Raw genomic sequence first — 72,089 nt, 5'->3', positions numbered from 1 at the left:
ATCTGTACTGAGGCTCAGTATTTGACACAGAGTTCATGTTCACTGCTGTAATAGCTAATAATGATTAATATAATAACTATAATATTGGCCATATTATATTTACATTACCAAAGTGATATTACTTTAGTCTCATGAACAACATTAGCTAATTGTTATTTACTAACTAATCTTAAATGACTGTTCATTACAGAAATGAAGCCCAAAAATCATGTTTTACAGTCCTGTGGTCTCAGCCTCAGATACTTATCAAATCACACAAAGCTCTTGTAGAAACAAACAAACAAATGAACAAAATATGTTCTCCTTCATTTCTGTCAAACAAAGTTGTATGACACGTTTCCAGCGGTTAGTATCATGGTTGCTAGGCAACCTGGGAAGCGCGACGGAGACTAGACCGTCCCATACAGACAAACTTGCCGTTTATTTTGCAAATTGAGCTCAACACTGCCCCTAGCGTCCTGGAGCACTTCCGTTGTGATTTGGAGTTTGCATGTGTTTTGGATTTTGCAAGTGTTTTGGATTTTGCAAGTGTTTTGGAGTTTGCAAGTGTTTTGGAGTTTGCAAGTGTTTTGGATTTTGCAAGTGTTTTGGAGTTTGCAAGTGTTTTGGATTTTGCAAGTGTTTTGGAGTTTGCAAGTGTTTTGGAGTTTGCAAGTGTTTTGGATTTTGCAAGTGTTTTGGAGTTTGCAAGTGTTTTGGAGTTTGCAAGTGTTTTGGATTTTGCAAGTGTTTTGGATTTTGCAAGTGTTTTGGAGTTTGCAAGTGTTTTGGAGTTTGCATGTGTTTTGGAGTTTGTACGTGCTTTGTCTCTAGGGGCCACCGTAGGCGAGCAGGTGGAACAGACAGAAGGGAAGCTGAGGAAGAGCGGAGTGTACGAAGGGGTGCAAGGTTATAAAGTGCTTTGAAAGTGAGAAGCAGGATCTTGAAATTGACACGGAGGTGAATTGGGAGCCAATGGAGCTGTTTAAGAACAGGTGTTATATGTTCAGTGGATCTAGTTCTGGAAATAATGCGAGCAGCTGTATTTTGAACTAACAGCAATTTATGGAGGGATTTATGAGGTAGACCATAGAGAAGAGAATTACAGTAATCCAGACGAGGGCACATACATATAATTTGTGGAAAACTGCCATGTAGGGCCTTTAGCGGCCTGTCTGAATAAGCCAAGAGGAAGTGACATATTGAGGAGAGCTGGTGCGCGCACAAAAACGGTGAGGTACGCTGTTGGGAGCGGGCGGGGTGTGCGGTACCTATCTCGCGCATGCCATTACAGCCGAGGACAGCAGGAAAGCCCCGCGGTCAGAACGAACCTGAAAAAGAGTAACTGGGAGGTTAGTGAGGCAACTGACGGGATCACGGTGAGTCTAGGTGGAGTTTCCCTCCGTGTGCGGAATCCGGTTACTGCGGACCTCCGGGCACAGCGCTGTGGTGTAGTGTCGACAGAGATAGCGTGGGGCAGAGGAGCTAAGTGAGAGCTAAGGCTAGCTGCCCTACCCTTTTAACTCACCTCCATTTCCCATCGCTCGAGGCAGAGTTTGACTGTAGAGCACGCATAGAAAGTGAGGCAGCATGGCCGGCTGCCTGGCAAAGGGCTAGCATGTTTCCGGGAGGGGAGTTGGACAGCTTCGCTTCGCATTGCCTGTGGACTGCCGGAGCTTTGATACATGCCGCAGACCCGACGTTTAGGACCTCTGGAGTCGGCGGTGTTTGGATTACCCTGCCACTCAGATGACGTTCTGGCCGTTCACCCTGCTCCAGCTGGCCGTATGTGAGAGCATCGCTCTTTTCTAACCCGTTGGTTCTTCATGCCCCGTTTTTCGGGAGGCAAAGGTACAGTTTCTGTGTTCTTTGGTTTTTTTTGTGAACCTGAGACTGGATAATCTGCTCTGGCTGTGGAATTTCTGGGCAGCCTAACAGACTGGAACTCTGGTTCACGACAGCTACACCAAAAACTGTTTATTGGTTTCACATACCAGGGACTATTCACTGGATCGGACTTTACTGTAAAGACTGGAACTATTTTTTTTTTTTTGTTTAGACATTGCAAATAATGTGATGAAGCTGTGTTAACCTTTCTAGATAAGAGAATTTCTGTGTTAACCTTAATTGCTCTGCTTTATTGTGATCTTTGCGCCCTTTTCCTGTGGCTAGTGTGTGGTGTGGACGGAGAGATTTCGCAGGTCTTTCCTCCCCACTGCTGTCAAACTCCACAACAAAGACTTCAACTGATCAAACACACACATCCACAAATGTGCAATAATCTTTTCTGGCATCGTTGTATTTTTACTCAGTTGTATATAGCATTTGTATTCTATTTTTATCTTACTGTATATTTTATTCTATTTTATTCTACTGTATATAGTATTTTATTTTATTCTATTCTGTACAGTTGTGTACTGTCTTTATTCTTATTTTATTTTATTCTAATTTTTGCTTCATAACTTTTGCACTGTCCACTTCCTGCTGTGACAAAACAAATTTCCCACGTGTGGGACTAATAAAGGTTATCTTATCTTAGTGTGGTTTGTGAGGGGGCGAGAACTCACAACACTGGGTTATAACAGCCTGTTTGATTTATTTTATTTTATTTCTTTGGTGTTGGGGGGTTTCCTTACTGTCACCCTTTGTTCTCCAGGGCCCTGTTAACATTGATAAACAGTCTTGGTTCATGAGGGCCATCTGAACAAATAAAAGGGGCCACGTTGTTTAAAAAGTCACTGTTGTATGCTTCTGCCCAACCCAGGTTGCCTTGGATTAGGGGCACCCGAGTTGTCTGGTTAGGTACAGAAAACGGAGGTAGGCGAGGCTATATTAATATTCGACAGTACAGTGCACTCCAGGCAGTCACTGTTTCACAGGTTTGGGCCCTGGAGCCCTTCTTCTGTGCCTGTAGCAGCCAGACAGCTAAAACCATTCTTACAGAAGTAAGTATCAGGGTCAACTGTACTAGGGGGGTCACGGATTCAGATCCCACCACCCTTTAGTCGTTCAGGGCAGCCTGTGCACTTCTTCACCCCTACACAGCGGGGCTAGTAGCCCCTTATATGTGACAAGAGCATTGACAAGTATGGCGGTACTCTGTGGTGTGAGTGGGGGACGAAGACGCTTAATATTATGGAGATGAAAGTAGGAAGACCGAGTGATATTATTTATATGTGCTGTGAAGGACAGAGTGCTATCGAGGATGACACCAAGACTCTTAACCTGAGGGGAGGGTGTGACAACAGAGTTATCAATGGATAACGAAAGACTGGTTGGAGGGATCTGAACCATTCTTTTTCAGTATTGGGGTTATTATTGCAGTTTTAAGAGAAGAAGGAACAGAACCAGATACAAGAGAGGAGTGTACGATATTAGCAATCAGTGGGGCAAGAGACGGGAATGAGAGTTTAACAAGATTTGTCGGCAGTGGATCAAGTTTACACGATGATGACTTTAAGTTAGTAATTATGGAAGATAGCTGAGTTATTGTGGGAAGTTCAAAATTGGATAGAGAGAATGACAGCTGAGAAGGACAAAAAATGCAGATAGAACAATTGACCATATCACAGGACAAGGGCAATTGTTAGTAAAGATTCTCAATCTTGGTGTAAAAAAAGTCCATAAACTTGTTGCAAACTGTGACAGAGTGTGTATGTATGGCAAAGGTATCTGGGGGTTTAACAATATTATGCAATGTAGAAAACAAAGTGCGAGTGTTTTCTTCAGCAGATTCAATAACAGAAGTGTAGTAAGCAGATTTAGCATGATGAATAGCTTCTTTATAATGTTGTATATGACTGAGATACATGTCCTTGTGAATAGTAATTCCTGTTTTCCTGGAGAGACGTTCCAGGCGGCGTCCAGTAGCTTTAAGTTGGCGAAGTTCAGATGAGCACCATGGCGCAGAGCGAGAGAAAGAAACAGTTCGAGTTTTTTGGGGAGCCAAGGTATCTAAGAGGTTGATAAGTTCATTGTTATAGTGAGATACCAGGTCATCTATGGAAGCTGAGGCATCAATGGTAGGTAAATTATTAATGCCATGGGAAAGAGCTGATAGATCAATGCCCCTAATATTTCTAAAAGTAATTTAGCGGTTTTGTTTATTTTTGTATAGTGGGAGACTAGCATTGAATAAAACTAATTTATGGTCTGAAAAAGGCATGTCCAATACAGCACAATTCTTAGGGGTGACACCAATACAGCAAACAAGATTCAAAATGTGTCCTTTGGAGTGCGTGGGAATGTCCATATATTGGTGTAAGCCAAAATTGTCCAGACAGGAAATAAAATCTCTTGTGGCTGAATTTGATGTGTTGTCCATGTGGATGTTAAAATCGCCCAGCAGTAGTATATTTGGAGATAAGAGTAGGATTTCAGCGAGAAAGTTAGAAAAATCAGTTAAAAAGTCAGAGTTGATTTTAGGTGGACGGTAAACAGCAACTAATACTGTGGGGGTTGGTCCATTAATTTTAATCAGCATGGATTCAAACGAGGAGTAGGCAGGGGCAGAAAGAGAGGATACATTATACTTGCTGTTGTACAGGATCGCAAGGCCACCCCCACGTCCCGACACACGGGGCTGGCAGGTGTAAACAAATCCAGGCGGAGTTGTCAGGTTGAGATCGGCAAAATCATTTGGACGCTCCCAGGTCTCCGTCAGACATAGAAAGTCCAGGTTATGATCATTAAGAAGAACATAGACAAGAGGTCCCTTGCACACTACGGTCAGCAGTCCATCCACCAGGCTTCTTAGCGGAACGGCGGTGAGATGACCACAGGGATGGTATCGAGTTCCTGCTGTCGATCCTGTAATTTCGTCTGGATCTGCGGTGGACATACTTTCGACACGGGTGCCAGGTGATGCCAGGGTGTAGCAGTGAAGCCAGCGGAAAGGTCGAGAGGTGCTGGAAGCGCAGAGAGAGTAGCTCTGATGTCGAGTACCTCAGTGTGGAGGAGACGGGGCGGAGTATGGACTGCAGAACAAACACAGCAAGAAGAGCCCGGAAGAGCAGCACCTTAGCAGTAGTCATGATGTAATACGGGCTATCCGAAGACAGCGCAGCGGCTAGCAGCTGATGCTGACAGCTGATGCTAACAGCTGACAGTAAATGTGTCCAAAGCACGCCAGCCAAACAGGTCAGGCAGGGAAGCACTTTACCTGGCAGACAGTAGGTTTAGAGAATAAAAACAAACAAGCTTTTGTAGCTATACTAAGCAGTAAGTATAGACTGTATACAGAGGGGAGCAGCGGCAGCCAAACGCGCCAGCGTCCAGTCCCACTGCTACGTCTTCTGACAAACTATTCCTCCATATAAATCTGAAATATATGTGTATTACACTAATTCATACAATTTCATAATAAAAAGCTAGTGCTGAATGCTATAACTCGGTCCCCGTGCCTCACCGGCTGATTCCGTGTTAGGCAACATGTGTTTGTTTTTGTTTTCTCTCCCTCTCTCTCTCTCCCTCTTTCCCCTGCCACGGCAGTGCTCACTGCGGGCTCCGCCCCTGGCCCACGCACCTGTGCTCATCATCACACCTGTCGCTGTTTACTACAATCAGAAGGGCTTTTTAAGATGGCAGACCTACACTACTCGTCACTGGAATGTTGAGTCACCCGCGTTAGTGCTTCAGCAATCTGCCTAAGTCTGTGAGTTTCCCTGTGATCTAGTGCTAATTGGATTTTCTGTGTGTGTGCGTAGATTCTCCCCGGACCCGTCCCTGTACCCCCGAGTGAGCGAGAGGAGCGACTGGTGGAAAAGGAGTGGGATTGTTGGCTGAAAGAGCAGAGTGTGGTTTTGGACCCTTCCCCTTCCCCCCTGGAGCCCCGGACCCCTTTCCCGAGCACCTTGTACATATATATTCACCCAGTGACACCACTCTAAATAAACGCACTATCAGTTTCTGCAAAGGTCTCCTGGTCTGCGCCTGAGTCCGTTTACAAAACCATGTCAATAACATCATATTTTGCAACATGACTGTTAAGGGAAAGTGCAAAATCCTTCAACATAAAGGTATTCCCAGTTTGGATTTCTCTGGACAGTCAAGATGGATCCTGTAATATAACGAGCTTTTCAGTCAAGCACAGTTTGGCCTCCCATATAACTGATGTTGCAGCTGCTGTGATAGGCCAATAGAACAACCACACTCCTAAATGGAAAGATCAGCCATTATTCCTGATGGGAATAATGGCATTAGAAGTAACTGTATTACCAGCACCTTAACTATTCAGTAACTATTACCATAATTATTACTATTATTATCATTATCGTTACTCAAAAGAAAATGCTGTGCGGACGCGTTACTATTTTTCAACATAGAGCCAGTTGAAGCTGTCTTCAGCTTATCGGGAGCTATTGGAGCAAAACAATTGCAGAAGGACTGCTGATTGGCTAAGGAAGAATAAAGTAGTCATCAGTGTTGGGGAGTAACAGAATACCTGTACCGGTGTTACATATTTAAAATACAAAATATGAGTAACTGTATTCTGTTACAGTTACCGTTTAAATAGGTGGTAATGAGAATACATCTTGATGCATTCTCAATCATCCAGGAAAGTAAATCTCCAAAAGTTGAATCTGTTCATCTGGACGTAGCATTTTGTGGGAGAAACGTTTCGTCACTCATCCAAGTGACTTCTTCAGTCTCAGCTGACTGCAGGTTTCCCCAAACCTTATAAACAGTACATTTGCATAATGACTGAAACCAGCCCACTGAAGGAACAATGGGCTGTGAGGTCAGTTCCCCAACTCTCTGTGAATGGTACTCATGGCCATTGATCAGTGTTCTTTGATCAGTGGGTTTTGGTCAGTGATTGTTGATCAATGGTCATGGAATTTGCATAATTATGATTAAGGAACTGACCTCACAGCCCATTGTTCCTTCAGTGGGCTGGTTTCAGTCACTGCTCACTCTACACCACTGTAATAATTTAAACAGGTGTTGACTTTACCTGATGTGCTGCGTTTGGTTCGTCTCACTGTGGCCTGGAATGCTGGAGTCACTGGCGTGGTCTGAGGTCTGTCTTCGGGCAACTCAAATGCAAGAAAAATCACAGTTACAGTAACAATAATAACAACCCTTAAATCTCCCATTACTCTCCAATTTTCCCACAACCTCATTTCTGGTCACTTCTCCGACCCCTTACTTTATGCTTAGACTAGAACCTCTGTCTAAGGAGCTTTTAACCTTTATTTTATTGCTGCAGCTACCAGTGTCTTCCAGTCGGGTGATTCTCTGCTCCTCTTCTTTCTTCGACCTAAGGGGTTGGACTACCCTTCAGCCGTTGCACAGATCAGGGGATTATTCTGCCCCTATTTCAAAAGATCTGCGTGTTATGGGGTCACAGCCGTGCCCCCGTCTTACAGAGCCTTTCGGACCTCCTAGGCTCCTCTGCCACAGCGCATTGCGTCCAATGATACCAGGCTTCACCTTTCTCTCTCAATTGAACCGCATGCGAGGTCCTGGTCACCACTTCGAACGGAACTGTCCACCTTGGCTCGTTCCACTTCCGCTTGTACACCTTCAGCCACACCCACTTCACCTCCGGCACCGTCTGCTCCTGTCCTTGATCTGCTGTCACCTGTGATGCAAAACTTGAGACAAAAGCCTTAAGTGCTTTAAATTGCTTAACATATTCTAACCCAGGTACCTCCTCCCTCAAAGCTGGGATCCCTGCGGTGGGCCCAGGAAATTGTCTTCCCGTGAACAACTCATAAGGAGTGAACCCGGTGGATTGATTGACAGAGCATCTAATGCTCATCAGAGCTATTGGGAGCGCATCAACCCAATCCATTTTTGTCTGTGCACAGATTTTTGCCAATTTGCTCTTCAAATTTTAGTTCATTCTTTCCACCCTGCCTTGAGATTGTGCATAATAAACCATCCCAAATTTATGTTGGAGTCCCAACATAGATTCCACCTCCTTATCTGGTCTGATTCTTTCAGGAAACCCATGTGTAACACTGATGTGTTTCAAATACTCTAAGATCAAAAGGTACTTCACCCAAATTTGATGCAAAAGAGCTTATTGATTCGGACCAGTAGGTTCGGCTACGTACAGGAGAGGCAAACTGAATGAGACTCAAGCAACTGTGAGTTTTGAAAATGCCAGCTTTGTATTTTTCTCACCCAGAAAACAAAAGAAAGAAAATTACAAACATACAAAAACATTACAAATAAAAGTCTCTCTTTTTGGTACCAGTATTTTCCTCAGTGACAACCCTGTAGCACAATCACAGTAATCACTTTAAAAAAACCTTACCTGGGTGCACCCTTCTAAATCTACAAATTCACGTTCAAAATGAACCACAATGTCAATTACCAAAATCCAAATGACAATATTTGTTTGTATCTTCATAGACTTTGTTAACAAAGTGCAACAACCATTAAGCTGGAAAAATGGATCCAACCACCCACACCCACTTCCCTTCCTGTTCGTGGGATGTATAGAGTCCGTAAAAAGTCCTTAAAATAAACCGTCTGTAAGTCCAGGGGGATGTGTGTGAAGAAGGGGAACGGTAAGTTCAAAGTGGCGTGGTGTGCTTTTGTTTTGTTGCAGCTGGCCTACCACACTCTGCTGTGCAGCACAGAACAAAGTCTATTGGTCCTTCAATGGGGTTGGCTCGCCATCGATTACAGGATCCGTTGCAATGCATCAAAAGAAAGACACAAAGGGAAAAAAAAAAAAACCTGACCTGTCAACGACAGTGTCATAGGACCTATTAAGTTCTCATATAATCACAGTTCACAGTCCTATCACCTAAAATGTATTATTTGCAACGTTACCCATGTTACAAATTGAAAATAAACCGTAAAACACACACTGTGCATTTGCTTCAAATGCTGTTCTTCAGTAGATTGAATAAAGTTTTCCACAAAGTATTTTTTAAGCAATTATCCAATAAACACTGGAACATTCTGCTTGCAAAGAACTCATGAAAAGTGCATATAAAACATATAAAAGTGCATATAAGATAAACAATGAACTATTAAAATACTTTGCTCACCGATCTCAGAAAAGAAAGGCAGAGCAGCACGAGATGGTGCAGGAATGATGAAATGGCGTCGTCTCTAACTCCCAACCTTCATCGACCAAACAATGTAAAAAGAACCAGCTAGTTACTTGTCTTAGCAGTACACATACAATAAAACGATCTTTCATAAGCGGCGAGTGCTAACTCTCCCGTTTATATTACTTTTTTCCCATACCTCGTTTCAGTGAATCGCCGTATCTTTTTCCTCGCTAGCGTGCTCATGGAGGATTCGCGAGAGAGAGGAGGAAAAGCCTGTGCTCTCTCAGACGGAGATGGCGGGCGGGGCCCTGCACCACGTTTCAGCAGCTCATTGGCTTTAGAGATGGCACGATACCACTTTTTTATGTCCGATACCGATACCGATATCATAAATTTGGATATCTGCCGATACCGATATGAATCCGATATAGTGTGTTTTTTAATCAATAAAACTGTTTTTTTAATATCTTGCTGCATTTTGTATAAGTTCATACTCAAGTTTAAATAAACAATAACACTAAAGCTATTCTGTTATACCTGTATGTAAAAAATACACTGCACCCAAAATATTTTATAGTTCAGCAACACTGATCAATCTAATAAACTTAAACCTGCTCCATCCTCCCTATTCTGGTATTTTAAAGAGTACTTAGCAGAAATATTAAGCAACCTAACTAATAGGGTTGCAAACTCCCAGCAAAAAAAAAAATAGGAACCACCCCCACCCTCCACCTCATGATGCTTAATTGATGTAATCAACTTTAATTTGATGCAGGGTGAAAAAAAATGCACAGAATTAAATTATTTTTCAAGAATAATTAAATAGATTCAACATCTTTCTTCAACAGAATTGCAGACTGCACAGATGGTATCTTCCCAAAGGAAAAAGTACTATAGCTTATGTTAAGGGTCCGAAATTGAGGACGAGAGTAAAACAATGATGGTCCAGAAAAGGTCGATCAAACAATTGATTTTAATGAATGCACGCAGCGTGGGGAGACGTACACTGGAAACCATCAGTTGTAAATCCCCACCCAAAAATACACTTCAGATTGTTTTTATATTGTCAGGGTATTATAACGCCCCCTCTTGCGTTTACAAGGACATAATTTGCATCTTAAGAACATTATTTGCCTCTTCTACAGACACTGATCAATTTTAAGAAATAACTGCAGAAACAGGAGTTCCCCTTTCTGGCATCCTTTTCCAAATATGGTGATGAGGTCCCCATGGACTTGTCCTCCTCTTTGGCCCATCTTCTGTCACCTGTTACTAGGCAAACTCAAATGCAACAAGAAGCTGAATACATTCAGGCCTTTGCTCAGCTACTATTTTACTGTAACAATATACTCAGCATATAAGCTTTTAAGATTATAGATTTAACTCAACGATTTAAAGTGGTTCTAACTGCACCTGTAATAAACATGTTAATATGTGATTATGATAACACCTGTAATACAAATTATAACATAATGCCAGCAGCTTCAATAAATGCTTGGATGAAATGATAATTAATGCAATGATAAAGATGATGGTTATGTAAAATAATCCCTGTAATTCCACAATTCCCTCTTTTGACGTCTCTTCCCGAGACGTCACTACACCATTTTCTTGTGTCACTCTTCAACCCACTCTGTCACCTCTGGATCCATCAATGGCATCATGGGCCCCGAAACCACCATTCCCAGGTCCACCGCCTTCGCTCTGACCCTCTCTAGCCGTCCCCTGACTCAGCAAATCAGACAATAACCTCATGTCATCTAGGTGGTCCAGTAATAAAACGCCAGCTCCCACTTGAAAACACTTCATGCTTAAGTGGTCTCTGCTCCTTTCCTGGGTCCCTCTCTAGTGGAAATCTAGTGGAATGGACCCTCGTCATCAATCACTAAGTAAACTGAATTAGCGCAGGTCTCAAATAAGAAGCAGAAGACACTTGGGCCCTCGCTCAGGCCTGCTACTAGATTTATGTGTATTGTAAGCATGCATGCAATTAACCTGCTATGTTCTCATCTTCCCTCAACATGTATCACCTGGACACTCTCACCAGTGAAGCTTAAAACCCTCTTGGATAGAACATCAACTCTAAACAAGCACAGATATGCAATGTGTATAAAATGAACTAAACCTGTGAATAGAATGAATGTGATGACAAACATATTCAATGCAATATGAACCCTGTAAACAATATTACTGATAAACAATGCTGTATAAAAAATTTCTGAATCCCCACATTTCCTCTTCTGACATTCCGACAAGGAATGTCACCACACCTTATGTTGTATCACTCCCTGCCCCGCTCTATGGGTTCTTAGTTCATCTAATAGATGCCCTCAACCCAGCCAGGGTTCGCAACCCTTGCCATTATCTTTACCAACAATCCTCTGACACAAGGAATGATACAACAACTAGCGATGACCAGTATTCCCAAAAATACAGTCAAAGAAAACATCACTGACATAGCCACACCTTTCCATTGTCCAAACACAGAAAACACAGAAACCTCTAATCCTTCTCACAGCACACGCTTAACTGGAAAAATAAAACACCACAGCCTTTATTTCTGAAGAGAGGTTACTACTGAAAGTAATATGTTGGTTATGTAAAATAATCCCTGTAATTCCACACTTACTAGGGTATATTAGACTTAACAGTTACTATATACAGTAATGGACTTCTATACATTTTACATCAGATTAAAACTTTGGGTGTAAGATTCAGATAATTATTTATTAAAAGCTAGACATTTTAAATGAGAATAAGAAAGAAAAGTATGTCTTTGTGCCCCTTTTCCTGTTAATGCCCCTATCGGCCCCCCTGGCTACACTTTGCTAGATCCGCCCCTGCACAGTTACCAGCCGTCAGCTACGTAGAAAAGGATCCTGGTCTAGAAAGTAATATTAAATAAATTCTAACAACAGCTTATCAAGCTTAAACGTGCTGCTGTTGTTCCGCCGCTGGTTTCCTCTTTCTGGTGCAAAGTGGGCCAAAAACAAAGAAGAGAGACGGACTCGCCACAGAAAAGCCGATCAGCTGATCATTAAGCAGTTTCACGATTGAAGTAGCCGCAGGAAGGTGAGGGAGAGAGAGAGAGAGAGGCAGTCGCTCCATATATCGGTTGTTAAGCTTAACATGGGAACGCTTTACAAACATTCAGAGATGAACTTACACACTTGCTTTACTTCTCTCTGGGATAACTTCCTCGGAGATGAAATGCTGGTTTGGTAGCGAAGCTACAAATACACACAGCTGCTCTATCACGTGATCACACTGCTCCAACGTGCTACGGTTATGAGCCGAGTTACGCCGTGTCGCAAGTTTTGTGAGGTGTTTTTTTTTTATATTTAATGTATCGGATTACATTTTTAATTTCTCACCGATATCCGATCCAGTAATTTACGTCAGTATCGGACCGATACCGATACGTAATATCGGATCGGTCCATCTCTAATTGGCTTAGAGCAACTCACGTCTACTCCACAGCAGTTGACCCTTTAACTGCTGCACCTGTGGCTTATTCACTATAAACAGAGTGTAACTGCTAAGATTAATGGTCCTTTTTTCATTTTGGTATATTTTATCCAAGCCATCTTTAAATATGGGTTACACATGCCAAGGAACTTAATGGTTCATCAGACACTTAATCACCGTCTTACTGTCTTCTCTCCTCGCCGGCCATGCTTCTTGCCACCCCGTCAGACTATCTACACAAACCAGCAGATATCTGAACCCCTTTGCGGACATAGCCATGTCCGTGTAATTGATTACAATCTCCTGCCCAGGTCTTTGGAGCAGGAGAAACTCACCCATCTCTGGCTTCACTGTTACCTTGGAGTTGTACTGTCCACAGATCAGGCAAGTCCTCACATGCTCCCGCACCATGTCCTTCAAATATGGGTGCCACCAATGACAGAGATTCCTCTCCATCTGGGTCAACCGCATATGTCCTAGGCCATGAGCCTCTCTGATCTTCCTCTCTGCCAGACCCGCCGTTAGGACCGGTCTACCGTTGGGTCCTCTCCATATTTCCTCCACTTTTCTGGCCCCCCTTTCTCTCCATACTGATTTCTCCTCCAGCAGGGCTTTCATCTGCTCCTTTATGATGTCCTCCTTCTCCAATCCAGGATTTTCCTCATCCTCCATACCCATACTCACCATCTGTTTCACTCCCGTGTATCCCGCTGCCTTCTTTGCCGCCTCACTCTGTTTCCTCTCGCCACCCATGTGTCTGAATCATCATGTCCTTTGCATTTAATGATCTCCACCTCCAAAAGTCCTTTTAGAGCTTTCTCCAGCTCTTTCATTTCCTTTTCATGCTTGATGGGCTGTTGTGCTGAAGTTCGAAATCCAGCCCATCTCCACTGGCCCAGTTCCACATGTGCAGCCCCGAACACATATGCTGAGTCCGTGTAGATGTTCACTCTTTCCCCTTTCCCCAATTTCAGGGCCTCAATGACAGCTCTAAGCTCAGCACGCTGAGGAGACTGCCGAGCCCACAACACTCCCTCTTTTTCAGTCACAGTCTCCCATTTTTTCCCCTCACTACTGCATAACCTGCCCTCAGTAGTCCCTCTTTCTCATTCCTGAAACAGCAGCCATCTGTGAAGAGGTCCTCTGCCCCCACCAGTGGCTCTGCCTTAAGGTCTGGTTTAGTCTTTCCTTCCTTCCAGACGACCTGGGCGCATAGATGTGGTTCTCCGGATCCCATTTGGTCTGCCATGTTGACTCCTTCATGTGTGAATGTCAAATTTGGGGCCTCCAAGACTACTGAGTCTCTGCTGCCTCAACAAAGTCATAGTAAAGGCCTCCGAATTCACATATGCCACCACGCTATGTGTAGTCAAGACTCTCAGTGGATGCCCCTTGACAATGTGGGCAACCCTTTGGATAGCTTTAACTACTCCTGTCGCAAATTGTGTGCATGTTGGATGCCTCTTCTCCATGTTGTCTAATGCAATGCTAATGTACATGAGCACATGTCTAGCCCCACCTCTTTTCTGAATCAAAACTCCATTTACTACCCCAATTGTTTTTCCGAAACATCTAAAAAGAAATCTCTCTTTTAGTATGGAACCACAAGGACAGCGGCACGTGACAGATCTTGTTTCAATGAAATAAAGATCTGTTCTGCTTCAGCGGTCCAATTCAATTTAGCAGTCAGGTCCTTCATAACCTGCTGCTTGACTAGGGCATGCAGGGGTTTGGTACGGCCAACATAATCTGTTATGTAATGTCTACTATACCCCGTGAGACCCAAAAAGAAATAATTTCTTTCACTGTTTCTGGTCTGGGGTGGGACAATATGGCACTTCAGTGATTGGCCAACATCCCAACCCTAAATTGCTGGATTTCTCTTGCCAAGAACGTGACTTTGGGTCTTACCAGTTTGTCCTTACTTAAAACCCTGCCTCCGCCAGTCTCCTGAGCACGGTCATGGTAGCTTGAAAGCAAGCGACGGCCATGGGAGCCGCAATGAGCAGGTCGTCTGCATATTGGACCAGGGTGCACTTCTCTGGAAGTACACATGGCTCCAGTGTCTCTTTCAATACCTGACTGAAAATTCCCGGTGAAAGAGCGAATCCCTGTGGAAGTCTGGTATACCTGAGCTGGTGACCCTTATAAGTGAACGAAAAAACATCTCTCAGGGAGTGGTGCAATGGCAAGCAGAAGAAAGCATTAGCCAAATCAATACAAGTGAACCACTGTTCAGGTAAAAGATTGGTGAGAGCCGTGAAAGGATTAGGAACAGGAACAGTTTTAGTTTCCAAAATATCATTGATGGCCCTCAAGTCATGCGCCATACGATATGTTCCAGTGCCGTGCTTTTCTACAGGCAAAATAGGAGTATTCCAGCACAAGGTTGACGGTTCTAACACCCCTACCTTCAATAAGCCCTCTATGGTCTCCGCAATACCCTCCTCTGCCTCAGGTCTGTGACGGTATTGCGGAAGACAAATCGGGACCTCTGTTTTCAACTCAAAAGTCACAGGGGAGCACTTGGTTAAGCCAACATCTGTGGGCCCCTGTGACCACAAAGTGTGTGGCAGGGCAGCCAGGCCTTTAACGGCCTCCGGATGATCTGTTAATTCCCTGCCATGAGTTCTCCAAATAGGGCGGTGTTCTAACACACCCTCATCCCTTTGGGCAGTAGAAATTCTATACGTGTTTGAGCTCGGGGAGAAGAAGACCTCAGGGATCTGAATGTGTTTCCAATCGGTTGCTCGGGATGCTACTCGTATCATGGGACCCAGGTCCTTCGCCTGGTGATTTAAATGCACTGCCAAGGACACATGAGGGACCGAACCTTGAACCTTGAACCTTGACTCGTCGCCCATTCTGAACCAGCTCTGTTTATCCTCCGGTAACCGGATCAGGGCGGACATCACATAGAAATGCATCACCACTTGGTTACCAAGTTCAGTCTTTAAAGGTGTTGTGACAGGCAGCGTCACTGGAACCCCAGAGAAGCCGACCACACTGACTTCGTTCCCCTATAATTGTGTCTCTGCTGGTGCCTCACAAATGGTGGAATATGTGGCTCCAGTATCAACCAGGAATGGCAGAGTCAGTCCATTCACCGTCATTGGGAGCAAGGGATCTGCCTTTCCCCCCGTCTCCCCGGCCTCTCTGTGGGGCGTGTCACTGCATCCACTGCTGCCCGTCCCAGCCTGCCTCCCAGGTTGGGAATTGTGGACGTGGTCCGGGTGTCATGTCTGGGTTAGGTGCTTGAAATTGGGGTCCCCCTCCGCCCCACTGCAACTGACCAGTGTATTGTTGAGGCTGCTGCTGATAACAGTCTCTGGCCCAGTGCCCTGGCTGACCACAAATCCAACAAACATCACGCCACCCAGGTCCCACTCCAGGCGCTCCCATTCCATAGCCAGGTGCCCCCCTCACACCTATTGAGCAACCACGGCCTCTTACCCTACCTACCTCTACCGGGTCCCCTATTACCACCCCAGCTAGGCATGCGTGCGGCTTGCAGTCGGTCATAGTGTCCTGGGCATGAAATCAGTGAGTGATCAGGGCACAGAGTCAGTTTGATGACCACGCGGCACCATCACTTTAGTACAGGGATGTCAAACTCAATTGCACAGGGGGCCAAAACTCAAGGCACACTTTAGCTCCACACTCTTATGTGAACCTTCAGCCTCCCCTCCGTTCTCTCTCCTCCTCCTGCTCCGGCCAAAAGCAATACAAAGCAAAGCAAAGCATCCCCTTTCTCTTGCTGGCATGGTAAATTGTTTGTCCACATTTATTCATGCTAACCCACATTCACTCATTCACACTCATTCACTCAAAAGAAAAACAAAAAACAATTGTTTATCATTTTTGGTATGGATTGACACACGGCAACCCTTTTAGACAGATGGCTTCTCCTCAGCTCATTGTAATCTGGAAAAGCTCACCTTATATTTGCTCTCCCGAAAACTTTTCAGCGCTGTTAATTCAATCTTTCAGGCCTGCTTACAACAAAACAAAGAACGAAAAAGAGAGCTGATTATTAGCTCATCAAAACACAAAACATAATCACCTGACAGGTTTTGTCTAAGTGCACTGTTACAATTTTAAAGGGCTCAGTTCGAGACATGTCCATGTTTAATAAAACTCCCTCTATTAAAATAAAGAAACAACCCAAACCTAACTGTCAGAATCAACCCATCACTCAAACAACAACCCCAAAGATCTTAAACACAGAAAAATTTTGCTTATTAATCTATCAATATGTTATGGGGATTAGAACTTCAGGGCCACAAAAGTTTTGCCCTACTCTTGGTTTAATTAATACTTACATAGTCTGAAATCAGACTTAAAATTACTCCCTCTGTTCATTTTCCCCACATCATATCTCAGTGGTTGGCCTCAGATTCCACAGCGTCCTGAGAGTCCGAGGTCAACTGACATAATTTCACCTGCTAAATATACACGAAATCTTGTTAAAAGCCACACAGTTTGCACACAGTAATGTTCCCCTTTATGCACTTTAACATATAACAATGTGTCATCACTAAATTATAAATTTCTTGTCCAAATCTGCACTTCTGAACAAACCTGACCACCTTATTTAATTATCCTGTTACTTTACCATTATATATTTAACCAAGTAATTCTTCTCAGACACAGCTATGTTTCCTCCATTGAAAGCCTCAGTCACACAGCCACACAGGAAGCTTTTTTGTCACCACTCATTTCAGCTAAATTGCATACTGAGTCATATCACAAGAAGTTACCGTGACAAGAGAAATGCAGATTTAAATCTTACCACATTATTAAATTATTTTATTTTCTTCCTAGAGTAATCACTTGTTTTGCTCAATCGACACAAGAGCACTTCCATTTCACTGTTTTAGAACTACTTTAAGCTTTTAATCACTTTTCACTTTCACCAAAGTCACTCTATTGTCATGGAACTTCCCTGAGTCATTCCTCAACTTCAGGTCTGTTAGATTCACACTATTTTAACACTAATGAAAGATAGCAAGCTGATTTTCATTGCAAGTGTGTGTGTTATTTGCCAGGTTTAATCAATGTCTGTGTATTAGAGCTCCAGATGCAACAGGGCATATTCTCAAAGCAGCCTTTCCTACACATTTCTCTGCTATAATTTGATCATGTTTTACCTACTTTGCTATTAGTCCTATGGTCTTTGTATTGTGGCGGACCACCAGGTGGCTCCACTCACACCCAAGTGGAAGGGAAGTGCTGGGGTGGAGATTTTGGCGCTTACTGTATGTGAGGTTCTGAGAGTCAGTTAATGAAGTTGGAGTCAGACACTGAGACCTCTCCTGTCGTTATTACATACCTCCACATTGGTGACCCCTGTAGCGAACATGCTAAGGCTCGACGACAAAGCCAGCTCCGGCCTGGAAGCATCGGCTGCCGCCGGACTTTCACCTCCGCCGATGGCTGCGTTTGCTGTGGCGCTTAAATTGCCGGATTTTTGGCTTCACGATCCTCCTTCATGGTTCGTGCACGTAGAAGCTCAGTTTGCTCTTCATGGAGTTTCAGCCGACGATACTAAATACCACCATGTGGTGGCCTCACTTGACCCGCTGTAAACCCGCCGCGTGATGACTCTCCTCCGGGACCCCCCCAGCCAAGGCAAGTACGCCGCCCTCAAGGCGCTGCTGCTGCGGCGTTACTCCCTCTCTGATGCTGAGTGGGCCGAGAAACTCCTTTCCCTCGCGGGCCTGGGCGACGGCACCGCTCTCGAGCTCATGGAGAGCATGCTGTCCTTGCTGGGCGCAGATGACGGAGGATTTCTCTTCACCCACCTCTTTCTCCAACAGCTGCCGGCTCCAGTGCGCGCTGGACTTGCCAATTCCCCGCTATTGGCCACGAAGGATTACCGCTCCCTTGCGGAAGAGGCGGATCGCATCCTCCTGGCTACCAGGAGTTTCGGCATCCAGGCGATTGTTCAGGACTCACCAGCGTTTTCCCCCACCCCCTCACCGATGCTCCAGGGGCCCCCCGACTCGTCCACGGTGGCCGGAATCGCTGCACGGCGGCACCGCGGAAAAGGGCTTTGCTTTTATCACCAGCGTTTTGGAGCAAAGGCATGGTGCTGTCTCCCGCCTTGCAGTTTCCAGACCCAGGGAAACGGGCATGGCAGCGCTCTGTAGCAGCCACGACCGCTGGCAACAAGGAAAGGCTGCTTTTCTTAGAGGACTCACGCTCAGGGAGGTGTTTCCTGGTGGACTCCGGCTCATAGAAGAGCCTTCTTCCCCCGGCTGGCTCGGACAGGCTAGCTGAGGGCTGCGGGCCATTGCTAACAACGGCTAATGGCTCTCCCATCAAAACCTTCGGTGAAAGGTTGGTGACTGTGACTTGACACCCCTTTCTCAACAAGAAGTTTGGGCTTGGGTGAGCCTGAGTGCTGAAGATATCTACCTATTCGGAACAATGATAACAGAGTTCTTGCTGATCGGAGCTGGTTTGGCCCTGGCTTATCGAAGAATTAAGGAAGCGGAACCGGCTGTTCAAACCCCCACAAGGCTGCCCGCTGGGATTGAAACGATGGGACGAGGCGTGAGTTTCTCAAAATGGGCTCATTGAGTGCAGCACGGATAAGATCTTGGAGAAGCTCACAGCTGCAGTGAATACTCAGAATAAGACGTCTGAGTGCAAATTGGATCACATCTTGGAGAAGCGCACTGCAGTCGTAAGTTCTCAGAATCGGCTCTTTGTGCACAAGAATGACAACATCACGGAGCGTAAGTTTGATAACATCATGGAGAAGCTCACGGCTCTCCAACGGGAGATTGAGAGACCAGTGTCGGACTGTTAGAACAGCTTAGAAATTCATATGAGTTGTTTGGCACTAAAGTAAAAACCACCATCACTTCATGCGGATACCCCTTTGGCGCCAGCTGCGGTCTCAAGGCTGGAGCTGAACAACTACACCCTGATATGGACTGTGTTTAAACTGTTCTTCCCATTCTATGCAAGGCCACCTGGGTTGGCTGGAAGACTGTTTACTTAGCCTGGCAGGGCAAAGGACACTGTCTCAACTGAACTCTGGACACATACACACACACGCACACAGACATATATATACACATGCAGATATACACTCATCCCCCCTCCCCCCTCCAAACGCCTTTGACGCTTATTCCCTTCCGATGCTGACGGTGGATCAAGGAGAACAGCGCATAGGCTGCAGGCCCGGATGTACTGTCTACATCGGCTGTCTCTCACCTTTTACCCATCCCTGTTGCTTGTCATGTGTTTCTTTGGTGTATTAACACTAGAATTACTGAGCCTTTTTTCGCTGGTGCAAGTCCCTACTACTAGATTTACTGGCCTGCGCAGATTTACGTAAATTCCCCCCGACCTTAACACCTCTTGGCACCTGTTGGGATTCAGAGATTCTTTTATTGCTGCCATATACTCTGCCTTATGATAAATGCATTAATAACATGTTCTACAGTATTATTTTATCAGTAATATTGTTTACAGGGTTCTTATTGCATTGAATATGTTTGTCATCACATTAACCTTTCTATTCACAGATTTATTTATGATCATTCTATACACAATGCATAACTGTGCTTGTTTAGAGTTGATGTTCCGTCCGAAAGGGTTTTAAGCTTCACTGGTGAGAGTGTCCAGGTGATACATGTTGAGGGAGGATGAGAACATAGCAGGTTGATTGCATGCATGCTTACAATACACATAAATCTAGTAGCAGGCCTGAGCGAAGGCCCAAGTGTCTTCTGCTTCTTATTTGAGACCTGCGCCAATTCAGTTTACTTAGTGATTGATGACGAGGGTCAATAATTAGCCCTTAGAGACCCTGAAGCTTGAAGTTTATTACCTTAAAAGGCAAGTGTTATAGAAAAGAGAAGTTATATGTCTGTTCATAGTTATTAGAGATGTCCAAGATGTACCCTTGTCTGTAAACAATGACTGGACATAATGTATTTTTGACCTGTATTGACGTGTATGTGGGGTGTGATCCTCTATGCTATAAAACCAGAACTCAGTGTATTTTTTTGTCAGAGCAAATAAGCCATAAGCTGACGGTTGTTCTCCGTTGTCAATAAACTCATTGTTTGATTGCACTTTTCTGGGCCTCCGTCGTTTGTTGTCTGGTCTACAGTTGATCGATCTCGCTTCATTTGGTGGAGGATGCGGGCAACTGACGATCAGCAGGTGTTTGTTGTTGTTGTCGGCGGAGGTCGAGGCGGATCAGGTGATCGAACGGCAGACGCCACGGTGATGGCTTGACTATTGGGGCCCGCAAAAAGGTAAGGCACAAACCTCTTAAACTGAAATTGTGCTGTATTGGATTATAATTCTAGAACATGTAGTCAAGTGGTCATCCGTTGATCTCTGTTTTGAGTTTTGTTTGAAACGAAAAACTTTGTTGCAACGAAAGTGAAACTTAAGAGTAGTGTTGTGTTCACGGTCGCTCGGAAAAGCAGTACTGAGCTAAAAGTAACTAGAGATGTTGTTTTAAGGAAATAGAGAGAAGAGAGATTGAGCTGTGATTAAGGAATAAAGAGATTATAAGTGTCTAAAAGTTACGGAGCCGAAGGACTCCACCCCGGAAAGACGTTTCCTGGGTATTAAACTAGGGAGGGGCCCCGCTGAGATTTTGTAGCCTCAGATATAGCCCGGTGATCGCAGAGGATCATTGTTAGGGAGACACTTAATTGTGAGAAAAGAATAAAATACCGGACGCAAGAGTCCGAGGAAGTTGATATATGATTTAAGAGAAACTCAGGCCAGCCATAAGCTTGAGGTTTTGCAGTAAAGCCAGCCGAGCAGTAAAGTGAAACTAAGGTCTGTTGTGTTGAAGTAACTCTGAGAATAAATACTGTGAGCTATGAGAGACGATTAAAAAGTATTACCTATGCATTTGTGGACCCGCTATGGTCAGTGAAAATTTATGACCCGCCGTGGTCAGTGAAAAAATTTGTGGACCACCGTGGGCCAAGAAAAGCTGTGTTTTTGTTGATATTCCTGGAGAATTTGCAGACCTGTTGACGTCTCTTAAAGACGAGCAGCGGTGTGTATATCTGGGTTGTAGGGACCCACTCATACAGCTGGAAACCGTGACGTAAGAAACTGTCTGAAATGATTTAAGTGCCAGCCGGCTGCAGGCTGTGTGAGAGAGGCTGTAAAAGTCTCTTTTTCCGTTCTTTTTGCTGGGGAAAAGTGCGCAGTTAAAATTTGGGTGCGGTCACTTCCCCTTTTAATTTTAACAAAGAATAGATACATTGATTAAATGAGGGGTGGATAAAGGGCATGCTCATTGTGCCGTTGTTTCATTATAGGTGCTTGGAAATAGACAGTGAGAGGCCCACGGGGATCCCATTAAGGCTGCTGAAGCATTTTCCTGTTTTGTGAGCGTGCCTTGGGTGATTTTGAAATACAGTATCACTGGACAGGGTGATTCTAATATAAGAGTTATTTTAATCCAACCAGAAACAGAGTAAGAATAAAGCTGTGAGCCTCCTCCTGAGTGGAGAGAATTTGCAGAATTTTTGAGTATCTCTTGTTAAAGAAAAGGGAAAAGAGATTCTGTGTACGGCAGACCGTGAAGTTTCCAGATTAAATCAGAGAGAACTAATGTGGCCGAAGGTTGGATCTGATATGAGGCGAACAGAGGACCGGTCTAAAAAGATTAAAAGGTAAGCACAAACCTGTTCAATAAGCAAATTTGTGCAAATTGGCTGAATTCTAAATGATCTGTTCGCTGAGTAGATGATCTTAACTACTAAATTGGCGCAGTAGGGGTAAAACTGAATTCTCGAGAATAAAGTAAAACGTCGAAGTAATGAATGAGTAACTTGGAAGTAATGAGAAGCTTTGAAGCAAGGATAATGAAACTTTGAGAAACAGACAGTACTGAGTTAAAAGGTTATATGGTATTTCATGGTAAAAGAGAAAAAGAGACCAATGCATGTTTAAGAATAGAAGAATATAAGAGTTATTGGTCAGCTTATGGTTTAATAAGTGTCAAACTCACGGGATTGGAGAATCCTGTACCTCTTTGAGACTTCAAAGAGGAGCTCCGGCGTGGGCATATGTCAGGTGGTGTTGCCGAGAGTTGTGGGCTCGGTGAATAGCTAATGATCAAGAGGATCATTTTGGGAGACGCTTATTTGTAAGTAAAAGGATTAAGTTCGGACGAGGAAGTCCGACAGAAAACACCTGGTGCTGTCAGGATGTTTAAGTGACACAGAAGTTCAGAAAATCGAGTCAGAAATGGTTTTGTGGCTCTTGGTAAACTGATTTTGAAGGAAAATCAGTGTTTATTGTGCTGAAGTAACAGATCCGGTCTGACGGGAAGAATCAGCTGCACAATTCTGAGTGTGCAGTGTTGTTGATATTAACAGATCCGGCGTGGTCTGAGGAAAAGAAATAAATTGGTTAATGGCTGATATATTTATATGAATTTTGGTGGATCTGCTGAGGTCCAGAAAATAATCAATGCGGACTGTGTTTGTTCGAACGTTGATAAATGATCCAGGAAGAATTGCCCTGGGTCTGTGTCTGTGTGTGTGTGTTGTTCAGTGACAACATGCACAGTTTAAAATTGGGCGCTGTTCCTTCCTCTTTTTAGTTTCAAAACACAAAGGCTGTTGGATGAAGAATTACTGTGTGAGGAACGGCTTCACTTTTGACTAGGGAAATAATATTCTTACTTTTGGGTCTATGAAGATCTCGTAACAATCTGGGGGAGATGCCGGGGTAAAAAGAGTGAGCTCGGACGAAGGGGTCCGAGAAAAAGACACCGTGAGTTGAACAAGGTGTTTAACTGACTCAGGATTTCAGAGAAACGAGTCAGCTGTGATCTTGAGTTTTAAGGGTAAGTTGGTTTTAAAAGGAAAATCAATGTTTACCATGTTGAAGTAATTCTGATGATATTACTAGATGTGTTGTGATACAAGTAAAGAATAAGTTGTGTAAATGTGGACACACGATTGTGTTGAGATGTATGGATCGGCTGCGGTCCATCTGATAAGTGAATGCTGGGTAAACTGAGACAATAAACTGTTTTTGAATTTTCACTGGCTGCAGTGAGATACGTGTGCTGAAGATTACTGGACCCGGCGAGGTCCATATGATGAAGTTCTTGGGGAGATAAATGACAGAAACAGTTTCTGAATTTTGAGGAGAATTCTGAAGCACTGAGGTTGAATTTTCTCTGTGCTGGGTGCGCTGTGTGGACTTATATCAGAGTTATAAGTCTAAAGGTTATGACCTGGAGGTCATTCATGGTGTGTAAAGAAGAACAGGAATTAGAAAAGGATATTTAATGTCATATTTTGTGTAAATTGAGGAAAACTCACCATATATGTTCACGTTTTTTTTATTTAAAGGGACACAGACATTAACACACACACAAAGTTCTTAAGTGTGAGTTACTTCCTCTTTTAATTTTAAAACGGCAACACATGTGTTGTTACGGGTTCGAAATTGAGGACGAGAGTAAAACAATGATGGTCCAGAAGAGGTCAATCAAACAATTGATTTTAATGAATACACGCAGCGTGGAGAGGTGCAAACTGCAAAACAGTTGTACATCTCTGCCCAAAATACACTCTAGATTGCTTTTATAACATCAGGGTATTGTAACGCCCCTTCTTGCGTTTACAAGCACATAATTTGCATGTACAGAACATTCATGTATTTTAAGAATTAAATGCAACATAGAGGTTCCTCCTTGTGGCATACTCTTCCGAATATGGTGATGACCTAAGGCCTTTGAGGTCACCCTGGACTGGACATCCTTCCGTCACCTGTAACTAAGCAAACTCAAATACCACAAGAAGCTGAATACATTCAGGCCTTTGCTCAGCTACTATTTTACTGTAACAATATACTCAGCATATGAGTTATGATACATATATATTTAACTCAATCATTTTAAAGTAGTTATAACTGCACCTGTAATAAACATGTTAATATTTGATTAGGATAACCCTATAATATAAATTATAACATAATGCCAGCAACTTCAATAAATGCTTGGATGAAATGATAATTAATGCAATGACAAAGATGATGGTTATATAAAATAATCCCTATAATTCTACAATTCCCCCTTTTGACGTCTTCCAAAGACGTCACTACATCATTCCCAGGTCCACTACCTTCGCTCTGACCCTCTCTTGGCGCCCCCTGACTCAGCAAACCAGACAATAACCTCACGTCATCTCGGTGGTCCAGTAATAAAACGCCAGCTCCCACTTGAAAACACTTCATGCTTAAGTGGTCTCTGCTCCTTTCCTGGGTCCCTCTCTAGTGGAAATCTTCTCCTGTAAGGGATAGAAAACAAACAACCTTTCTCTGCTACACCTTACTAACTTACTGTGTTCATCTCAGGTTCCTGTCATTATTCAAAGTTGGTTCACAATATCATATCAGGCAAAATCACAAACCCTACTGCCACGTCTGCTTTGTTAAGCTCTTCAGTTAGACTCTGTACCGGTTTGCCAATCTGTGTGTACATGCCTCTACACTTTTAATGTCTAAATGCACATCTGGATGTATGTGCACTTGTATGTCTATCTGCATCTATGAGTCAGTGGTTTTTCAGAAAAAAGGCGTTAAAGTGAGAAATGTTTCCTGACTATTAACTCCTGATACTCAAGGAACTTTCCTGTTTGCCGAACTTCCTAGGTTTGGCCTTTTACACTTTTACTAAAGAAATTTTAACAGAGCCCAAAGAGATTTTTTATTTTACTCCTGTGCTTGACAGGTTAAGCGAAGTTGTTTTTGTTTTGTTTTGAAATTTTTTCTCTCTGTGTGTGTGTGTGTGTGTGTACATAAGTAAGAATATGATAATCAACATAAGATCCCTGGTTTGCAAATGATTTTCTGCCCCCGCTGCAGGGCAACATCATGTGGTGGTGAGTCTATGTTGGCTAGTTTAATGCAAATATGTAACAGTTGCTTCATTACATTGCCCACTCAGAGTTGCGCAGTTTCAAAGTATGTGGAGAATTCAATACACATTTCTTGGCTAATTATTTTCCCAATAAAAGTGAAATCAAACATTACATTTGATTTTACTTATGTATTATCCTGTTCTGGGCTCTATCCATTATATTAACTTTATTTAATCTCAATACTCTTTTATGTGTGTGAGCAACGCTTTTAGTCTTATTAAACACAACCCAAGTAAAATGCACACCATCCCCATGTCAGCCTAAATCTCCGCTAAAAAGCACACTTCAAAGTTTTCTATCTGGATTTACGCCTCTTTTGGCCTCAAGCATATACATAACATGCCAAGGTTACTGTTAATGCCCGTTAGACAAGTTTCCATTATCTACAACATTTTGTTTCACCCGGCTCACCCTTACACATTTCCTGTTCACTTATTGCATATTTATCTTTAACACCATTTACCTCAGTAGTTGCTAAGCAGAAACAAATCAACCTGTGGTCCACCTTTACCCTGTAAAATAAACCCCTGTCATGTTTGTGTCTGTAAGCATGTTTTGCATTCATTCATTACACTCCCCGCCATTCCTGCAAGTTAGGAGCTGTAAAGTTGAAAGCTACATCAAGTCCAGGCCTTTGGCCTGGCCTATATATAAATCATGTGTGTTTGTAAGCGTGCGTGCAATTCACCTGCTATGTTCTCATCATCCCTCAACATGTATCACCTGGACACTCTCACCAGTGAAGCTTAAAACCTGTTTGGACGGAACATCAACTCTAAACAAGCACAGTTATGCATTGTGTATAAAATTAACTCAACCTCATGCTAACCTACATAAGTACCTGTCTTAAGAGAGACCTCTGCACAGCTCAGACGCCAATTGCAAGAGCTCTCTAACATTAGAATCATCAACTGTGACTTATATAGTGTTATTTCGGTACTTTACACTTCACACATTTTTGAACGTTGTTTATATGGGGAGTTCCTCTTTTTGTGTCTATATTTATTAATATGCCTTGTGCACTAAAGCTTCCTGTTTTTCAGTCTGGCTGAGCACTCGTTTGTGAGTATAAACTGGCCTCTACAAGCCTTCATTAGCAGATACACATTACAAATACTTCCTATATACAGAGAAAAACCCAATAATCCACATTTCACTATTTTGTTCTTTGGTTCAGATTTAGATTCTGTATTGTTCTTCATTTGTTCTTATTTTGTCATAAAATAAATCAACCAAATAACTTAAGCTGTGTGACAGCACCTTGCGTTTACGCCAGGCTGTGAACTGCCCTGAAGCTACACCCCCTTTTACCCCATTTACTTTCTCAATCTTAGTTTAAACTATTCCTGACCTTCTCCTTTTCTCATCTGATCATCTCAAGCACGTCCTGTACCAAATTTGCTTCCTCTTTTCAAGCTCAAACATATTTGCCCTATATTGCTGTCTCGACGTGTTTCCTGTCAACTTAACAGAGTTATTCTCAGAACTCAGAGCTGAGGTTCCCCTTTTCTAAGTCTGTCTGTTCTACAAGAGAGGAAGTCGGTAAACAAGTTTATCATCACAAAGGTTATTAGGTAAAGGTCACGTAGACATTTGCTTAGTACCCCTAAAAGAGCACATTTCATGTAGCTAATCGCATATATTAACACCCCCCTTTTTGTGACACATCTCATGTGTTACAAACTCAAAATCTTGCACTCAGGTTGGGCAATTAAAAGAAAAGTTTAGTCCTATCATATTATGTATAAATGCTCCGGAGCTTAAACCTGTGTTTAAGGAATGAAATCAAATTAATCATCATGTCAAATCCTTTCTTGGCTCCATCCACAGCCTGCATCCTTGAAACGTCCTATAAACAAAAGCCTGTGTTAACCAGAACATCACCTTTTATACTCAGTTTATCCACTTATGATCCAACCTGTGTTATAAAACAAAAGTTAAAACAGAACAATTATCAGTCATGTGTCCAACCTTAGTCCAGTCTTTTGTCAGTGTCCAGTCGGTCCAACCTATGGTCTGCCTCGTCCGTCCAGTCACCATCCATTTACACACATTCACTCACATGCATTAACATCAGGTATTGCTGACAGTGGAGACTATCTCGCAAATATTCAGTCTTCACTCTCAGCAACATCAACTCATTTATTTGTTTTACTTTGTTTTAAGAAAATAGTTCTTTCTGCTTTTTGGACTGGATTGGCTCATGGCAATCCTTTTTAGACAGAGAGTTAGCCTTCTCCTCTGCCTATTGTAATCTGGAGAAGGTCACCGAGAATTTTCAGCGCTGTTATCCACTCTTTTGCAGGCCTGCTTAGAACAAAATGAGAAAAAGAGAGCTGATTATTAGCTCATCAAAACACAAAACAAAATCACCTGACAGGTTTTTCTAAGTGCACTGTTATAGAAACTATGGGCCCTTTTAGACATGTCCATGTTTATCAAAACTCCCTCTATTAAAAATAAAACAACAACCTCAAAAATCTTCAACAATCTGAAATTTCACCCGTTCGACACACTGAAAACCTCGCCAAAAGCTGCACCGTTTGTACACAACAATATCCCCTTTAGGCACTTTACCATACTCAGATTCAGCCTAAGATATAAACACATTATAACAATGTGTCAACACTAATTTATAAACCTCTTAATCAAATTTACACCTCTGAACAGTCAACTTCTCCTTTAAGGCCTCAATCACACACACACACAGCAAGCTCCTCTGTCCACATTCACACGAGCTCTCAAACTTTTCCATACTCAGCCATATCTCAACAATTTAACTTGGCAAAATAAATACATGTTTAAACTTTATCACATTATTCGATTATTTTCATTTTCTTTCTATACTAATCACTTACTTTGATCAATCAGTGCAAGAGCACTCCTGAGTCACTCTTATAAACACTTTAATCACTTATCTTTTTTTTTTTTTTTTTTTTTTTCCATAGCTCACTCCCCTGTCATCTAACTTCTTTAAATCAACCTCAAGCTTTAAGTCTATTTTATTAACCATTCACACCATTCTATCACTCATACAATTAGCAAGCTGATCTTCATTGCGTATGTTTGTGTGTGCTATTTTGCATATATGGCTTCACAGTCTCACAGACACTTTCCCATTCTCCAGTTAAAGAGTCAGTTTTCTCCGTCCCCCAATCACTAACCCAAATTTTACTTCCCCACCTTAAATCACAGCCCTGCTGGTCTTCCACCACCAGTTAGGGCTTGCTGTCAGGTTCCTGGACACTGTACACAATTCAACCAGAAACTTGCCTTAACATATCCATTCATGTTAACCTGTAGTTTCATCCGACTCCTGGATCTGGAGAATTGGTCCAGGTCTGCTTGCCCCTAAAGATAACAAAACTAAGACATTTTCATTATTACCACAAGTGCTTAAATGACCCATTTCTCTGTCTCTGGTCAGAAACACCAATTATGCCATGCATGTAAGCGTGTTCTTCCCTGCATTTTATGTTAATTGGGTGTAAACTGCTTCTTCATTAAATTAATTCATTGAGTTTCTCATTGCATTTCTATGTATTCATGTTAATGTACACTACGTGTAAGCTGTTTCTTCATTGCATCCTATATATTCATATTTAATTTATGCATTTCACCACTGAGCTTTAGATTCAAACTATCTCACTTCTGATTCATTTCAAAATATCTCACATGTAACAATTTGTATGTGTGTTTTCTATTCATTAAGGTAATGACAATTATTTCTTTCATTATTCTTACCTTTTCTAATGTTTACCTCTTTGTTATGCTATGGTGGACATCCCTAAACAATTCATGAGTTCAGGTTTCAATTTTCAATCCAATTATATCCTATATTCTCGCAGTCAAACTCGTCCAGCTTCATCTCTCACTGGTCTTCTCTGCACAATGTCCTGTTCGGGCTTCAAAGCTCCAGCAAACACAGTCTCAACTCAGCTGTTGTCTTCTTCTCTGTTTCTTTACAGTCTTTCTTTCAGATTAAGTCCCAGCATGGCAAAATATCACTCAATGTCCAGTGCTCTTCCACAATTCTTTATCCCACTGTTCAACTGCCCAGCCTGTATTTTCACAGTACATCTTGCATTACTCTTACATGCTGCTGCTGGTCGTCAGTCGTCATCAGTGTTAATGGATCAGTGGCACTGTCGTTTGCCTGCTGTATTCAAGTCCACGATGTTCTGTCGGTCTTCATCAGGCGATTGACTGTCCTTTGAACTTCTTCTCCGCTTCAGGGACAAAGTGAGAGATCCAGCCGCACAATTTCGAGCCAAAACTGGCTTATTCTCCCAATTCTTTTAATCTACTTTTCTGCTGCTGAACTCAAGATTGCAATGTTGAGAGAGTCCACCTGTATTGACACACTAAAGCATACAATTAGTAATATATTCATTTTTATCTTAAAACCTCCCTTTTGCTTCATCTGCCCAGAGTTAAATCTCTCTCTACTCTGGGTGCACACTTGTCACCGTGAGCTTCCCTTTTATGGGCATGCATTTCCTGTCCCACACACACACATACTTCCTGTTGCAGCAGCCTCGGTACACAGAGCCATATTTCCTGTTCCTCAAACTAATCTAACTCCTTTGTTTTTTGTTTTCTTGAATTAAAAGCACTTTCAAACTTTAGCACATCCTACTTTTCATCACACAAGAAATATATTTCACACTCCTTTATTCCATACACACCTTTTAAATGCTCTAACCTCTTTCAGACGCCATAAATCGTCTCACACGCACTGCCTTTCTCTCTCTCAAACTTCCCTTTTCACTTACTCAGACAAATCACCCAGTCACTCAAATCAAATACTGACAGCATTCACACAGTTAAAATCACACAAAATACGCTTTCATACGAGTATTTTGGACATGCCTTCCATGATCAGAAAGAGCAAGTCAAAAGAAAAAGAAAAGAAAACTGAAACCTCTCATAACATCACTGAAGGTCAAATATCTTCATAGACCCAAAAGTAAGCATATTATTTCCCTAGTCAAAAGTCAAACCGTTACTCACAGTAATTTTAATCTCACAGCCTTTGTGTTTTGAAACTAAAAGAGGAAGGAACAGCGCCCAATTTAAACTGCGCATGTTGTCACTCAACAACACACACACAGAAAATGTATCTGTATATATTATCTCAAACTGAAACAAAACCCATCTAAAATCCTAAAACATCTTACTTGACACCCCAAAACACCCATCGCTTACAGACATCTTTATTAATTAAATTATCTCAAATTCAATTTCAGTTCTCAGAACCCAGGTAACGGTCTTAAGTATCAACAGTTTATGTATCCTATCTCAGAACCCCATAAAAAGTCATACAGTCCTGGCAAGAAATAAAACTTTACTTACATATTGTAATAAACAAAACCAGCGTGTTAAGTACATGCATCAGCAATGTCTAGCAGTCTCTATAAACTTCCTCATACTCTATGGACCTCTCAGCTGCCTTATTTGCATTCTCACACACACACACACAGTCTAAAAATAATACCAGCCTGACTCACAGACTCAGACAAGTCTCTTAATATATTTACACAGACGTCCTATGATTACAACTGCACAGATTTTAGGCCTCTCATTCCAAAACCTACACAATTTAGACAATTTTTAAATTAACCCTCCAAGGGACAAACTCCCTGAGTTTTTGTGATCAATTTAACCAGTCTCGGCCCCGGACCGTGGTCAAATATCTAAGACCCTACACAATTTAAAAGCGTCAACCAACTCAACCCCTGCCGAAAAGCTCTGTTTTGGGGACATTTCACATCCCAGGCTTCCCGAAGTTTTAAGTTAAAAATTAGGCGCCGAAACCCGGTTTCTACTGACCAAAAAGTGCAAACCACCGTCCCCGGACGGTAAACTGACCCAGTCAGTGGCCTATTTGGAGGTTCCCAAGTTCTCCACGAAATGCCAAGTCGGACTATCCCTATCCAAGGAAGATCCCGGCGTCCTCAGGAAATTTGGGCGTCACCTCCGAGAAATGCACTTCTTAGAACTGTCCACAGTTCCGTTCTATACAATTTAATTACTTTTGAAGACACCAAAAAATCATAAACCCACCATATCGGTGTCCAAGCCCGGCTTTATATTCAATTGAGACTTTAATGTCACAAACTTCACCAATTACCTATTATTCTAAATTCTCTTTATTCTTATTCCTTTGGGACTTTAACCGGTACCTTTAGTGAGACTCTAACTCACTTTTACTCTTTTTCTTATCATTACTTCAACTTCAACTTCTCATGAGATTTTCACCAAAACCAAAACAGACCTTTACCAGTAATTTTCAGTGAGTAGACTTTCAATTTTGTCAGAACCAATTCAGCACTGTTTGGAAATAATTCAACAGGTAGTGCCTTACCTTTGAATAAGCCGACTTATGTCCACTCACTTGACCACTGACTCGTGTCTGCCTGTTTGAGCACCTTGGACCCTCTCAGTCTCAACCTCCACCTTTTCTCCCTCAACCCTCGGCCAATGCACCAAATGTTACAGGTTCGAAATTGAGGACGAGAGTAAAACAATGATGGTCCAGAAGAGGTCAATCAAACAATTGATTTTAATGAATACACGCAGCGTGGAGAGGTGCAAACTGCAAAACAGTTGTACATCTCTGCCCAAAATACACTCTAGATTGCTTTTATAACATCAGGGTATTGTAACGCCCCTTCTTGCGTTTACAAGCACATAATTTGCATGTACAGAACATTCATGTATTTTAAGAATTAAATGCAACATAGAGGTTCCTCCTTGTGGCATACTCTTCCGAATATGGTGATGACCTAAGGCCTTTGAGGTCACCCTGGACTGGACATCCTTCCGTCACCTGTAACTAAGCAAACTCAAATACCACAAGAAGCTGAATACATTCAGGCCTTTGCTCAGCTACTATTTTACTGTAACAATATACTCAGCATATGAGTTATGATACATATATATTTAACTCAATCATTTTAAAGTAGTTATAACTGCACCTGTAATAAACATGTTAATATTTGATTAGGATAACCCCTATAATATAAATTATAACATAATGCCAGCAACTTCAATAAATGCTTGGATGAAATGATAATTAATGCAATGACAAAGATGATGGTTATATAAAATAATCCCTATAATTCTACAGTGTTCATTGAACTAGGATTTCAGCAGTGGATGAGACAGGATTTAGATTAGAGCTAGTTAAAGATAAAGATGACCTTTGAAATTTGTTTAGGTTACAGCAAAAGTGTAAAGTTATGCAGCAGAAATGAGAAAACACTGGAATGCAATAAAATAAAGTAGAATAGAATAATATATACAATAGAACAAAATAGAATACCAATACTATGTGCAGCTGAGTAAGAAAATACAAAATACAATTTTGTCAAAGAAAGAAGTGCACATATAGCAGTCTTATTGCACGTATGAGGTTCTGGTAAAGCACTAGTTCTGGTAAAGTAAAATATTATGTTCAAAGTTTTATGCCCTGGAGGCCAAGAGTCGTGTGTAGAGAAGAACATGACTTAGAAACGGACATTAAAGGTCACATTTTGTCCAATATAGGGAGAATTGTCCCATATGTGTTTATTTCTCTTCTCTTTTAAGAGGACAGACGCAGTTACTGAGTGTTGTCTACTTCCCCTTCCTGATTCTAAACAAGCATGTTTGATAGAGCTCTGTGCGCTTGATAAAACTCTCTCTAAGACTCTTAGGAAAGCGTGTATGGAGTGATTCTTAGTGTATAAATGTTGTACTGGATTTGAATGATTCTGTGTGAGTTGTACAAAATAATAAAAAGTAATAATAACACTGCATAGGTACATAGCAGAGTGTGGGAGAAAGAGGAAGTCTGAGAGAAGTATGTGTGTATAGCCAAGCTGGAGAGTGTGTTTGAAACAGGAAGTTGGATATAGCTTGTGAGATGGGGAGATGTTGCAACATGAAAACAAAGGAATTAGAGAATAAAAGTCTTAAGAAAAAGTAATAAAATTATATTAATTATATGTTTTAGAAAAGAGAAAGGCCAAGAACATAAATACATGAACTAACAATTACATTAATGAATAGAAAACGCACGCACACAAATGGCTACAGGTGAAATTATGGTGGGAAACAATCGGAAGTGGGATAGTTTAATATACCCATGCAAGGAAGAAAGCAGCTTACACTCCTTTAATGTCCAGAGCCAGTGTGTCCCCTCCCTTCATGCCACCCCTGGCCAATTGGCCCCCGTAACAGGCGAGTATGGAAGGCTGGTAGCCCATGACGGGTAAGATCCCACTTGGAAAAACCACGGGACAACCTAAGGCAGGCACAGTCACGATTGCTACGGCCTGAGTGAGCTCGGACTCACTGGTGGAGACGGGACTTCAAGGGTGAAGCCGCTGGGCCGAGTGGGAAGGGGAAATGTCATTCAATTCTGGCAGAGGACAAGGAATGCTGTTATTTAAGGTGGAAATCAAAATTGGGGTTAGAAGATTTGGGAAAAGAAAACTGATTGTTTAAGTGGAAAACTGTGAAGGAGTCTGAAAAAACCACAACAAAAAACATATACACAATCACACACACAAATAGAAAATGCTTTAACCTTAGAATACAAGAGTTCATGAAGATCAGATGGCAGGTTTAGCATAGGAGTCTGTTTATCATGTTGTCCAACTCGCTTAGTGTGCAGTAGTTTTTAGAAGAGAAAATTCAGAATTTAGTGTTCATGGTGTGCAAGTTGTGTGGTGTTTTAACGAGATTTTCTGTGTTTTGAGCAGGTGAAATTATGTTAAGTTGACCTGAGAGTGTCAGGACCCTGAAGAAGTTGTGGCAAAATGTTCTGTGTTTAAGATTGTTGAGGTTGTTGTAGTGATGGGTTACTTATATCGGTTAGATTTGTGTTGTTTTCTTATTTTAATAGAGGGAGTTTTATAGAACATGGACATGTGTAGAACTGGGCCCATTATTTTTGTAACAGTGCACTTAGAAAAACCTGTCAGGTGATTTTGTTTTGTGTTTTGATGAGCTAATAATAAGCTCTCTTCTTCTCATTTTTGTTCTAAGCAGGCCTGCAAAAGAATGAATAACAGCGCTGACAAAAAGTCTCGGGAGAACAAACATAAAGGTGACCTTTTCCAGATTACAATGGGCAGAGGAAAGAGGCTACCTGTGGGGATCTGATCAGATTGTGAGTCCCTGTCTAAAAGGATTGCAGCGAGCCAATCCAGTCCAAAAGCATAAAGAACTAGTTTCCGAGAAAAACTTAAAAGAAAATGAATGAATTGATTTTGCTGAGAGTGGAGAATCTGATTATTTGTGCGCAATTCTCCACTATTTGCAAGACCTGATGTTAATGCATGTGAGTGAATGTGTGTAAATGGATGGTGACTGGACGGACCAGGCAGACCATAGGTTGGACCGACTGGACACTGAGATAAAGACTGGACTAAGGTTGGACACATGACTGATAACTGTTCTGTTTTAAGTTTTCTTTTTATAACGCAGGTTGGATCATAAGTGGGGAAAAACTGAGTATGAAATGTGAAGTTCTGGTTAACACACAGGTTTTTGTTTCTAGGAAGTTCCAAGGATGCAGGCTGGGGATGGAGCCAAGAAAAGATTTGACATAATGATTAATTTGACTTCATTCCTTAAACACAGGTTTGAAGGGCCGGAGCATGTATACCTAATATGATATGACTAACCTTTTTCTTTTAATTTCCTAAGCTCGAGTGAGGGATTTTGAGTTTGTTTGTAACACATGGGATGTGTCACAAAAAAGGGGGAGTTACAGGATTTAAAGTTTAATTTGAAATGGGTTTTAGGATCGTTTTATGACGTTTGGGGTTTTTGATAATTTAGATATAGAAATTGTTTTGTGGTTCTTTTTGATCTGTTTCTATGCTCAGATGGTGATGGTTTATATCTTACCCTGGGCGTGTTTAATAAAACTAAAAGTGTTGCTCACACACATGAAGGGCATGGAGATTAAGTAAAGTTAATATAAAGGACAGAGCCCAGAACATGATATGGTGAAACAACTTTGAATGATTAAAGAACCTTAGATGAACACAGTAGATTAGTGAGGTGTAGCAGAGAGAGGCTTTTTGTTTTCTATCCTTTACAGGAGAAGATTTCAGGACCACAGCGACCATAGGGGGGCGAGAATCCTGGAAGCCCCAGACCGAACGGAACCAACCAGAGAAAGGAGAAAAACAGAGCACGAAGACACCTAGTTGTTTATATTACAAAGAAGATCAAAAGCTTGTTAGACATAGGTTATAATGGAGGCATAAAAGGGATGAGAGGAACTTTACATAACATAGAAATCCTGCAACAATTCGTAAATTGCCCAAACACAGTGTTCAGACTGGATATGTGCTACCCGTTAAAGGGGGCGAAGAAATCAGGCCTAAGTTTGAAAAATGAAATGGGTTAACTCGATAGAGGATGTTTCCAAAGGTTGAGAAAATAATGTAGGACCTTTTACCAGGAGAAAGCTAATTGTATCTTTTACACTTTACAGTGTGCACTGAGGGAAGTCAGGAATAGTTTAAATTAGGATTGAAAAAATTAAACTAGGTGAAAAGGGGGTGTAGCAAGTAGGGCAGCTCACAGCCTGGTGTAAACGCAAGGTGCCGTCACACAGCTTAAGTTATTTGTTTGATTTATTTTTATGACAAAATAATAAGGAAACATTGAAAACATACAACCCGTTGAGGAGACAGATAGGGTTGGGGAATTGAAGGGTTTTGTTTGTTTAGCATAATCTCTTTTGTTATATTTTAGCTTTAACAGGGAACATGCCTCTCTGGAGCTTCTCTTCTGATGCTACCCTGCCAAAGACCCTTATCCATAGAGACTATGTCAGCTTCCAAACAGACAGCAACAAACCAAAAACTAGCAATAAACAACTTAAACATAAATAATAACAAAGCAAGAACAATACAGAATCCACATCTTAACCGAAGAATAAAACAGTGAAATGTGGATTATTAAATATTAGGTCTCTCTCTTCAAAGCCTCTGTTAGCTCACGCCAAGCGGTCGCAGCAGATGGCTGCCCGGACCTGAGCGTGGTTCTGGCGGAGGTTTCTTCCTGTTAAAAGGGAGTTTTTCCTTCCCACTGTTGCCAAAGTGGCTATGCTACAGTTTGCAAATAAGGAACTGAATTGAGGTAAAAGAAGCAGGGAGAATTGAGGGACACTCTCAGGCAAAAACCATGGTTACAGGAGGAAGTTAGAGAGCGGAGGAAGCCGCGAAGGGAGCAGCAGGCTACAAGGGACGACAGCAAATGGTGCAGGTAACTGCTGAAGAAGAGGCAGGCATCAATATGTGGAAGGAGGCCGGACAGGCCCAACAGGAGGCGTCTTCCCGGGAAAAAGAGGTGTGGCAGAGCAAAGGAGCCCGAAAAGAGGGTGGTCTTTGGAGAGGAGCCACGCTGGACGGGTCCTTACGAGGTCATTGCCAGAACAACTACAGCAGTTCAACTAAAAGGGAAAGGTGATACTTGGTATCAGTGGTCGCAGTGTGCTCCAGCACATGAGAGCTTGGTCGAGGAAAACCTGTCCTTAACTAACACGGGTGTCAACAAACAGAGGCAAAATAAATCCTCTCACCTGTGCAATGGGCCAACCAGTAGTCCACCTGGGAGGCCGAAGAAAGAAGAGGAGCAGCGCAGAAGGTCGCCACGCCAGCAGAAAGGAGCGGTGACAAGTTGAGGACTCCACAAAAGCAGGGGAGTTTCATTCCAGAATCCAAAGTTTATATAATATGATGCAAACACACGAATCAGAGACACGTAATGAGAAGAAACTTATTAAAATGTTCCTTACAACTACATGTTTATTGTATGCAATGATGTTGACTATGGCTGTGTTGTTTATTGTCTATATTTTGCAGGGCACTCCGGACCCCTTGTCTGAACACGGAGGCCAGTCCAGCCCAGCACTTCCTGAGACTGTAGTTGCTAAAACGGGATCGGTAAAAAAAGACAAAAGCGCGAGGTGTCAGGTAAAGGTGATGAGTGTCTCAGCATGAATAATGGCATAGAGTTGAATTATGTTAAAGGGTCTACCAGCTCATTCACGTTTGATTTGTGTGACGTCATTAAGTGTACAGGAGCTAGTAGTAGCTGGAGAGCGTATGATGTATGGGTCTGCAATGACCCCATGATATGCTTAGGGTAAATTTAGTTGATGCAAAGTCTAAGCCGCTCGCAGAAAGCTTAATCACCATTCTGACTGATCAGATGGTAACTTCGAGAACAGTAGCTCAAAAGGAAAAGGAACCAAAAGGGAGAGTACTTCTGACAACTGAAGCCTAAGGATTTGATTGAGCGTGCCACTGGTTTCAAGGACAGTAACCTCTGGCTTGATTGGGTGGCTCAAAAGGCTAGAGAACAACATGTATCTGACAATGTTGCCTGTGCTTCAGCCAGGCCACGTTTGTCTACAGAGCGACTGGGAGCTCCGCTCATGCTTACTGGAAACCAGGTAAAGGCTTTTCCGCAACATAACACGCGAACTTTAGCTGCCATACGTAAGAGATACATTTTGGCCAAAAGAGGGACCCAGGGTACACATGCATATGACCCTAGGTTAAACTCTCCGACCTGGATAGACTCTATTGGAGTGCCCAGGAGAGTTCCAGATGAGTACAAGCTGGTAAATCCGATAGTGGTAGGATTTGAAAGTATATTTCTTTGGGTGACACCTAATAAGAATGTTGATCGCATTAACTATGTTCATTGCAATCTGCTGAGACTCTCTAACCTAACCAGGGATGCCATGATGGGGTTCGCAGAACAATTGGGTCCGAGTTTGCTGATGGGAAATCGAATGGCCCTTAACATGAGAAGGAGGCGTGTGCGCCATATTCGGAGACATGTGCTGCACTTTTATCCCTAATAATACTGCCCCAGATGGCTCAGTAACCCGAGCTCTGGAGGGCTTGAAAACTTTGTCTAAAACTATGCATGAACACTCAGGTATCGAAAATCTGCTGGCGTCCTGGATGACATCTGTGTTTGGACAATGGAAAGGTGTGGCTATGTCAGTGATGTTTTCTTTGACTGTACTTTTGGGAATACTGGTCATCGCTAGTTGTTGTATCATTCCTTGTGTCAGAGGATTGTTGGTAAAAGTAATGGCGAGGGTTCCTAACCCTGGCTGGGTTGAGGGCATCTACCAGATGAAGTTAGAACCCATAGAGTGGGGCAGGGAGTGATACAGCATGAGGTATGGTGACATTCCTTGTTGGAATGTCAAAAGAGGGAATGTTGGGATTCAGAGATTCTTTTATTGCTGCCATATACTCTGCCTTATGATAAATGCATTAATAACATGTTCTACAGTATTATTTTATCAGTAATATTGTTTACAGGGTTCTTATTGCATTGAATATGTTTGTCATCACATTAACCTTTCTATTCACAGATTTATTTATGATCATTCTATACACAATGCATAACTGTGCTTGTTTAGAGTTGATGTTCCGTCCGAAAGGGTTTTAAGCTTCACTGGTGAGAGTGTCCAGGTGATACATGTTGAGGGAGGATGAGAACATAGCAGGTTGATTGCATGCATGCTTACAATACACATAAATCTAGTAGCAGGCCTGAGCGAAGGCCCAAGTGTCTTCTGCTTCTTATTTGAGACCTGCGCCAATTCAGTTTACTTAGTGATTGATGACGAGGGTCAATAATTAGCCCTTAGAGACCCTGAAGCTTGAAGTTTATTACCTTAAAAGGCAAGTGTTATAGAAAAGAGAAGTTATATGTCTGTTCATAGTTATTAGAGATGTCCAAGATGTACCCTTGTCTGTAAACAATGACTGGACATAATGTATTTTTGACCTGTATTGACGTGTATGTGGGGGTGTGATCCTCTATGCTATAAAACCAGAACTCAGTGTATTTTTGTCAGAGCAAATAAGCCATAAGCTGACGGTTGTTCTCCGTTGTCAATAAACTCATTGTTTGATTGCACTTTTCTGGGCCTCCGTCGTTTGTTGTCTGGTCTACAGTTGATCGATCTCACTTCACACCCCGCTGAGATTTTCACAGGTCGTCAGCTCCATTGTTCTCCTGCTTTTGTTGTGCAAACACACCCTCCCCCAACCCCTAACCATGAGAGATTCAAGTTTTTCCTTCCCTGCAAGGCTGCTTTCCTTCCTTACCTGCCTGCATGCCTGTCCATAAACATATATACACAGAGTTGTACATATATTTATATATTTATATAGCCACACCTTATATAATATGCATAAAGTCTAGTTATACACACAGACACATCTATATCATATATACACACACACACACACACACACATATACATATATATATATATATATATATATATATAAAATGTTTGTATAGTGCACTTTCTATACCTTGCTCTGTCCACTTTTTTGCAATGACAATGCAGATTTTCCACTTGTGGGACAAATAAATGCAGATTTGCTGTGTGTGTGTGTGTGTGTGTGTGTGTGTGTGTGTGTGTGTGTGTGTGTGCGCGAAACATTGGCATTTGTTTACTCAGATCCAAGGCAGGCCAAACCTCTGTGTTACAACCTACATACAAAAGACACACATTCACAATATATGGGTACACAAGTCTGTTTTATTTCAAAGTGTTTCAAACTTTACAGGGTTTGCAGACCCAGTGTCCATCATCCCTGCATTTGGCACAGGTGAATTTCTTACATGTTGCACAGGTAAATCTGCTGCGATTCCTGTTGCAGCTCTCTTGCACCTGGCACTGCGTTGTCTTTACAGTCCCTGGCACAGCAGCTGCAGCAGCCTGCCTCTGTGCTAAGATTTCCTTGTGCTGCATGAATCGGCAACGAATTTGCTGAGCTAGAAGACGCAGAAACAATCTTCTTTGCCTGTCCACCCTGTACATGCCTTGTACAAAATGTAGGCATTCACTGCCGCCAGGTCCAGCATATTGTAGAAAACCGCTACTGGCCACCTGCGTGTTGCTGATCTTACAGAATACATCCGTGCCATTTGGTCCAACACGTCTACACCACACTGTAAAAGCAGAGCGAGAGAGTCATGAGTATATGTTTTTTTCTATAGGCCTGTATAGCACACATCAGAAAACATTGTAGCACTGGTGTAAAATTGTACACACATTCACATACCTCCATGTGGTTGTAGTCTGTGATCGTGTTGGGTTTCCTCTTTCTGCCGTCACCGATCTTGGTCTTGGTGCATGGAACTTAGAACACACACAGTCTTGTTTTTTTTAGGTGCCTAAATTGTCAAGGACACACTGCCACTTCTAAGCACTGAAGTGGAGAATACCTCTCGCTTTGCAGTATCTTTTGCAAGTTGAGGAAGTTCACGCCAGAGTTTATTCACCGTGCCCAGTAATGTTGTTTTGCGCTGCAGCAGTCTGTGTGACAGTGACAGTGAAGTAAAGAAATTGTCCGTTGTGACATTTCTTCCATCATCCAAAAACGGCTCCATCAGTTTCATGACCACGTTCTCTGCCAGCCTCTCTCCCTTCTGACGACTGGGGTCCTTTCCCAAGTAAGGAGATGCACTGCAGACATATTTGGTGTCCAAATCCGTGGCCATCCAGAACTTGATCCCAAATTTGTCTGGCTTGGTTGCGATATACTGGGTGAATGGACAATGAACCTTGGTAGGGAACAGCTGTTCATCTATGGTCATGTGTTCCCCTGGAGTGAAACTCTTAGCACAGTTCTCGTTGAAGCGTGTCCAGATGTCGGAGATCGCTGCAAATTTGTCTGTTTTCACCCGTTCTGCCCGCGTGTCCCTGTCATCAAATCGAAGGTGTTGCATAATTGAAATGAATCTATCTCGGGCATTGTCTCTTTGATTAGTGGCACCAGAAAACTTTCTGACCAGCAATCCACAATGGCACCAACAGGACACATGATTGCTCTTACAAACAGGATTGAAATGAATGCCATAAGTTCATGAACTTAAAGCATAAAGTCTAGTTATACACACAGACACATCTATATCATATATATATATATATATATATATATATATATATATATATATATATATATATATATATATATGTGTATATGTATGTGTGTGTATGTATATATATATATATATATATATATATACACACACACACACACACACACACAGATAGATAGATATGTGTGTGTGTGTGTGTATACATACACACCAATATTTTTGAATACACGTGTCCATATTTATGTTTCCAGATTGTTTGTATAGTGCACTTTCTATACTGTGCTCTGTCCACTTTTTTGCAATGACAATGCAGATTTTCCACTTGTGGGACAAATAAATGCAGATTTGCTGTGTGTGTGTGTGTGTGTGTGTGTGTGTGTGTGTGTGTGTTTGTGCAACATTGGCATTTGTTTACTTAGATCCAAGGCAGGCCAAACCTCTGTGTTACAACCTACATACAAAAGACACACATTCACAATATATGGGTACATAAGTCTGTTTTATTTCAAAGTCTTTCAAACTTTGAAACGAACCTTGGTAGGGAACAGCTGTTCCCTACCAAACATTTCTTGCAGCTGGCAACAACGGTCGTGCATTCAGTATAGTTCTGACTTCCGCAAAAAAAGTGGTCAAAATCTCATGAGTAAGTTGAAGCATTTCTATCAGGCATTTCTGAAAGTTGTAACACAGAGGTTTGGCCTGCCTTGGATCTGAGCAACTCTGAGTGAGCAAATGCAAATGTGCCAGGCCTCAAGGACAATGGGTGGTTTGCACAACAAAAGCTGTAGGAGAAACAAGCTGACGACCTGTGAAAATCTCAGCAGGGGTGCTTAACACCTCGGGACTTGCACCAGAAAATAAAAAAGCCAGTAATTCTAGGGGGTATTGGGTTTAGGGAAGTTACGCAAATTTGCGCAGGATAGTAAACCTAGTGTTAAGAGTTTTTTCATGTGCTACGTGCAGAGGTGGTTTTTTTCTGTTCTCAAACTGATCTCCCCATTGGAGCTCAGTCTGGGGGGAGTTATTTTTTTCTCCTTATCTTTCCTCATGTGGTGCATTTTCCATTGTTATACCTCTCTAACCTGTCTTCCCCATGTGATGTTTTTGTGTAATGTATGTATGGTCGGAGGGTACGATGGCGCCGCCATTGCGTGCAATAGGTCGGCAGCCTTAACATGAAATTTCCCCTTGTGGGACTAATAAAGGTATATCAATTTCAATTTCATTATTATCATCAGTGCTTAAACGACCCACTTCTCTCTCTCTGGCCAGAAATACCAATTTATTTCATGTATTCACCTTGATAAGTGTAAGCATGTTCTTCATTGCGTTCATGTTATGTGTTCATATTTTTATGGTGTGTATGGATACATGCTCCTCTAAGATCCATAAAATGACATGTGGTGTGCCTCAAGGGTCGGTTTTAGGCCCTGTACTTTTTAATTTGTATATGCTCCCTCTTGGCAGTGTCATGAGGAGGCATGGAGTGAACTTCCACAGTTACGCTGATGACACTCAACTGTACATCTCCGTGTCTCCTGATGACACCAGACCAATGGATGCCCTTTTTAACTGTATTCTAGATATAAAATCTTGGATGGCAGAAAACTTTTTACAGCTTAACCAGGACAAAACTGAAGTTTTAATCATCGGTCCTGAGGCTCAGAGAGAGAAACTCTTGTCTAAATTACAGGCATTTTCACTATGTCCTTGTCACGGCGAGTGAGAAGAGCCGCGTGGAAAAGGTAAGGAAGGATCCAAACGCAGGCAGGCGTGAAGGTGTGAAGGTGATTTATTGAATACGAAATAAAGGCAGGCAAACGGAGAACTAAACTATACGGGGACAACTAAACTACTGAGCATGAACAAGAACACGAACCTGGACATGAAAGAAGGAAGACGATAATGATGACCGCAGGGGACACACGGATGAAACATGGTGGATACACAGACGGACCAGCAACTACAATGACTGAAGACGCGACTTAAATACACACAGAGAAACACAGGGAGATGACACACAGGTGGTGGACACAGCTGGGAGTAATTAATGAGACGAGACAAGAGGTAAAACTGAACACACTCACATGAGACGCAGACCTTCACAATAAAACAGGAAACAAGAACACTACACCAAGACGCAGACCTGACACTGAGAGACAGACAGACAGAGAATGACACATGGAACCAGAACTAAACTAAACGTGAGATACAACCGAGAACAAATCCTTAAACACAAATAAACAGAAACATGAAACTCTAATAATAAATATCATAATCATCATCATCATCATAATTAACACAACAAGAGAACAAGAAAACAATCCCTGATTCAAAATTAAACCAAAACATAATAAACTCAAAATACTGGGTCCAACGGACCCAGAACCGTCACAGTCCTTCACTACAAGTGAAAAACCTGGGTGTTATTTTTGACTCTGAGCTTGGTTTTATCTCACATATTAAACATGTAACCAAAATTGGATTTTATCATCTAAAAAATATAGCCAGAGTCCGCCCTATTCTCTCTCGGGCCAACACGGAGATGTTGATGCATGCTTTTATTACCAGTCGCATTGATTACTGTAATGCCCTGCTCTCTGGTCTCCCCAAAAAGAATATTTTATATTTTATTCTTATTCATTTTTTATCTTCTTACTCTATTTATATTTATATTTATATTGTATCCCATTCTTATCTATTTTATCTCTTTATCCTGTATATATTCTTATTAGGTCATATCTCCAGTATTTCCTCGGAGGGGGCTCTCTGCACCGGGGCTGTGATCGACCGTGGCTGCTGGGGCTCTGTGGGTCCTCTCAGCCTGGCTGGGGTGCTTCTTTGCCTCCCTCCTGCTGTGTGCCCAGCCTGGAGGCTGCGGTCTGTGACCGGCTCCCGGTGCAGACGGCACCCTGTGATAGTGTTTCCTCACTTGGCTAATGCGTACCCAGCCCAATTTTACTCTTTAAGTGTGTGTGTGTGTGTGTGTGTGGGAGGGGGATGTGTGTATTCATGATCATTTATGTTAATGAGGGTGGGGTGGGTGCTTTAACCATGTAAAGCACTTTGTGCTACATTTTTTGTATGAAAAGTGCTTTATAAATAAAGACTGATTGATTGATTGATTGATATTAATTAAGTGTAAGCTGCTTCTTCATTGCATATGTATTTTATAATCAGGTTTAATTCATGCCCCTTTGCACTGAGCTATGGATTCAAACTGTCTCACTTCTGCTTCTCTCCAAAAATAATTTCACATGTAACAATTTGTATATGTGTGTTTTCTATTCATTAATGTAATTGTTAATTAATTTCTCTCTTTCTCTCTTTTTCTTTTAGTCTTTATTTTTAACTTCTTTTTTTTTTACCTCTTTGATGTGATGTGGTGAACATTCCTAAACCTCCATGAGTTCAGCCTTCAATCCAATTTTCCCATATGCTTTCACTGTATCCCGTGCAGGTTCACCTCTCACTGTTCTCACAGTTTCCTGTGGGGCCTTGCAGATCAACACAGGCCCAAATCAGCTGTTTCTTCTCTCCATTGCTTCTCTCTTGATCTTTTTCAGTCTTTTCTCCCAACATGGCAAATATGAAACTCAGTGTCCAGTGCTTTCACACAGTTATTTATCCCACTGTTCTTACCAGCATGTAATTCACAGTCCATGTTGCATCACGTGCTTTCCAACATGCTGCTGCTGGAGTCGTCAGTGTTATAGTTCAGTTGCACTGTGTTTTTGCCTGCTGTTAATTCTTCAAGTGTACGGTGTTCTGTCTGTCTTCTGTCTTCATCGGGAGATTGACTGTCCCTTAAGCTTCTTCTCAGGATAAGGAGACAATGAGAGGTGAAGCTGTAAAATTTTAAGCCAAAGCAGGCCTGTTTTCCTCCCAATTTTTTTAGGTTCAGTAAGTCCATGGGCACTTGTATTAACACACTAAAACACTTATTTAATATCATTTTCATTACTATGTCTTAATACATTCAAGTCTCGACTTCCTCTGTTTTCATGTTGCAATGTCACAAGCTCACAGTTTCCTGCTTCACTTCCTGTCAGACACAAACACTGCAGTTTGCCTACGCACACGCTTTTTATCTCACTCAATTGTCATCTGCTTTTACAACCTAAGCGAACTATCATTTTATATTTACAGTCTATAAACCCTCTGTTAATTCTTGATCTAAAAAGAATGCACCCTTATTACACTCACACACTTAAATATACTAAGCTCTTTGCATTTGGCAGCATTCACATCAAAATCTTCAGCGTGCTTAGCAGAGCTCTTTTAGCACAATTAACAATTTTCCACACATATCACCATTCTTTCAGCTCAGTTTTGTAGCATCATTCACACACTACATTCATCAGCATTTTGCACACTTCACTGAACTTCCTCAAAAAATCGTCACACACACACCCTGGACAACATCATCGAGTTTTATAATCCACACTTTAGACTTACAGCAATACACAATACTCAGACAACCCAAGTACATACAGACACAAAAAACATAATCCCTACGGGGGGTTTCTGGCGTCCAACGCCTGGGTCCAACCCTTATGCCCCCCTCTTCTGGTACCAGACCTTTCCTAAATGTACAACTGATGATATTCAGTTGTACATTTCTTTTATGCCCGAGGATTTATCTAAGCTTCAGCATCTGAATGATTGCTTAGATTTGATCAAACGTTGGATGGCTGCAAATTTCCTCCAACTCAACGAGGGGAAAACCGAAGTCCTCGTATGCGCCCCTGATAGATTTCTATCGCAGATAGTGAAAGCCCTTGGTCCTCTCTCACTCTATGTTAAATCCTCTGTCAGGAATTTAGGTGTCACCTTTGACTCCAGTTTCACATTGGATGGGCATGTGAAATCTCTGGTTCGGTCTTGTTTTTATCATTTAAGAAATGTGGCTAGGCTAAGCCCGATTTTATCTCGATCTGAACTGGAGACTGCTATACATGCATTTATCTCGTCACGCTTGGATTATTGTAATTCGCTGTTTATGTGTCTTAGCAAAGGTTCTCTGGATCGTCTGCAGGTTGTGCAAAACGCTGCAGCTAGGCTTTTGACAAAATCCTCCAAGTACTCACATGTGACACCGTTGTTATCTCAGTTACACTGGCTTCCTGTTAAATTTAGAGTCGATTTTAAGATCCTGGTCTTGACCTACAGAGCTGTGCACGGACTGGCACCTGCCGGTCTTTGAGGTCATCTGATCTGGGCTTACTTGCTATAAAAAATACTAAGAGGAGGACTAAGGGTGATAGAGCTTTTGCCACTGTGGCCCCTAGACTGTGGAACTCTCTCCCCCAAGCATTAAGAACTGTCGACTCAGTAGCTGTTTTTAAAAAACAACTCAAAACTCACCTTTTTAAAACTGCTTTTGGTTAATTTTTTGCCTGTTTTATTTAGTCTTTTTAAATCTTTTTATGACTTGTAATTTTATGTGCAGCACTTTGTGATTCTGTCTTGAAAGGTGCTATATAAATAAAAATTTATTTATTTATTTATCTATACAATTTTGACAAATTTAAAAGCCTCTAAGCCCAGGTCCAACCTTGCTGACCAAACGACCTGCTTCGGGAACGCCCTCACCGATAGCGGTCAAATTTCTAAGCCCTATAATAATTTAAAAGTGGTCCCCGTGAGTTGACCGGAAACCCCACTCCTGGGTGCTTCCGAATCCCGTCTGCGCCTGAAGCTTTACTTAAGGTTTACCTGTCAATCACATTCAACCGGGACCACCCGGGTCCAACCCTGTCGGTCAAACGGTGCAAGAAAAGTGGTACTTGATGACTGATTATTAACAATGGTCCCTATCTGTCGCGGGTATTGCCCGAATGACCCTGTCGTCGCAGGAAATTGCAGCGTGTCCGCCGCAAGATGGAGCCATAACACTCAGAACATTTTGCACCCCTAGAAGTCCAACTTCTGTTCTAAAATTTATTTAAATACATTTAAAAGCACCACTGTGGGGATTCCACAGCCGAATTATCTGGTGCCCAAGTCCAACTCTACCACTTATCAATACAGGGATAGATCCCTTAACCAAATATCCTAACCTAATATCTCTTTTCTTCCACCATTAATCAGAATACATTTTCTCAAATATCCCCAAACTTTACTTTTATTTATGTCTAATTGCCCAAAATTATCATGGACATGTCACCTGAAATCTACTTAACAGATTTTATAATTTAGTTTAATTTCCACTACTGAACCAATTTAACGGTAACAATCATCAATTCGGTGGACAAATAATTTAGAATTCATCCAATGTGCACAATTTTCAACAGGCTTGTGCGCTTACCTTTAATCTTTTAGACCGGTCTGTTGTTCACCTCATATCAGATCGTACCTTAAGGTCCAAATTAGTCCCCTCAGCCGCACAAGAATCCGGGTCACGGCACCAAGTATTAAATCCCAGTTCTTTTGTATTCTTTACGGCCAAGAAAGACACGGCTCAAAAGTGGTCTTTTTTACTCAAAAATGATCTTTAATTTTACATATCCCGGGATATGGAGATTGAGCATACACAGAAATGCCTGCTCACACCAGCCAGTCTCAAGCAGTAACAGGAAGCCACGTTATTTATACTTGCTCTCTACATCACACCACACTTTAAGTTTCGATCAAACACCCTACTTAGTTTCACTTTCTGCTGCAGTTACCATGCTTCTACAAACGCATGTCATTTCCTGTCAGCACTTTTTGGCACAGACTGTACTCAGAGTTGGGCCTTTCTTATATAAAGCAATATAATCAGCATATAAGCATTTAAGATTATAAATTTAAACCTCAACACTAATACGTCGGGTTCGTGTCGGGCTCGTAGCTGAAAACTAGCTTTACTTTGTTGTCTGGGTCAACTTTGCTAGCGAGAGACAGAGAGAGGCGTTGAAAGGCTGCTCCAACGGAACTTATTGTTTCAGAGGAAAACACAAACACGGTGTACAGACGAGTCTTAATAGCTTACTTACAACTGGGCTCGTCAGGCACTCTTTTTGGCTGCAGTGGTTATTATTATATTTACATGCTTCCAGCTCCCGTTTCTGCTCCGTGACAGTTCGTACTTTTCCTTTTTCTCCCTCCCTTGCTCACAGACACATAACGGGTATGGCAGTCCATTCTCCCTGCAGCACGGACTACACTGCCCATGAGGCTACATTGTTTAGGGCAATGCCTGTAACACTCTGCTATTGCCTTCATATTAAATCATTTTTGTATAATAATTTTTAGAGGCTCTTATTGCGTGTTTTGTTTGGGTTTCCACTGGCGTAGAATTACCAAAAATAGAGAGACCACAGCCTAACATATGAAACAGGAAAATACCGCCATGTAATCCATTTATTTCAACAAAGTAACTGTATTCTCATTATCACCCATTGAACGGTAACTATAACGGATACATTTACTCATATTTTGTATTTTAAATACGTAACGCCGGTGCATGTATTACGTTACTCCCCAACACTGCCTGTTGATGAGATCTTGTGCCGCTCCTAAAACACCGGCCTCCAACTCCTAAAGAGACACGGGTATCCCTAAATTTAGCAAATATTAGCATCAGGCTAGCTTGCTACGACGAATAGGTTAATTCAATTCAATTCAATTCAATTCAATTCAATTCAATTCAATTTTATTTATATAGCGCCAAATCACAACAAAAGTCGCCTCAAGGCGCTTTATATTGTACAGTAGATAGCACAATAATAAATACAGAGAAAAACCCAACAATCATATGACCCCTATGAGCAAGCACTTTGGCAACAGTGGGAAGGAAAAACTCCCTTTAACAGGAAGAAACCTCCGCCAGAACCAGGCTCAGGGAGGCGGCCATCTGCTGCGACCGGTTGGGGTGAAAGAAGGAAAACAGGATAAAGACATGCTGTGGAAGAGAGACAGAGATTAATAACAGATATGATTCGATGCAGAGAGGTCTGTTAACACATAGTGAGTGAGAAAGGTGACTGGAAAGGAAAAACTCAATGCATCATGGGAATCCCGGCAGCTCACGTCTATTGCAGCATAACTAAGGGAGGATTCAGGGTCACCTGGTCCAGCCCTAACCATATGCTTTAGCAAAAGGAAAGTTTGAAGCCTAATCTTGAAAGTAGAGATAGTGTCTGTCTCCGAATCCAAACTGGAAGTTGGTTCCACAGAAGAGGGGCCTGAAAATTGAAGGCTCTCCTCCCATTCTACTTTTAAATACTCTAGGAACAGCAAGTAGGCCTGCAGAGCGAGAGCAAAGTGCTCTAATAGGGTGATATGGCACTACAAGGTCATTAAGATAAGATGGGGCCTGATTATTTAAGACCTTGTATGTGAGGAGCAGGATTTTGAATTCAATTCTGGATTTAACAGGAAGCCAATGAAGGGAAGCCAAAACAGGAGAAATATGCTCTCTCTTTCTAGTCCCTGTCAGGACTCTTGCTGCAGCATTTTGGATCAGCTGAAGGCTTTTCAGGGAGTTTTTAGGACATCCTGATAATAAAGAATTACAGTAGTCCAGCCTGGAAGTAATAAATGCATGAACTAGTTTTTCAGCGTCACTCTGAGACAGGATATTTCTAATTTTAGAGATGTTGCTCAAATGGAAGAAAGCAGTCTTACATATTTGTTTAATATGTGCGTTGAAGGACATGTCCTGGTCAAAAATGACTCCAAGGTTCCTCACAGCATTACTGGAGGCCAAGGTAATGCCATCCAGAGTAACAATCTGGTTAGATACCATATTTCTAAGATTTTCAGGGCCGAGTACAATAACCTCAGTTTTATCTGAATTAAGAAGCAGAAAGTTAGCGGCCATCCAGGTCTTTATGTCTTTAAGGCATTCCTGCAGTTTAACTAATTGGTGTGTGTTATCTGGCTTCATGGATAGATAGAGCTGCGTGTCATCTGCATAGCAGTGAAAATTTATGCTATGTCTTCTAATGATGCTGCCTAAGGGAAGCATGTATAATGTAAATAGAATTGGTCCTAGCACTGAACCCTGTGGAACACCATAATTGACCTTAGTGTGTGAAGACGACTCTCCATTTACTTGAACAAATTGGAGTCTATTAGACAGATATGATACAAACCACTGCAGCACATTACCTGTAATACCTACAGCATGTTCTAATCGCTCTAATAGGATATTATGATCAACAGTATCAAACGCAGCACTAAGGTCTAGCAGGACAAGCACAGAGATGAGTCCACTGTCAGAGGCCATAAGAAGATCATTTGTAACCTTCACTAAAGCTGTTTCTGTGCTGTGATGAGCTCTGAAACCTGACTGAAACTCTTCAAATAAGCCATTCCTCTGCAGATGATCTCTTAGCTGTTTGACAACTACTCTTTCAAGGATTTTTGATATGAAAGGAAGGTTGGAGATTGGCCTATAATTAGCTAAGACTGCTGGGTCTAGAGATGGCTTTTTAAGTAAAGGTTTAACTACAGCCACCTTGAAGGCCTGTGGTACATAGCCGATTATTAGAGATAGGTTGATCATATTTAAGATTGAAGAATTAATTAATGGCAGGACTTCTTTGAGCAGTTTTGTAGGAATGGGGTCTAAAAGACACGTTGATGGTTTGGAGGAATTAATTATTGAAGTTAACTCAGAAAGATCAATTGGAGAAAAGAGTCTAACTTAACATCAATGGTACTAAGTGTAGCTGTAGATAATATTACATCTGTGGGATGATTATTGGTAATTTTTTCTCTAATGATAAAAATTTTATTTGTGAAGAAGTTCATGAAGTCATTACTAGTTAACGTTAAAGGGATTGTTGGCTCAGTAGAGCTCTGACTTTTTGTCAGCCTGGCTACAGTGCTGAAGAGAAACCTGGGGTTGTTCTTATTTTCTTCAATCAGTGACGAATAGTAAGATGTTCTGGCTTTATGGAGGGCTTTCTTATAAATCAGCAAACTATTTCTCCAGGCTAAATGATGATCCTCTAAATTTGTGACACGCCATTTCCTCTCCAGCTTACGAGTCATCTGCTTTAGGCTACGTGTTTGAGAATTATACCACGGAGTCAGGTACTTCTGATTTGAGGCCTTAGTTTTCACAGGAGCTACAGTATCCAGAGTCATACGTAGTGAGGAGGTAAAATTATTAACAAGATAATCGACCTCTGTTGGAGTAGCGTTCAGATAGCTGCTCTGCTCTATGTTGGTACAGGGCATTGAAGATGATAACAGTGGGTGGATTATATTCTTAAACTTAGTTAAAGCACTTTCAGAAAGACATCTACTTTGATAAAGTCTACTCTCCACTGCTGTGTAATCAATTATTGTAAATGTGAATGTTATCAGGAAATGATCAGACAGCAGAGGGTTTTCAGGAAACACTGTTAAATGTTCAGTTTCTATGCCATATGTTAAAACAAGATCTAGAGTGTGATTAAAGTGGTGGGTGGGTTCTTTTACATTTTGAGAGAAGCCAATTGAGTCTAATAACAGATTAAATGCGATGTTGAGGCTGTCATTTTAGCATCTACATGGATGTTAAAATCACCCACAATAATTATTTTATCTGAGCTGAGCACTAAATCAGATAAAAGTCTGAGAAATCAGAGAGAAACTCTGTGTAAGGCCCAGGTGGACGATAGATGATAACAAGTAAGACTGGTTTCTGAGTTTTACAGCTGGGGTGGACGAGGCTAAGCATCAGGCTTTCAAATGAATTAAAAGTCTGTCTTGGTCTTTCGTTAATTAATAGACTGGTGTGAAAAATTGCTGCCACACCGCCCCTCGGCCTGTGCTTCTCGAGATTTCTGGTAGTTAGAATGACTCGAGGGTGTTGATTCATTTAAACTAACATACTCATCCTGCTGCAACCAGGTTTCTGTAAGGCAGAGTAAATCGATTTGTTGATCAATTATTAAGTCATGTACTAACAGAGACTTGGAGGAGAGAGACCTAATATTTAATAATCCACATTTCACTGTTTTACTCTTTGGTTCAGATGTGGATACTGTATTGTTCTTTCTTTGTGATTTTTATGTTTAAGTTGTTTGTTGCTGGTTTTAGTTTGTTTTTTGTCTGTTTGGGAGCTGACACAGTCTCAATGGAGATGGGTTTTGGGGGGTAGCAGGAGGAGAAGCTGCAGAGAGGCGTGTAAGACTGCAACTCTGCTTCCTGGTCCCAACTCTGGATAGTCATATTTTGGGGGGTTTAATAAATTGGTCCATATTTCTAGAAATGAGAGCTGCTCCATCCAAAGTGGGATGGATGCCGTCTCTCCTAACAAGACCAGGTTTCCTCCAGAAGGTTTGCCAATTATCTATGAAGCCCACATCATTTCTGGGACACCACTCAGACAGCCAGCAATTTAAGGAGAACATGCGGCTAAACATGTCACTCCTGGTCTGATTGGGGAGGGGACCAGAGAAAACTTTTATATCTAACATTCACACATTCATGGAAAGCAACTTGGGGTTGGTAATTTGCCAGGATGTTTGGAATGCAGGCTGATGTAACCAGGGAATCAATCCAAATTTACTCGTGCATGACTTTCCGTTTGTTGTGTAATAAGGGCACAGATGTCTGATGACATTTTATGTATGGGTGTGTCTGCTTCTGAATGAATTTGTTTTGTTTGGATTTTGTTTTGTTTTTTCTCTGGCAATTGTGCTATAGCCCTGCCCTGCCGCATCAGTCACAAGTTGTTACGTGGCTCTTCCACCTGTGAGCAATTCTGAGGAGGGAGAGCAGATACTTTTTGAGCTTAACTGAACAGCAACAACTCCACAAACCAGAGATGGCAGAGTTAATTTTAAAGTTTTTTTCTTTGCTTTTTCTGTCATCATTTCTCTTGATTATTTTGAATTTATTAGACAATAGAATAAAAAGTATCAGGTGGGTTCTGTTTTGCTATGTTGACTCATGAAAAACCTATGATTGATTTAATCTGTTTACTGGTAAATTAGAATTTTATTTCTGTAAAGTTTTTCAAAGAAACACACATTAATTATTTTATGTTGCTTCTGTTCCCCTTTTGATTCAGCTGGTCAACCTTCATAGATGACAGTGAATCGGAAGACTTTGTGATTGAGAGGTACAGGACATACTGGAAAAGAAAATTAAAATCAGGACCTCCACATCCCGACTTTAGCAGAAGACTTGAAGCAAAAATAGCCGATTCAGCAAAAAACAACACAACACAATACATTGTAGCTGAGACCCCCATGGCTCTCCTCTACAAAAAAGACTTCAAGAAGCTTCCTCAGTGGGATTTTGAAGATGTTTACAGTGAAGATACTCAACATAGACGACCAGTAAGCATGTTAAGACAAGATATAGTAAAAACAGTCAAATGTATTAAGTTTATGGATGTCAGCCAGCATAGCTGGAGTCATATCAGCCATCTGCATGATGACATTTTGGTTTCTGTCTTTTTGGCTTCTTGACCTATTGCTTTTGCTGTTTCCTGATTTGTCATTCATTTTAACTTGTTTCATGATTTAATATTGTTTATGATTTTCAGACATGTGCCCCGTCTCTACGAAACTCTCAGGATGAGAAATTCAAGAAGGCTTTTCTTCCTAACATACGTTTGTTTCTGCACAAAGACAACATTAACATGAGCGAGTGGAATCGACTTTCACATTTCAACAATCCTTTTGGGTTTATGGACTACAAATATGATGGTAGGTCTTTCTGAAGCTGATATTGAGCCAGTATTGTGTGCCAGACTGAAGAATAAGAGAGTAATATACACCTATTCTCTGACTGGATTTTTAAACACCTATATAGTTTCACCAGATGAGTTTTATGAAATGAGATATGTCGCCTCTGTCAGTGCGCCCCAGGGTGGCTGTGGCTACAATGTAGCTTACCATCACCAGTGTGTGAATGTGTGTGTGAATGGGTGGATGACTGGTTGTGTAAAGTGCTTTGGGGTCCTTAGGGACTAGTAAAGTGCTATACAAATACAGGCTATTTACCATTTACCATTTAAACAGCCAATGAAATAACAGCAAGTCAATGCATTTAGGAATGGATGAATAGAAAAGATGGCGTCCTGATATAAACCTAACTCTGGACTACTTAATAAAAAAAACATGAAGCAATTATTTTAGTAAAATATAATTAAAATATATTAATTCAAACGTTTATTTATTCAAAAAATTAATTATTAAGGAAAATGTGCTTGTATAAACTGAACATTGTTGTTTGAGACATTGTTATAAAGACATCCATCATTTAGCCTTTTCTTTTAAATATGAAACATTAGTTTAAAGCAAACTAACAAACCTTCTCTACTCATACAGCAACCACAAAACATGCACAGATTGTGTATTCATGTTTTTCTTTGGGTTTGCAGATGTGATGGATTCAGTGAAGCTGATTCCAAAGCCAAAAGAGCCACTGCTTCTCCCAAAACCAGGTGGTGATGGCTGTGTGCGCTGTGCTGTGGTGGGTACTGGACGAATCCTGAACGGCTCAAAGAAGGGGGTGGAGATTGATGGCCATGATTACGTTTTTCGGTAAGAAAAAACAACCCAAAGCTTAGTTGGTTTTGTTTGACAGACACTACTTCTGACTCACAGTAAAGTGGTGAAGATTTACTGCCATTCATGTCAAAGTTATTCTTATAGCTTTTAACTTGATGGTAGCGTGAAAATGTGAAAATACTACTACAGACTACCTTACTAATTTTCCAAGTTATTTGTTTACATTTTTCTGTTGTTAAGAAGTAATAAGTATCTTTTTCTGTTTTGGTAGTCAGTCTAATGTAATTTAACAGAGAACTATTTTGGCTGGAAAAATGACCATGGGTAAGAAGACTCCAGACTTCAAAAAGGTTAACGAAGGATGTCATCCTTTTAGTATTTATCACCCATACCTAATTTCTTGAAGCAAAGAACAAGTATTGTGAAAAATACTTGACTTTGATGGGGAAACCTAGGGACACTTCAGGGTCATATGGCAGGCCCAGTGTAACGAAAGATAAAGCAGTGTAAAACATACCCTGCTTTATCTGTCTTTGCGACTCTCATAATTTGCAAAATGAACTTCATTTTGTATTCAATAAGACTTTAAACTAGTGAGAGCTAGAAATTAGAGAGCAAGAGAACCTAAGGGTTGTTTTATCATAGACTTCTGAACAACTTCCGTACAAAGAATACAGGCTTAAATTACTTCCATATTGTCTTTACTCTTTAGATGTCCAACCTTCATATACAGTCTATGATATATCTCATTCTAGAGAAATTCAGTTCATTTGTTTTTTTTGTATACTGCCAAATAACAACAACAGTCACGTCAAGACAGGAAAAACTGTTCTGCAGTGATAAAAATTGAAAATGTTTTATCAGTGCATAAGGAATGCCTTGTATATTTCAGGAAGACATACTATTACGTCAATGCATACTATTACATCTATTACAACAGCAGTTCTCCACCTGCTAAACTGGCCTGCCTTCAGTCCAGACCCTGCAAAACCTGAAATAACTTGGTGAGACATGAAATGATTAACACGATAAGGAGGTCAAGTCAAGTGGCTTTATTGTTATATAAACCATGTGCAGTGGTACAGTACACAGTGACGTAAGACAAACAATGACAGTGGGATGTGGAAAAAGACTGAGCATTGTGCAAAAAGTAGAAGTATGAAGGTGTATGCGTGTGTGTGTGTGTATGTGTGAGATTGTGCAGATAAGTGCCTGAGGCAGTGACGTGTATGAAGGTATATGTGTGTGTCACTGAGTGTTCAGGAGTCTGATAGCTTGGGGGAGGAAACTGTTGCCCCAGTCTAGCAGTGAGGGCTCAAATGCTCTGGTACCTCTTGCCAGAAAGCAGCAGGGTGAAGAGTTTGTTTGAGGGGTGCGTGGGGTCCTTCACAATGCTGGTGGCTATCAGCAATCATCTCTTTTGTTTTAGGTTAACAGTCTTTGAATGTGAGTTTATAGATGCCAGATATTTTGAGTCAACACCTAGACAGTTGTATTGCCCTTTCAGCTACTTTCACACTGGTGAGAACTGATGAAATATATTCTTGATCTGAACCTGTTAATAAACTTAAATTCCTGAAACCACTATGTTTTAATCTGTCTGGCAGGATCAATGGTGCCGTCAGCAAGGGTTATGAGGAGGATTTAGGAAACAAAACATCGGTGTACGTTCACACAGCCCACTCCATCACTACATCACTCAAGAAGTACGGGTATAAATCTGCCCCTCATGATGAGGTACTTAAACTTAAAAGACAACAGTGTCATATTATATTTACTTCCCCTGCTCAGAAAAAACATGGGTTCTCTCCTTTTCCTTTTGGCAGGGTATAAAATATGTGATGATTCCTGAGGGGATGAGGGATTTCCAGTGGCTCAAGGGTCTTCTCAGAGGAGAAAAGGTCTCTGCTGGCCCATACCGCAATAAGCTGTGAGTATAAATTAAAATAAAAATTGAAATTAATCAAGAAATGTATTGGCCATTTTCAAAAAGCTGCTATTATCTCATTAAGAATATAACCATTTGAAATCAAAATCAGAAATTTTTCAGACACCATGCAGTCAACATTTACTTTATTATAAGACCTCAACTCTATTTGTTAACTTATTTATTTCTGAATGACCTGTCCTGCCCAGCAGTTTTCGGAAGCAGAATAATGCTCTGAATGCTTTCCACTTAGTAAATGAACAGTACAACCTTCTATGGTGCCCTCTATGGAACACATAATTACACCACTGAGGAGAAAATTATTAAAATTATTAAATTAAAAGTAATTATTAAAATTACTTGTACTATCATAAAGTATCCTTTACAATATTTATGCTACAATGGGACAAAACAATATATCAATAAATACATATATATGTATATATATATATATATATACATATTTTTAAAGTTATTGATTTATTCAAAGTTTGTTGGCTCAGGGCAACACTATAACGTAATTTAATGCAGAAAAAAGAAATAAAGAAAACAAAAAATTAAACAGTTATCTCAAGTCTTGAGCAAACACATACAAATAGAGAAAATGCAGTATGGATGCAGCACGAGTTAAAAATAATTGAGAAAATATGACTGCATTCAGATATGAGTGGCAAAGACGGAGCAAAATAAAAAAAAAAAATCAAATCAATAAAGTTCCAATCAAAAAACAGCATTACTTTATTTATTTTTATTTATTTTTTTAACCAATTACCAGTTGCCATTTGTTTCACAAATGCAGTTCGCAGATTTCTAGTTTACATACAAGCCTTATTTGCATACATATAAAACATTAGTGACACATAATCAAGATGTATTTTTATAATAACATAAATATTATATTAATTATAAATAGTTATAATAATTTAGCCATTCAGCTACATGATGGACACCTTTAACACATGTTCATTTAACACATTCTATTTTAATCCAGGACAAATTAAAACATTTTTTGTTCTCCAAATCAAAATGTCTTCTGTGGCATATATATGTGATGGACAAGTGTGCTATCTTTTGTGTTTTAACCTCACCAGGCCAAGGGACTACTATTCAAGGCAGTACAACGAGAGTCATTTCTACGTTCTGCACCAGGACTTCCTCCGATATGTGCGGAACAGGTCAGCCTGCAGTTAACACCCTGTCCACAGTATTTTGATTTCAAATGATTCAGCTATTATAATTTCATTTGTCTAGCACTGCTTATTTTGTGAGGAAATCTGGCCAATCAAACCCAGATTGCCTGTCATAAAAGAACAAAGAGAAATGCTAATAGGCAGTAAAAGACTAAAACATGGCACTTTAGAAAGGAAAAAACACATTAAAGGAAAATAATTTTTTATGTTAAAATAATTATGAGTAGTTAGAAAAAGGTTTGAATGATCTCAAAACTGGAGTTGAATTAACTGATCTACTGGTGACTGAACAAACAGTGATCATCATACCTGGAATTTAACTTTAGGCCACTCAAAATTGAACTTGACAGACATTAAAAAAAGTATTGTAATGAACTCAGAATAAGGAGGAAGAGATCTCAATCTGTTCTTGCAGTTTCTGTATGTTGTTTATCACTCTACCCCAGGAATGTAGCTTTATTAGCATGAACCACATCCAATCAGAAACAGTAACCAAAAGTCATTAACTACCACAGCATTGTCAGTCATGGCGGCCCATTGCTAGCTACATCCAATACCGTGATACAGCTGTAATTCATATCATAATTGAATAACAGGAACAAGAAACAAACACAAGATCACTAAAAAAAAAAGTGTTATAAAACTGTAACTTAGACATGAACGTCAGCATGAACAGTCCATTGAGTTCTTGGACTAGTAGCACATCACCTTGGAGTAATACAATATATTATACAGTACTTTTTCAAAGTCTTGAGTCAACCCTCAATTGCTTATATTTTTCTGTTAAATCTGAAAATATTTTATTATTATATTAAAACATGTGCAAACATACATAGAACTATGATGTATTAGACATAAATACAGTGTACAATTCTAACCAGGTTGAAAATCAATACTTGCTATGAAGATCTTTATTTTTCAACATGGTCTGAACTCTCTTAGGCAAACTTTCTTGTAATTTCTTTAAGTGCTCTTCAGGAGTAGTGCTCCAGGCTTCTTGAAGTATATCCAATTTTCTTTGGCTATTGGGGGTCTTCCCTTCCATTCATTGTCACGATAATCCCACATTGCTTCAATAATGTTGAGAATTGGGCTCTGGGTAGGCCAATCTATGATTGGTATTGTTCCACTGAGTATTTTTCTATGCTGGTGTTCTTTTACACTGTGTTTGGAATCAAAATGGGATTTTTCTATCACTAAAAACTTAAATGTGTCTGTGTTTTGATGTTTATGGTTTATGATTTTTCAATCAGAAAGACACCAGATCTGTACAGCCACATAAAAACTCTCATTGCTCCTGTTTTCCAATGAAATGGTGCTTTTTGGTAAAACAGGTATACAGCCGTGGATCAACACTATTAAAAAAATATAATTTAGGCAGACATGATAATGATGACTTCAACTGTAACAAAACACCCCAGAGAATGAATACTCAGGACATGTGCAACTTTAATAAAACAAGTTTAATTGAATTTCCAATTTTGAGGTTGCCTATCTTGCTGTCATAGCAATGTGGCTCATTTTTTTAATATGTGCATGCTTATTTGATGCTTCTTTATTCCCCACAGGTTCTTACTGTCACCTAATTTGAATAAAACATTCCAGGCTTTAGTCAGACCAACCAATGGGGCATTCACTCTCTTCTTGGCCCTGCACACCTGTGACACAGTGAGTTAAAATTACTTGAATTTCTTGTGCTGAATGTCGGTAACCACAACTTCAGAATCATTGACCTCTCAATTAACTTTAGAATGAATAAGTCAACTTAAATCTCTCAGAAATAAGAAGAATAGTCAAAGACATCTTTCATGAAAAAGTATATTTTTACTCTGCAAGTTGAACAAAAGAAGATGAGCGTTTTCACTGTTGTAGGTGTGACCAGAGTGGGATGGATCTGACAATTAAACTGCACACTCACTTATTGTGCATTATTATTATTATTATTATTGTTGCACCTTGTTATAAATATAAATAATATTATTGTTATTATTGTTACCACCCCCAAAAAGTCCAGGGAGGTAGCCAGTCAAGTCAGCTGTTAGCATTGATAAGGGCTATTGCCCTGTTGTAAAAGCTGTCCTTGAGTCTGTTTGTCCAGGACCTCAGCAGCCTGAATCTCCTGCCCGACAGTAGCAGCTTAAACACCTGGTGTCCCGGGTGTGTACAGTCCAGTAGGATTCTGCGTGCCCTCTTGAGACAGCAAGCGCTGTACAGGTCCCTCTGGGAGGGAAGAGGATGGCCAATGGTTTTTTGGGCCATATTAATGACCCTCTGAAGTGCCTTTTTGTGTGCCGTGGTGCAGCTGGAGGACCATACAGAGATGCAGTATGTCAGCACACTTTCAATGGAGCAGCTGTAGAAGACAGTCAGCAGTTCCTTCTTCAAGTCCATCTTTCTGAGGATTCTCAGAAAATGGAGATGCTGTTGGGCCTTCTTCAAAATCACCATGGTGTTTGAGCTCCATGTGCACACTCAGGAACTTGAAACTGGACACCCTTTCCACGCATTCCCCATTGATGCTGACAGGGTGGAGCTCAGACTTCCTCCTTCTGAAGTCGACTACCAGCTCTTTTGTCTTGGTGATATTGAGGTCCAGGTTGTTGTCTGCACACCAATCTGACAGCCTCTGAACCTCAGCTCTGTAAGCCGTCTCGTCTCCTCCAGAGATGAGCCCCACCACGGTGATATCCTCAGCCAACACAGTCATCAAGTTTGCGAAGTGGGAAGTAACACAGTCATGTGTGTACAGAGGGTACAGTGGGGGACTTAGTACACAGCTTTGTGGAGAGTTGGTGTTAAGGCTGAGGAAGGATGAGGCCCCACTCGAACTCTCTGTACATGACCCGAGAGGAAGTCTCTGATCCAGCACCAGGTGGCAGAAGGAAGTCTGATATCCAGCAGTTTTACTATTAGTCTGTCCGAGAGTATCGTATTAAAAGCAGAGCTAAAGCCTCTCTAACTTTGTCTTCAACCGGAGTTGTCCCTCTGATGTAGTCATTGCTTGTTCACTGATTGGAGTTCATGTTTTGTACAATGTTGCAAAGTGAAATGCTAATACAATAACGCTGCTGAACCATAATTTGAGCTTAATGCCTTGGAGTTGTAATTCCTGTTATACTTAGTAGTCCGCTGCCTATTTTTTGAGAGCAGTATTCTATTATTAGAATCACAGATTCACATTTATATGTTAGTTTTTTCTTCTCAAACATGGCTAAGAATTTCTTTTAATAGATTAGATTAAGTTTGACAAGATACTCAATAAACTATTTTTACTAGCACTAATTTTTTTTCCATAAAGACAGCCTTGCTCTTAAAAAAAACCCCCACACAAACCTGTTCTACCCTTTTTGTCTCTTTCTCTCAGGTGGATGCATATGGATTTACGACTGACGACTACATAAAATACCCTAGCTACTATGTTGAGAAACACATGAGCAAAGTCACGTTCTACCGCAACCATGATTATATTCTGGAGGAGAATACATGGAAAGACCTTCATACCAGGGAAATAATGTGGCTGTATCAAAGAACTGAGTCAAAGAAAGAGAAGGAAAAGCAACACTGACATGATCTTATCAACAGTAATTATATATAGAGATTTTTGTTTGTTAGACTTAAAAATTTTACGTGCACTAATAGCTAACATGCAAACTAAACCATCCAGAGCAAAGCTGATTTGATTAATATTACTCATCTCGGGAAGTTACTGTTATCTTAAAGTCCATCTCTGTGGGAAAATTTCCGCAAAATAAAATCAAGCATTTGCCATAGTGGCAAACACTACACATGGTTTTACTCATTATGATATCTGTGTTTTTTTTCTCTCCAAGTCCATTTGTGGCATTATCAAAAGCAAAAGACGACTGAGCAGTCAAGAGGCAAACTAAACCAAAGCTGATTTGCCCCTGACAATCACATTACCTCAACCATGTTTGACTGTTGATATGGTATTCTTTTTATGAAATGCTGTGTTAGTTTTATGCCAGATGTAATGTGATTCAAACATTCTTAAAAGTTCTGATTTTCTCTCGTCAGTCCACAGAATGTTTTTATAAAAGTCTTGCGAATTATCAAGATGTTTATTGGGAAATGTAAGATGAATTTTTGTGTTCTTTTTGGTCAGCAGTGGTTTTCTTGATTCAGTAGGCAGTAATCAGGCCTCAGTGTGGTTTGTGATTTTAAACTCAGGTTTCCAAGGAAATGTGGTTAATCACAGTTAATTCACAAGTTAACAATCAGGGGCAATTCCTTTTCACTTTTCACCACATAGATTTCAATGTTTTTATTTTCCTTTAATAAATGTAAATTAACAACTACTAGATTTCCTAGGGCTATCTATGCCTGACCTTACATTTTAATGATCTGTAGTAAGGGTAACAAATCTGCAAAAAAACTGTAATCAGGAAAAAAACATGGAATGCAATGACAGTAAAATGAATCTATTTATAAATGTTCATAAACGTTTTCCAAACAAAATGTTTACTTTCAACTTCAGAAAAAATATAAATGTTGTAAAGTAATGAAATATATTCATGTTATTTCGGAATTTTTTGGACATTGTGCATGTAACATTATGTATAAAACTACAATATGAAAGAAATAAAGCTGACCTTTGTGTGATGCTTTAGTGTTGTGTTTTATCATTGCATGTTGGAGGAATGGTAAATGGTAAATGGCCTGCATTTGTATAGCGCTTTACTCAGTCCCTAAGGACCCCAAAGCGCTTTACACTACATTCAGTCATTCACCCATTCACACACTGGCAATGGCAAGCTACATTGTAGCCACAGCTGCCCTGGGGCGCACTGACAGAGGCGAGGCTGCCGGACACTGGCGCCACCAGGCCCTCTGACCACCACCAGTAGGCAAACATGGGGTTAGTATCTCGCCCAAGGATATTTGGCATGCAGCCAGGAGACAGCCTGGGATCGAACCACCAGGACTGTATAATACAGTCCTGGTACTCAGACTCTCACTCAGACTCTCCTTCACCGCCAGTTCGTCAAAAACCTCAGGCCGGTATCGGCTCTAAGGTTTTCATGCTCTTGTTACTTGCTTCTTTGCTTACCTTGTTTTCCTGTGCCACAGTGCCCCTGGGCCTTCCTCGACACTTACCTTCAACCCAGCTCTTCTCAGACTACCTCTACATTCTGGAAAATACGGAGAACCTCATCTGCCTGCTCTCCAGCTATCTCTCACCATCCCGGATGCAGTGGAACTCAGGTCAGCCAGTCTTTGTGATTACTCACACCGCCTCTCCCTCAAAGCCAAGCTCACCCCGGCTACCAGTAAGCAATATCAGTCATACTCACCTTCCCTGAGAGTCCTTCGCCCACCACCTCCCTAACCTCATTCTCTCCTCTTCTCAGATGTACCCGCTCCATTCCAGTTGCACCTGTCAATTCCCATTTTACCCTCACTGACCCATGGCCACGTCACTACGCTGTCCACTCCCAGCTCTAGTAACACTTTGCTACGAATAAATTTGTTTTCTTAATAAAACACTGTAAAACGTGCTCTTGGCCTGTGCGTTTGAGTCCAGTTTTGCTATTGGCCTGTAGCTGTTGTGACACCAGGATCCCGCCCAAGTAAATCAAGTAAAGCAGCGTGTCCTGTGTATACACACATAAACTTTATTAAAAGAGATGACGCTGGTGTTTCCATCATGTACTACCTGTTAGGTTTAACTGTACAAGGCTTGTTAGAAACTATGAAACACGTACAGACTTCGCGATGTTCAATTAATATTTTCATTGTGAATAATAACCAAGAGGCTAAACAGGCAGCCCAGCTACTGCCTTAGAGCCCTGTAAACCACGGAGCGAGGTCGGCATATCCAGGATATCTTCCCGTTACCTGGAATCAATAACCCTAACGCTGGGGCCAGGATAAACGGTCACACAAAGCTGGTTGTCAGCTTTGTTAACCCAAAACTTCCCAGCGTGTGGATGTAAAAGTGTTGGCAGCATCAAACTAATCTTTGGGTGAACTACGAATCTAATTTAACAGAAAAAGATCCTTGTGTAGCCAGGTGGAAGGTCGGTATTATTGGACATGCCACTGGATAGCGCTGTTTCTTTTGGGGTACCTCTGAGAGCGCAAGGGATGATGGGGATCTACAGGGACATTCACGGAAGTGCTAGCATTGGTGTAATGTGGGTGTACAATGCCATTTTTCACTGCGTGGTCTGTTTTAAATGCAAAGTGTGGAACAGTTAAGGCACCAGGAGTTGCTGCAAGAAGCCACTACAGTTATTTTTGCACTACTAAGTTTGTTTTGTTTCAGGATGGGTTTATATCAGTCACAAATTGATGCTAGACATCCTTGAGTTCCAGACACTGATAAAGTTGGGAAAATCACCTGCAGTAGCAGTGGGTTACCAGTGCACAAAGCTGTTACTGGATAAGAATTGTCTGTAACAATTTTATTTCCTTATTTTTACAACCTTTTTATTTTCTTCTGAGCACTTACTTTATCATTCAGATTAAAAGAACCCCAAAGAGAATCTGTGTTCTGGGCTGGTTATTTTAGCCAGGCTACACTTGTTACTGCAAACTATCAGAGATACATGAAAATCTACAATATAAACATATGCCAGTGAAACACAACACTTTTGTAAAAGAGATCAATGCTTCAGTTTATCGCAGATCAAAGTGAATGAACGTGATTGGTTGATCAGGTGTTCTTACTGTGTGTTCTGTGTTATCTGCATTTCCATCAGTGTAAAAGAGACTCAGCAGCAGATTAGAAGCAGGTATAATAATATTTATACATTTAATAAATCACCAAACCACCTGAAGGGAGTCTAGATCCGACCCCACAACATTACTGGCCTTGCGGATGAGTTTATTGAGTCTGTTGGCATCTGTGACCTTCAACCTGTTGCCCCAGCATGTAACAACATAAAGGATGACAGTGGCCACAAGACACTTGTAAAAAATCCAGAGCACTGTCAGAAAGATGTTGAAAGACCTCAGCTGTCTCAGAAAATAGAGATGACTCTGGCCCTTCCGGTAGAGTACAGTGGTGTTCTTACCCAGTCCAGTTTATTGTCTTTGTGTACTCCTTCTGGATTGAAACAGGGGTCAACCGTTTCCAGGTCCTCCTTCACACATATCCGCCCATTATATAAACACTTAAAACATGCTGTAAATAAAAGACTGAGTGCAAACGTGGTGCTTCCAGTTGATTTAGAATCGAAACAACCAAACCTGCTCCAGCAGTTTGAGTTCTTATTCTCTCAGCTGTAGACTCGCTGCTGTTTAAAGGTTTGAGAGCAAATATTAGGCATAAAAACAAACGTCAAACATAGACTCAGTCTACGTAGCATTTGATATGAGGTCTGCAACTACAGTGTCTGTGTCCTGTTTTAAAATCATATATGTAAAAGTTTTTGCAGCCAGCAGGAAAAAGGAATAGATGCTCATCAGGGATACACCCAGGCAGACTCGCTTTTTCATCATCAACACATTTCAACATCAACGCGTTTCGACATGTTTTCGGCATGTTTCTAGCTGCACAGCTGAATTTTTAGTTTCAAAGAGACATGAGGGATATTTCAAGTCTGAATTGTATAGAGCCATCCACTCAGAGTCTGTGGTTGTTGCGGAAGCTGCTGTGAATCAAACAGCTGGCACTGCAATACCTTACCAGCGATCCGAGTATTTATGTTTCTTATTACAAAAGAATAATATTTACTATCATTTTAACCAAGTTAACTTGGTTAAAATGATATTTAGGAGTATCATAGATAATGCCTACATGAGCTGTGTCCTAGGAAATCTGGTATTAACATGTTTAGTTATAACACGTTCCTGCCTTTTGTCTTATTCATGACCATTATTAGTTGTCTTTTAACATGTGGAAGACTGTTAAAAATAAAATAAAACAGTGAAGTTATTGTTAATCAAAAGATAGAACCTGATTGAATTGTCCATTGTAGCTCTTATTTTAGTTCTAGAAGAGACAGAATCAGAATAATCTAGCATAATTGACCTCAAATCTACTTTCTGTCTCCCTCAGAACACAAAGGTCCATGCAGCCTTTTGTCTCAAGTACAAAATAAGCTATTATCGCTCTCTTCCCTGTTCTTTCTTTCCTTTTTCTGTCTGTCTCTGCATCTCTCTGTCTTTCTCTCTCTCATTCTTCCTCTGTTTTTCATACTTTAAGGTGTTACATTGATGAGGAGCTCCTTTTTCTATATTGATATAAAGTCTTACTTTGGGCATAATTGTGTATGTGAATAAACAGTATATTTCATAAAACACTGAAAAGACATCTCTAGCAGTGTTTCTTTGACATCCACTTTTACTTCAAGGAGGTAATTGTGACACTGTGGCTATCTCTCCCAAGAATGACAAGTGAAAGAGCATATCAATTTTTTAACATGGTTACTCTCTTCCTTGTTGGCTACTGTGCTTTATTTTAATTTTTGAAATCACACAATGTGCACATATATCCTCTGGTATGTCATGTGCTTTCGTATATAAATTAATCATAGTGGGGACCAAAAAATGCCAAGGCCATTTTTTTAGTCCCGGTCCACTTTAGATTTCAAAATTGATTTTACTCATTACTGTATATCCCTTAATATTTCACCTGAGGCCACAAGTGCAAGAAAATGGAGAATTAAAGATTACTAGATTTGTTTTCACCATCAAAACAGTTGGAGAAATACAGAGAAATTGGATGTATATGTAACGTATCCAAAGAATATTAACAACCTAATATGTAATACAAAATTTGTACGGAAATAGGTATGCCCTGTGCCAGAAAAGCTGGATCTACTTGGATAGCTGGTGTCTTTTGGTTAAGCTTTTTAATTGTTTGGTCTCCCATGTTATTCCTTATCGGGCAGAAAAGAATAGTTACTTTGCGTGTCTCCTCTGTATTTTTAAATTTTGAATTTTTTTTTGATGAGGTTTTTAGTGAGTGTTCAATTAGCTACTTTCAGCATTTAATATAATATAATATTGTTTGTTTGTTTGTTAATTTATTTTGAACATGTAAACAATATAAAGGTACATTTAGTAAAGAAAATAAGAGAGAGAAAAATACTATAGAAAGTAAAGTCAATACATTTCAATATTGCTTCTGTTCTGATTCATTTACATGTCGAAAGTGAGTGGGAAGAAGTGCACACTATTGGCCCCTGACACTGTTCTTATTATGTCTCGCGGAGATAGTTTTTCCTAATGTATATTTGAGGATGAAGACTTCTATATTTCACCATTTTTTGATGTGATTGTCTTCCTTGCAGGGATATGAGTAGCATTTTCCTCATTTGGTTCATAATCAGAATCATCAGATTCTTAACATCAAGATGGTCTTCATCTTCAGACACATGCCCCTCCCAATGATAAAAGGTGAGTTCCAGAGCCTTCAGGGTTGTCAGGTGTTTACTTCTGCTGTTCATCATATGTAGCTGGAGAGTGCAATGTTGTTAGGACTCCCCTTCAGAGAATATTTATATGGTTTGCTACTTTTCTGCTGAGTGTCCACTCAATGTGAATGGAGTTTGTCCACAGGAACAGAAGAGGGTCCTGTTAAAAGTCATAACAACATGAACATTCTCGCACCTCACACATGAGGTCAATAGGCCAACAGGGAGCGTGTGTGTGTGTGTGTGTGTGTGTTTGCAAAGAAACAAATAGTTTTATACCCCTCGAACCTCCACTTTGTCTGCCAAGTCAAATTAACCTGAACAGTATGTGTGTAACATAAACATGAAGCGGGTTAGAAATGTGTGAAAATTGACCTTTTTTAAAAAAAAAAAAAAAGAAAATGTTGATTACTCTGTTTAAGCCAAACAGAAGAAGTTTCATGTTAAAAAAGTACTTTTAACTATTTTATATTGAGCGGATATGTTTAGTGACATGTCAGGTCACTCTGAACATGAATATTCATTGTCATTGGCTCATACAGGAGTGCAACACATACGTCTATTAAGGCAGTTATTCTGTAGCCAAACAGTTCACAAGCTTCACGAAATAAGACACCATCTATTAAGGCAATCAACAATAAGATGATATCACATCCCCTTCATCCCGCACTGACAAACTCTGTTGCTTATGAAGCGTAGCATGAACTGTGTACAATATTTAAGCGTGTCACAAAATCTCTGTTTCAATTTCATGATTTATTCTATGTGTTTCCTTACTCAGTGTATCCTTTAAACTTTTACCAGAGGCAACAAGTGAGTGAATAAAATGTAGGACAAAAGAAAAATAAGTATGCTATATTTGTCTTCATCATCAAAACCCTTGGAGAAATACAGACATGTTGGATATATGTGTAATATATGCAAATATTATTAACAACATATTATTTGTGAGGAAAGTCCAATCAGTACGTTTAAATGGTAAAAAATCATATTCCAAAGTGGGAGATAGATCACCTTGCTCTGGATTTTATTTTAATCACTTTAAAATATATATATATTTTCTATTCTATCCTTTTTCTTTCTCTCTATTTCTGTTATCCTCAGGTGGATGCATACAGATTCATGACTGACGACTACATGAAATAGCCCAACTACTATGTTGAGAAACACATGAGCAAAGACATTTACTGCGCCAACCATGACTACATTATGGAGAAGAATGCATGGAAAGACCTTTGTTGGATCTTAGTGGTTATAGTATTCTTTAATTTCTAGGGGTGTAATGGATATAGCATTTGGCTGTTTACCTTGATGTTAGGGTCTTTTTTGTCTTTTAATTTTTGTTCTTTATTGTTTCCAAAGTTTTACTTTCCAGAAAATGTCATTTTTGTGAAACATTGTATGATGAGTCAATTGCAGCAAAGGAAGAATTTGAACTCTTTTTTTTTTTTTGTGCAACTCTTCTGTAGATGTGTTCAACGTTCCCTCAAATTCCTTGACTACATCAGCGATCACCGAAATGGTCTCTAACATTTGTAAACATTGTACAACATCTGCATGTAGCATCAAAATATATTGTGAACGAAATAAAGCTGACCTTTGTGTGATGTTTAGTGTTTTTATCATTGCATTTACTGTCGCAAACTCACAATAACGGCATCAACGTGTTTAGCTTGTTAACGCGTTAGCGCCATCCAGCCACACGCACGGGGCGATCTGCGCTAACTCGCTAACGGAGATTTGCCATGTTAATGCGGTTATGGCATTAACGTCATTTTAACGAGATTAACACTGGCAGCACTAGTTTTTTTTTAATTTTATATTTTTTTGTGTGAATCTGCATGCTCCATTTGCCTGTCACTTTGCAGCTGGAATTTTCCCAATAAGGGACAATAAAGGGTTATTCTATTCTATTCTATTCTATTTTGTTCTATTCTTTTCTGCATAGAATAGGACTTACAGTACATCCCAAACAAACTGGTACAAACCAGATACCCTTTATTCCATACTTTGCACCAGTACAAACAATTTGGCAGTCACATATTTTAGTCTCTAATTTTCTTTGATGCAGCTTTTTATTTTGCTTTGGTGCAGTGCTTTTTTTTTTTTTTTTTTTAAATCTTCTCCAAAATGTATAGTTGTGGGCATAGAAAGTCACTTTAAATTTTAATATATTTCTCAAAACAGTGGTTGGAGTATTTTATGTAATTGTTTTTTATGAATCTGTATACATCACCCTGAGGATGCCAGTAAGAGGACACAGTTTTCTGATTACCTTAACAACAACAATAAAAACCACCACCAACAACAAAAAACAATTACTTGCACAGCACTTAAAAAAAATATCCAAGTACTACTCCCAGAGATGAAGTGAAAGAGAAATGAATCTTGCTTATTATAGTGCCACTCTCTCCACAAATGTGTCAGTTCGTATAAGCCTGAAGCCATGGACGTTCATGTGTGAGTATTAATGTTACTATTTTTCTACTTTGTGAGAGGTAAACAAATTTATACAGTGTCATGTCATGTCACACTGACCATTGACATTATTCATTTCAACATTATTCAGTGTCATGGCCTCATGCAGGAGATCAAGAAATACTTCCCCTATTGCTGTTCCGTGGCAGGCCAAACTTTTCAAACACTTAATGAAACAGGACACCATCCATTCAGGCAATCTGGAACAACAAAACAATACCACACCCACTCCAGCCCGCACTCACCAGCTCAGTTGCTTATGACGCATAGCATGAACTAAGTAGAACATTTAAGCGTGTCACAACATCTCTGTTTACATTTCATGATTCATTCTATGTATTTCCTTACTCATTGTAACCTTTAAACTTTCACCAGAGGCAACAAGTGAGTGAATATAATGTAGGATAAAAGAAAAATAAGGATGCTAGATTTGTCTTCACCATTAAAAATCCTTGGAGAAATACAGACATGTTGGATATATGTGTAATATATTGCAGATATTGTTAACAACATGTTTAAGTGAAATGTTAGTTTTTACCACTAGATGGCAGTAAAGGATTCGCTAGGCCAATCCAAAAACCTACACCTACCTTTAGGCAATAGTCAGTCAAAAATAATTTCTTCTCTCTTTAAACTTCATTCAGAACTACCCCTTTAAAAGTGATTCGGTTTATCCACACTGTGGTTTTATGCAAAAATAAATCTAGTGTTTTATTTCAAGCTGCCTGAGTTACGCGTCAAATGAATAACTGTTACATTTGCAGTATTTTTGATATAGAATTCCTTTAATTAGAGTGGGATTGCAGCAGTTGTATATATACAAAAATTAATTCATTGGTGCTAAAAAGCATATTCAATAAATCAATATGATTTGATCAGTTTTGACAACAAATATTATTTGTGCTTCTGACACAATTAAAAACAATTAACCCTGCTTATAAGTAATTCTGTACTTATTTAGTACAGTTGAGCATTTTATTTGTAATTAATTAACTTAACACTATTATTGCATTGTACAGTAACTAAAATATACTAAATATTTACTCAAATAAAATGCAAAATGTTATAGTATCAGAATCTGAAAATGTACATGTTAAGAATCCAGCATTGAAGATATTACTTTGAAAAGGTTATGTTGCATTCACTCAAAGATGGGGGTGATCGATCGATTTTTCAATAAGGAAAAAACAAACAGAACAAACATGTTGGCCATGTTTGACAGACACCACCTTTTACTTGTAGTAAGATAGTGAAGGATGTGATACAAACTTGTTCTGATGATTTGAATCCTGAATCTTTGCTATCAAAAAACTGAAAGCAAAAATTAAGGATTTACTGGGATATAACGGGAATGGAAATACTAACAAACAGTAGGAGACTCTCAAAAAAAGAAGGGAACACACAATAATGTGGGACAACTCAACACAAGACTGAAACAATAAATACAAAAGATACTGTCTTGCCCTTTTCACTTTTTCCTTTTTTATATAAATGACCTCCTTGACTCCCCACTCAAACCAGCATTGCTCCCTGTGTACATCCTCATCATTGACAGAGTGTCCACTGGCCTGTAAGTGTGAATAGACTGCAGAGTCCTAGCCTGACGAGTTAGCTCTTCCGTGTTGTGCTATCCGCTTTGCCAGTGGTTGTTTGGTTTCCCTGACGTATAAATCATGACAATCCTCCAATTTTTGGCGCAGTGTGTTTTGAGGTTTGTAATCCACAGAGACATGATATTTAAAGAGAATGTGTCTCAACTGCTCCAATACTCCTGACATAAGAGATCACTAAGGGTTCTTACTTAGTCAGCGGTTGTCCTTCTCTCCTGGATTGGCTGAAGTTTTTGTTAGGCGCCTTCCCAGCTTTAACAAATGTCCAGCTGGAATAATCACATTTACTCAGGGTCATCTTGATATGATGTTCTTCTGCTTCCCTGGCCATTGTAAGCGTGGGGGTGGTGTTCGCTCCATGTTGTAGTGTCCTGATGACACCCAGTTTGTGCTCCAGTGGATGATGAGAGTCAAACCTTAAATACTGATCCATACGTGTTGGTTTGCAGTATCATCAACTTTTCTTTGCATATCAGTATGCATGTACTCCAAAGAGTGCTAAAGTCTTCTGCATTTACCTTTTTGATTTTTTGCCCCGTTTTAATCTTATTTATTTATCAATCGTTTTTGTATTTTCTTTATCACCGAGAGCACCACTGTAATTTTTGTTACGTTCTTGTAACATAATGACAATAAATAAATAAATCTAAACCTTGAGACAATTTAGTTATAGTTTAGAGTTATAAACCTTGGAGGAGTCCTTTTACCTTCAGCT

At 40.6% G+C, this 72,089-nt stretch overlaps 2 protein-coding genes across 2 annotated transcripts in view; one reads left to right on the top strand and one right to left on the bottom strand.

Annotated features, from left to right (window-relative positions):
* The first annotated feature begins 53,062 nt into the window (after window positions 1–53,062).
* On the top strand, window positions 53,063–62,525 carry LOC120441471 (alpha-N-acetylgalactosaminide alpha-2,6-sialyltransferase 1-like). Its single transcript, XM_039616675.1, has 9 exons — window positions 53,063–53,188; window positions 53,337–53,607; window positions 53,817–53,979; window positions 54,657–54,819; window positions 56,394–56,523; window positions 56,613–56,716; window positions 57,805–57,888; window positions 59,472–59,571; window positions 61,268–62,525. Exons 1-9 carry the CDS (start codon window positions 53,091–53,093, stop codon window positions 61,466–61,468), a joined length of 1,314 nt encoding a protein of 437 aa, XP_039472609.1. The 5' UTR covers window positions 53,063–53,090; the 3' UTR covers window positions 61,469–62,525.
* Window positions 62,526–70,574: 8,049 nt separating this feature from the next.
* LOC120441401 (alpha-N-acetylgalactosaminide alpha-2,6-sialyltransferase 1-like) overlaps window positions 70,575–72,089 on the bottom strand; it is a 10,399-nt gene continuing 8,884 nt past the window's right edge. The window contains exon 9 of the mRNA XM_039616231.1: window positions 70,575–72,089. This exon is cut by the window's right edge and continues 651 nt beyond it. The gene's annotated coding sequence lies outside the window, so the exon portion shown is untranslated.

The sequence above is a fragment of the Oreochromis aureus genome, linkage group 8 (assembly GCF_013358895.1).
Source record: "Oreochromis aureus strain Israel breed Guangdong linkage group 8, ZZ_aureus, whole genome shotgun sequence".
NCBI classification, from domain to species: domain Eukaryota; kingdom Metazoa; phylum Chordata; class Actinopteri; order Cichliformes; family Cichlidae; genus Oreochromis; species Oreochromis aureus.
This window is presented reverse-complemented; position numbering and strand designations above follow the sequence as displayed.

Coding starts and splice junctions, on each gene's coding strand:
- LOC120441471 (XM_039616675.1), top strand. CDS start 53,091: ATGGCAGAGTTAATTTTAAAGTTTTTTTCTTTGCTTTTTCTGTCATCA. Junction 57,889..59,471: donor CTCCGATATGTGCGGAACAG/GTCAGCCTGCAG, acceptor TATTCCCCACAG/GTTCTTACTGTCACCTAATT. Junction 59,572..61,267: donor CCCTGCACACCTGTGACACA/GTGAGTTAAAAT, acceptor TCTTTCTCTCAG/GTGGATGCATATGGATTTAC.